This window comes from Ictalurus furcatus, chromosome 17 (genome assembly GCF_023375685.1).
Source record: "Ictalurus furcatus strain D&B chromosome 17, Billie_1.0, whole genome shotgun sequence".
NCBI classification, from domain to species: domain Eukaryota; kingdom Metazoa; phylum Chordata; class Actinopteri; order Siluriformes; family Ictaluridae; genus Ictalurus; species Ictalurus furcatus.
Genome location: NC_071271.1, coordinates 26,206,180 through 26,271,343, shown reverse-complemented (window position 1 = coordinate 26,271,343; position 65,164 = coordinate 26,206,180). Strand labels below are relative to the sequence as shown.

General features: G+C 40.4%; 5 protein-coding genes and 1 pseudogene across 9 annotated transcripts; 3 read left to right on the top strand and 3 right to left on the bottom strand.

Annotated features, from left to right (window-relative positions):
- Positions 1-5,545: 5,545 nt before the first annotated feature.
- LOC128621590 (tripartite motif-containing protein 16-like) lies at positions 5,546-9,013 on the bottom strand. The gene is made up of 5 exons (XM_053647465.1): positions 8,869-9,013; positions 7,653-7,886; positions 7,300-7,459; positions 6,858-6,917; positions 5,546-6,763 (listed from the first exon to the last, which is right to left on the bottom strand). The coding sequence occupies exons 2-5, from the start codon at positions 7,884-7,886 to the stop codon at positions 6,246-6,248; spliced, it is 972 nt and encodes a 323-aa protein (XP_053503440.1). The 5' UTR covers positions 8,869-9,013; the 3' UTR covers positions 5,546-6,245.
- Positions 9,014-17,733: 8,720 nt separating this feature from the next.
- LOC128621588 (tripartite motif-containing protein 16-like) lies at positions 17,734-21,733 on the bottom strand. The gene is made up of 6 exons (XM_053647463.1): positions 21,110-21,733; positions 19,765-19,860; positions 19,441-19,674; positions 19,093-19,252; positions 18,651-18,710; positions 17,734-18,508 (listed from the first exon to the last, which is right to left on the bottom strand). Exons 1-6 carry the CDS (start codon positions 21,707-21,709, stop codon positions 17,979-17,981), a joined length of 1,680 nt encoding a protein of 559 aa, XP_053503438.1. The 5' UTR covers positions 21,710-21,733; the 3' UTR covers positions 17,734-17,978.
- A 7,566-nt stretch (positions 21,734-29,299) lies between these two features.
- LOC128621583 (zona pellucida sperm-binding protein 4-like) lies at positions 29,300-31,222 on the bottom strand. The gene is made up of 8 exons (XM_053647458.1): positions 30,843-31,222; positions 30,575-30,762; positions 30,395-30,492; positions 30,169-30,326; positions 29,889-30,081; positions 29,661-29,808; positions 29,506-29,581; positions 29,300-29,426 (listed from the first exon to the last, which is right to left on the bottom strand). Exons 1-8 carry the CDS (start codon positions 31,120-31,122, stop codon positions 29,329-29,331), a joined length of 1,239 nt encoding a protein of 412 aa, XP_053503433.1. The 5' UTR covers positions 31,123-31,222; the 3' UTR covers positions 29,300-29,328.
- An 803-nt stretch (positions 31,223-32,025) lies between these two features.
- slc19a3a (solute carrier family 19 member 3a) lies at positions 32,026-38,725 on the top strand. Its single transcript, XM_053647449.1, has 6 exons — positions 32,026-32,897; positions 34,905-35,529; positions 35,615-35,824; positions 35,990-36,182; positions 36,592-36,733; positions 38,416-38,725. Exons 1-6 carry the CDS (start codon positions 32,751-32,753, stop codon positions 38,569-38,571), a joined length of 1,473 nt encoding a protein of 490 aa, XP_053503424.1. The 5' UTR covers positions 32,026-32,750; the 3' UTR covers positions 38,572-38,725.
- Positions 38,726-40,341: 1,616 nt separating this feature from the next.
- Positions 40,342-52,994, top strand: LOC128621571 (piggyBac transposable element-derived protein 3-like). Of its 5 annotated transcripts, XM_053647436.1 has the most exons (15): positions 40,344-40,825; positions 41,329-41,451; positions 44,055-44,211; positions 44,514-44,640; positions 44,796-44,888; positions 44,997-45,101; positions 45,226-45,342; positions 47,266-48,432; positions 48,553-49,274; positions 50,435-50,537; positions 50,640-50,908; positions 51,138-51,275; positions 51,363-51,508; positions 51,650-51,862; positions 52,866-52,994. In XM_053647436.1, the coding sequence occupies exons 3-9, from the start codon at positions 44,080-44,082 to the stop codon at positions 49,272-49,274; spliced, it is 2,463 nt and encodes an 820-aa protein (XP_053503411.1). In that variant the 5' UTR covers positions 40,344-40,825; positions 41,329-41,451; positions 44,055-44,079; the 3' UTR covers positions 50,435-50,537; positions 50,640-50,908; positions 51,138-51,275; positions 51,363-51,508; positions 51,650-51,862; positions 52,866-52,994. The 5 variants fall into 5 exon arrangements, with proteins under 5 accessions (XP_053503414.1, XP_053503411.1, XP_053503410.1 ...); XM_053647439.1 differs by having other exon boundaries at positions 40,342-40,825; positions 45,232-45,342; positions 51,138-51,508; XM_053647435.1 differs by having other exon boundaries at positions 51,138-51,508.
- Positions 52,995-58,635: 5,641 nt separating this feature from the next.
- LOC128621577 (tripartite motif-containing protein 16-like) lies at positions 58,636-63,093 on the top strand (annotated as a pseudogene).
- Positions 63,094-65,164: the final 2,071 nt, after the last annotated feature.

The window sequence follows — 65,164 nt, the reverse complement described above, 5'->3', positions numbered from 1 at the left end:
GTGTAAAATCATGCCTCTACAGGTGACGTGGCAATTAAGTGCGTCGCATGATATATATATATATGGCACCTGTGAACCACGCCGCCAGCCTTATTATCTTCAGCGTGACTGCATGTCTGTTGTTTGTGTGACAAAAAACACTTCATTTCTACTCAATATTTTCTCAAAATCTCTAAACTTTTCTATCCCTTTTTTAGAAAAAAGAAAAGAAAAGAGCCCTCGAGGGGTCTGACTGTCAGCATTATGAACATTTCATGATTAGGCAGCTTCGCTCTCAGCTCGCTCTCTTCTCGTCGAAGGGAGTTGGGTTTCAGAGCTTCACGGATCTGGGTCGGCCGCTGCTGAGGCAGCCAGCTGGCTAAGGTCATGGGGTTCTCGAATGGATTTGGAAGAGGAGCCAGAGACGAGCTCTGCTCTATCTCTTGCTCTGTCTTCTGGGTCCGCCTGATTTTGGAGCTCGCATCGCCACTCCTCCTTCCCCTATGGACAACGAAAAACACCCTCACTGACTCTGAGGGGCGGTAGAGGGTGCCACTGCACCAAAAACCGACAACAGCTCTCAAGCATATAAAGAGCTGCTTGAGATGATCACTAGGGCAGTTGAAAAGTTGAATATAGACTGACCCGGGGAAGAGGAAGTGGCTCGTAGCAGGCTGGACGAGCACTTGCTCTCCAGTGAAAATAAATATAAAGCTCCCTCACACAGCAGAAAACTCCCCTTTTTTCCGGAAGTGCATGATGAGATATCACGCTTCTGGAGAACACCATACACTAGCCGTTTTTATAACCCTGCGACGTCTGATTACTCAGCCATCATGGGGTGTGAGCAGCACAGCTACTTAGTAATGCCAAAGGTGGAGGAATCGCTTGCAGGCCACCTCTGTCCATCAACAGTAGGTAATTTAGGGAGGCCAACTTTACTTTCTAAGCCCTGTAAGGCCACCTCGGCGTTGGTGGGCAAAGCCTATGCAGCAGCGGGTCTTGCTTGGGGGTTACTGAATACAACGGCAGTGTTGCAGTGGCAGTGGCAGAGCTGCGCAGCATCACAGATTTATCTCTCCGGGTGACCAAACAAATGGCCCGTCATATCGGCTGTTCAATGGGTAGCCTGGTTGAGGCGGAGAGGCACCTATGGCTCAACCTCTCAGGGATGGGGGACAAAGATAAGGTCTCCTTGCTGAACGCCCATGTTAAACCTTCCGGCCTGTTTGGCGGCGCGGTTAATGCCATCGCCGACAGGTTTGGCGAATCAAAACAGCAAACGGCCGCATTCAGCCAGTTCCTTCCCTGTCGTGTCAAGTTCGCCCGGGCCTCCTTGAGTGGAGCCCGGGCCAGCGGTAGTTCGAGGGAGGCACAGAAGGTGAGTGTGGCGGCCCGCCTCCCCCTGCAGAAAGCCAGGGGGCTACACGTGGCTACAGCCACAGCCTCCTAAGAGGCCTGAGCTAAGAATGATCATAAAAGCAAAGCAGGCAAGGAAGGAACGGTCCTGATGGGTCACGGAGGGACGTATCAGGGGACATGAGGTTGTTAGGGCAGTTAGCCCCCAGTGCTACTGTAGGGCCTGCCATGGGTTCTGTCTACCATAGAAAAGGGTTACCGGGTCCAGTTCAGAGCTCGACCCCCCAGTTCAGAGGTGTGCTCACCACAGTTGTCAGCACAGAGCAGAGCCCAATGTTAGCGCAGGAAGTAAGTTCCCTTTTGGACAAAGGGGCCATAGAACATGTACCCCGTTCCCTAACGGAGGGAGGTTTTTACAGCCATTATTTCCTGGTTGGCAAAAAAGATGGGAGTATGCGGCCAATTTTAGATCTGCGTCATCTGAACCGCAATCTTGAAAGATGCATATTTACACATAGGAATATTGCCCAGTCACAGGAAGTTCCTGAGGTTTGCGTTTGGAGACAACACATACCAATTTCTGGTTCTTCCCTTCAGGCTAGCTTTATCCCCTTGCACCTTCACAAAGTGCATGGGTATATATATATATATATATATATACAGTATCTCACAAAAGTGAGTACACCCCTCATATTTTTGTAAATATTTGATTATATCTTTTCATGTGACAACACTGAAGAAATGACACTTTGCTACAGTGTAAAGTAGTGAGTGTACAGCTTGTATAACAGTGTAAATTTGCTGTCCTCTCAAACAAAAGCGAGTACACCCCTAAGTTAAAATGTCCAAATTGGGCCCAAAGTGTCAATATTTTGTGCGGCCACCATTATTTTCCAGCACTGCCTTAACCCTCGAACGCTTGTGCACGTGCGTGCGTGTGTGTGATTACAGATTACAACAAACCTCTATTATATAAACCATTATTCATTTTTAACAACATCTGTGACATAAGTGTAGACCATATGTAATATTATCTTTGCCGTGATTCTCTCAATATAATTAGGATTGAAGATGATGACCGTTAACGACAGCTGTTAAGAAAATGATGGTTGGTGAAGACCTTTGACCTGTCAACATAATTATATTTGATGATGACCTTTGACCTAGACCTGTCACATCCAATTAGTGATTTTTGGTAGCATACGAAATATACAAACTAATTCTCTCTCTGTTGTAGTCACATTTAAGCAGTTTCTTTTAATACAGAGCCACTAGGCTTGTTTTGTAAAGAATGAAATGCATTTTAAGGTTGACATAAGTATGTGATGCCAAGAAAAAGATCTGCTGCATTATTTAAAATTGTTCCTCGTCACAATTGAGTTAAATGTTATGTATTAATATACTCTCTCCCCCTCACTTTCTCTCTCCATCACTCAGTCACACACACACACACACACACACACATACACAGATCGACTTGTAATTCAATAAATAATCATCTTTTCAAATCTTGTTGCGCTAGGTTTTTTTTTAAAACAATGTATATAAGAAAATTGTTTAATTGTAGAAAAAAATCCTAGTTAATTTTAAGCAGTTTTGGATCTATTGGTGCCATAAAGAACCTTTTTTTGAATGAATCTTCAAAGAACCTTTGAAATGGGGTTTTTTGTAGAACCTGAAAACTTTGTACACCTGATTTGGATGTAAATATCCTCAAATTAAAGATGAAAGTCATTATTTAATTTAATCTTCAATACACTGTAGTAGACAGCTAAAATTAAAAATAACTGTCAATGTCCAAATATTTATGGACCTGACTTTACCCCACATTTCTACAGCTTCCTGTATAAACAGATCCATTTCCTCTACATCAGTCAACTGAATTTATCACAGGAGAACTTTAATCAAGTTGTAGAAACATCTCTAAGATGATCACAGGATGCACCTGAGCTCAGTTTCAAGTGTCTCAGTAAAGGCTCTGAATTCTTGTGTGCCAATGAAATATAGTAATTACTTATTAATATATTTTTTAAAACTTCTGAAATTGTTGTTTATGCTCTCAGAGTGCACTGTGTGTTTCCTGACTCCTGACCCGAAAATGGTTAAAGATATAAAATAAAACTAGATAGGTAAAGTTCATCACGACAAATTTTGATGTTGGCCTTAGAAAGAGAGTCTGAAATATAGACAGAGTGACAATCATTATAGAGTTGATAGATAGATAGATTGCTGGTTGCTAGAGTGTTATGGGTGGTTGCTAGGCTGTTGCAAGGTGGTTGCTAGCGTGTTCTGGGTGATTTAGCATGGAATAGCATGTTGCAAGCATGAATAAACATGTTGCTGACATGAATTAGCATGTTTTCATACACTGCTAACATATATTAGCATTTTGCTAGCATGTTTCAGCAACTTGATAGCTTGAATTAGCATGTTGCTAGCATGAATTAGCACTTTGCTTGCATGAATTAGCATGCTTTAACACATTGCTAACATGAATTAGCACTTTGCAAGTGTGGCCGGATAAGCGATTTAACTATCTTATTGGCTCTGCTCGTGGTATGGCTTTGGCAGACCAATAGGGTGGGAGCTACCCGACTATTTAAGGACCATTATTTTGGTAGGTGCATAGGTATCTTGGTTATTCGAGTTCCTCGCTCCCCTGGCATTTCCGGTTCCCATTTCCGTTCAGGCTTTCCTCACGTTGTAATGAGGTGAACATCTCAGGGCTAATTTGTTTGTTTAAAGCGGCGCTGGTGGCGCATGCATTGTGGCGAGTTGGTGCTGGAGATCACATTCAGTGATTGCAACATTTAGCCGGTGGCTGAATGATATGTGTATGTATGTCGATATATAATGATATGTGTATGTATGTCGATATATAATATGTGTATGTCAAGCCGTGGTACCTGTGAGTAATCATACAACTTCGCGTCTAGTGTTTGTTCAACCCAATGGCATGTACACCTCCCTTTTTCACATTGGGACTTGGTAGATTTTGGTTGACACTGCGATCTTTGTGTTAAGGTGAGAGTGGGGAGTTGAGCATCTAAATCTACTCTAAGGCAAATCCCTAGCTGAAGATGCTACATGTGACGCCGCTGCTGTTTTGTTTCACCTGATCTGTTTTGCTTGATAGGTTTCTTGCTTTATCTCATTGTTTTGCTTCCTCGTTTTATTTATTGTCTTGCTTTGTCTAGTATTGTTTGTTGTGCTAGTGTCTGTTTTGTTGACTTTAGTTTTGGATGTATGTTTGGCTTATATTCTGCAACCACACATAGTCTGAGAGGCTAAGTGGTAAATTTGTGTTTTCCAGCCTCAAACCTGTTTCAGGTTTGTTGTTCCACACAACCACCTTAATATTGAGAGGGTGTATGTAAAGCCTTACTGGCTCCATGCTATATTTTTCATTTTATTTACTGTTTACCATAATTTTGATCCTGCTTAAGTGCTGTTAACTGCTTCTATTTCATGCGGTGGTGTCAGTGGGCCTGAGTGATCTAGCCACCACCCCACAGTGTCTGTAATATTTGTCTTTCTTTGTTTATTGTTCAGTGTTTGTGTAATTTTGGGTTAACCGGTGTCTTCTTTCTCTCCAGGAAAAAGTGAGTCTTGGTGGGACAGGGGAGGCTAGCTGCATTTATTCGGTGGTGTGTGCTTCACAGCGTGCTCAGTGTGCCAACACAACAACCCCCTTAGGGTGTAGGTAGTGTTCGATGGTTTTGGTGTGAATTAAGGTGGGTTTAGATGACCTCCCGAGCTGTAGCTGGCCTGCCTTGTTCCCACCAAGCCTGGGCCTGGAGAAGTGCTCAGTTTTAAAAATCCTTATTGTGCTTCATGGGAGAGTGATTCTATATTTGTATGTTAAGTTTTAATGATGCTTAAGTGTCATAATAAAATCTAACTTTTATATTCATACTCGTGTCTCACTCTCATGTTCCTTGTCAACATTGGTGAAACTTATGTGTGCCTTCATTTGGGAGCATTTCCCTGGTTCTCCCCCAGGGTGGCGTAGATGGATTTACTAAATTTGGGATTAACGTTTCCCTCCACTTGGGAATACCACACTAGCATGAACTAGCATGTTTTAGCACATTGCTAGCATGAATAAATATATTGCTAGCATTCTTAAATACATAGCTATAATTTTTTATCATGTTGCTAGCATGAATTTATACTTTTGGAGCTAGACAGCATTCCAGTACTTTCATAGCTGGATAGATTGAGAGACAGATAGTTATATCTATATCTAAATCATGCTAGCAGTGTGTTAAAACATGTATTAGTCTATATACATATAAAACCAACTTTACCGCCATGTCATTTTCACTTTATTCTCCTAATCTTCATTTTTTAAATTTATTTTTACATGGAACTAAAACACTGTCATAATGTAATTATTTATTCAAAACATAATAATAATGTGGAACTGTTACTGTGTCGGCGATTTGTTCGATGCCTGGTTGGATTAACGCACTCTCCTCACATACCGTTGATATGAAAGTCCATTATTTTCTTGACAGGAAAAAAATGAACCTTGCTGTTAAAATTAACGTAAAATGACTTGTTCTGAATTGCCGTGCAGGAGCATGGTCAAAAAAGGTGTACTTCCCAGCTCTCCATTTCCGTGTGTCCTGTCAGAAGGTTAACCTACGTCATATATAGTCCTCTTGCACCACACGTAACCCACGACCATACACAGCACCAAACTTTACAAAATGTAACACAATCCCAAATAATAGATTACGCTAGCTGGTTGCTGCACCAAACAACCCCAAATTCCAACTCTACAATAACAAATTGCAAAATGGCTGTAACAGTTTCTACACACAAAAGTGCCATTCTAACTCGGGGAGAAAATAAATCTAACACCTCAGTTATAATTTTACTAAAAATTTTTTACCAACATTTCATTTCAGATCACAGAACCTCACAGTCGAGTCAGAACCCCTCATCCTGAACCCAGCGTATAGAGGCTGAATGAATGTAGTATGGAGCTTCATCGTGTCAGAGACGCTGTAGAAGGACAGAATTCCTGCACTGTGATCCACATACACTCCTCTTCTGGAGGACGCTGGACCTCGGAGATCAGTGTCAATGCCATTGTTCCAGAAACAGACAGAGGAAGAAGAACACCACAGACTCCAGGACTGACTGTTGCATCCAAACCCAAACTCTTTACCCCGTCCTTTCCTGCTGATCTCTTTATATGAGACTGATATTTCCACACCATCACCGCTCCACTCCACCTCCCAGTAACAGCATCCACACACACTCTCCTTACACAACACCTGATACAAGGGGTCAAATCTCTCTGGATGATCAGAGTATCGCTGTTTTCTCCCACTGTGCTTCACCACTCTGTTCTTCTCAGACAGAATGAGGTGATGATGTACTGTGTTGGGATCCAGAGTCAGATAACAGAAATCTAAAACAATAAAATGTCCACAGGTTAGATATTAATCACAGGATTTATAATGTGTGTGTGTGTGTGTGTGTGTGTGTGTGTGTGTTACACCTACACTGCAGAAAATCTCCTCTGTATTCTGATTCTGAGAGTAAAATCATCTGAACTGCTGCAGCTGTGGAGACACAGAGACAAAATGGAGACGGAAAAATGAGGTGGAAACAGTTTAAAGTATGAAAATGAAAAATGAGACTGAATTTAAATTAGATTAGATTAGACTTCATTGCTCCTAGTCAGACTCGTCTCCATGGAGTTCTACTGGATTTAGAGCTTCATCGAGTTATTGGTCAAAAATGTCCCAACACTGTGCAGCATTCGAATGTAAGAATCAGCGACACCTCAAAACCTTAAACCACGAGAACAAGCAAACACTTTTCCCAGGTGAAGCTCTGACAATATGTGTGTTTTATTTTCTCATGGACTTTATGGAGGAATTAAGGCCTCAGTTCTTATCTAATCTTCATAATATTTGTTATGACAAATGTTTGCTTGTTTACCTTGTGGACGGATTTTGTTGAATTCCTCCTCACAGATTTCCTCCACTCGTTTTTTCAGATCTGAGAGAGATTTCCTCACTCCATCAAATGAGAGATGTTGATGGACAGTGAAGCTGGGTGAGTCCTCAGATCCAGGAGAAACACAGAGAGACAGGAAACTCTACAGAGAGGAAACACATAATAGAGAAGGAGAAAAGTGTAGGAGAGGAACGAATGAATCTCAGACTGAATCAGACCAAACACACACTTGTGATCTCAGACAGGAACATTTATTGTTGCAGTAATGAGCTTTTGAGAAATGAGAAAACTTTGTGAGGAACAGCGCCCTCTGTAGATCAGACAGTGAGTGTTACCTGGAGGAAGTGGATGTGATCGTGTGTGTGTGAAAGCTGCTCCAGCTCAGTGACTCTCCTCTTAAGATCAGCAATCTCCTGCTCCAGTTGCTTCAGGAGTCGTTCAGCTCGACTCAGTTCAGCTTTCTCCTGAGCTCTGATCAGCCCCTTCACCTCCGAGCGCTTTTTCTCCATGGAGCTGATCATCTCAGTAAAGATCTTCTCACTCTCATCTACTGCTACCTGTGATCGCATCTGTTAGAACATTCAGACTCATCTTAAAATGGATTCAACTCACTTTTTTTCTACACACAATATTCCACAATGAGAAACCAAAAACAGGTTTTTGGAATGTTTCTTCAATTTATTAAAAATAAAAGACTTAAACATCATTCTCAAATGGAAGAAGTTTGGAACCACCAACCGTCTTCCTAGATCTGGCTGAACAGACAAACTAAGCTATTGCAGGCCCTAATTAAGGTCCTTGGTCACACAGGTAACCAGGAACCCAGTGGCCACTTTGAAGGAGATCAAGAATCAGGTCTGCGAGAACCTTACAGGAGGACAGAGGGAAGCCATTCCACATTAAAACATTAATTAGAGTCCACTTGAACTTTGCCTGAACAACTCTCAGACCATGAGAAGCAAGATCCTCTGAAGATGAAACTATTTGGCCACAATTCCTAGCAGCAGGTATGGAGGAAACCAAGCATTGAGCATCACCTAATTACATTTACATTTATTCACTTGGCAGACGCTTTTATCCAAAGCAACTTACAAATTAGAAAAATACAAGCAAAGCGATATATCAAGCAGAGACTCTGAGAGGGGAGAGAAGGAAGTCAGTTGGGAGTTACATGGAGGAGGAGCCGGTCTATGCATGTTGGGGTTGAGAACTGGTTCCTGATTGACATAACCTTGTTGGAAAAGAAAGTGGCAAAGTCATCTGCAGTAAGAGAGGTAGGGGAAGGGGGAGGAGGGGGACAAAGAAGAGAGGAAAAGGTTTTTAAGAGAATGCGGGTGTTGGGAGAACTACCAATCTTCTCTTGGTAGTATGTGGCTTTAGCAGTAGAGATGCTATTGGAAAAAGAGGAGAGAAGTGTCTGGTGATTGGTTAGGTCATTTGAGTTGTTTGATTTGCGCCATTTCCTTTCAGATGCTCTTAGTTTGGTTAAGATAAAGAAATGGTCAGAGGTGTGGAGAGGAGTAATGAGAAGATTATGTGTGGTGCAATTACGTGTGAGGATGAGGTCAAGCTGTTTGCCGGCTTTGTGGGTTGCTGGTGTGGTGAACTGCTTGAGGTCAAATGTGGGAAGGAGAGCAAGTCAGCTGCATGTGGCTTGTCTAGATGAATGTTGAAATCACCAAGGACCAGAAGCGGATTTCCATCATCCGGGATGGTGGACAGTAGCGTGTCAAATTCATCGATGAACTTCCCCAGTTGACCTGGAGGACTTGTAAACAACAAGAAAGTGCATTTTGGCAGGGTCAGTGACTGTAACAGCATGAAATTCATAGGAAGTGTATGAGCAAGAGGGAGAAAGACAGGTACATTTCCATGTTTTGGAGATAAGCAAACCTGTACCACCCCCTCGTCTGGGGCGTGAGGTATGGGAGAAGTTGAAGTTGGAGGCCAGGGCAGCGGGTGTGGCAGTGTTCTCAGCATGGATCCAGGTCTCAGTCAGAGCCAGCACACTGAGGTTGGAGTGGGTTGCAAATGCAGGAATGAAATCTGCCTTGTTGACAGCAGATTGGCAGTTCCAAAGTCCGATTAAGAATGAGAGGGAACCTGCAGAGGCTGCATTCAGACAGCGTAGGTTGTCCAAGTTGCGTATGTTTCTGGGAGAATGCCACGGTCTGCGCCTGTGGCAAATAACAGGGATATACTTATGACACATGTTAGTGTGTGTAAACAGGTAACAGCAAGAGGAATAAAGGGAGAAAAAAGTATACTTAGCAGCACGTGGGGTGTCTTGTTGGTGTCCTTGCTCGGTGGACTCGCGCAGGTAGACTCGCAGGTCTTTACACAAGCTCGGTCACGACAAGGGCTGACGCTTCCGCCTCAGCGTTTCTTAATTAATAAATACTGATGTGTTTCAGCTGAGCACGCCTCTTTAATTAGCAACACAAAGAGTAGTCGCATGAACGAGCGACTCCCGACCGAAACCGAATCTGAATACTGGAATTTGCTTTAATGTAGCAACGGGTATACAGCTCGTAGCAACAAGGAAGCACAGTTACAGCTTCTATCTGACAATCGGTGCTAAAACTAGTTTCAACTAAAAAATCCAGAAAGAAACACTTACCAGTTACTGTTCGCCTGGGTCAATAATCGCTTCTGCTGTAGTTACAACTGGCAGGCACACTAATATAGTCCTTACAAGTGCTGAGCACGCCTCTTTAATTAGTAACACAAAGAGTAGTCGCGTGAACGAGCGACTCCCGACTGAAACCGAATCTGAATACCGGACTTAATACCATTTTTTAGATGGAAGGATGGATGCAGAAAAATATAGAGCAATCCTAAGTGAAAACATTTCCAGAGTGCACAAGATCTCAGGCTGGGTGATGGTTTACATATCAATAGGACAATGACCCAAAGCGTACCACCAAGTAAACACAGGGGTGGCTTCAGGATAACTCAATGAAAGTCCTGGAGTGTCCCAACCACAGTCTGGAACTGAATCCAAAATATACACTCAGTTTCTTTGTTCATCTGGCATTTCCAAGCCTGTTATCGTCTGCCATCGCTACTCTGGTTTTCATTCTCTGCCTTTGCTTAGTATATCATGTTTGTTGACTGCCTGACCTAAGCCAGTTTCTGACCCTGATGTCATCTTCTGTTTTTATATTTGTCTGCCTGCATTTCATTAAAAGACAATTAACTGCAATTGCATCCATCTCAGCCTCGTCTTATATAACAGGGAGAAATAAGATTGTTATTACAGAAACATTACGAGGTTGTATAGCAATATTTTCCATTCTGAAATACACAATGAATCCATAAAGACCTAATTCCTCCTTGTTCTTCTTTCTGATTAACTTCCTATGAATCCCAATCCCGATCATTCTCCACAGGTGAAGTTTCCACATTATAGGGTTGTGCGTTAACCAATCGTAATGCAAACACTTAATGTGAAACCAAATATCTTTGCAAGTTACCCATGCCATGGGCACTGACACACCCCCATACCATTACAGACGCTGGCGTTTGGACCTGACGCTGATAACAACTTGGATGGTCCTTTTCCTCTTTGGCCCGGAGAACACGACGGCTGTTTTGTCCAAAAACTATTTGAAACGTCGACTCACCAAACCACAAAACAGGATTCCACTGTGCTACTGTTCATCTCAGATGAGACCGAGCCCAGAGAAGTAGGTGGAGCTTCTGGACAGTGTTGATGTATGGCTTCTGCTTTGCATCTGTGGGTGCAGTGGTGAATGATTTTGACTAACAAAGTATTCCCGAGCCCATGTCAGGATCTCCATTACAGACTCATGCCTTTTTTAAGACAGTGACGTCTGAGGAATCGGAGATCACGCGCATTCAGAAGCGGTTTTCGGCCTTGCCCTTTACGCACCGAGATTTGACTGGATTCCTTGAATCTTTTAATTATATTGTACACTGTAGAAGGTGAAATACCCAAAATCCTACTGATTTGTCTTTGGGGAATGTTCTTCTCAGAGTGTTGGATTATTCACTGATGCATCAGTTGGCAGATCGGCGAGATTTGGCCTAGAAAGACTAGGCCTTTTTTTTTTTTGGAGGCTCCTTATATACTATGATTAAATGATTGCCTCACCTGTTTCACATCACCTTCTTATTTCAACTTTCACATCGCTGTTAGTCCTAAATTGCCCCTGTCCTAACTTTTGTGGAATGTGTTGCATGCATCAATTACAAAATAAATGTTTACCTTCAAAAAACTATGCAGTTGATTAGGTAAAACATCAAATACCTTGTCTTTATACGTTTTTTTGTTTAAATACAATTCAAAATACATTTACAAATCACACCTCTTTGTTTTTATTAGCATTTTCCATACTGTCCCAACTTTTTCTGAATTGGGGTTGTAATATTGGATCATTTTCCTTAATAAATAAATGATCAAGTGTAATATTTTTTGTTTCATTTGTTTAATTGGGTATATTTTGTCTATTTTTAGGACATGTGTAAAATCTAATGATGTTTTAGGTCATATTTATGCAGATATATAGAAAATTCTACCGCGTATGGAGCTCCGTAGCCGCAGACTGGTCAGAGTGCTCATGCTGACTCCAGACCACTGCCGAAAGCACCTACAATGGGCACGTGAGCATTAGATATGGACCATAGAGCAATGGAAGAAGGTGGCTTGGTTTGATAAATCATGATCATGTGTTTGGCCGGGTACGTATGTGTCGTATATCCTGGGAAAGAGATGGCACCAGGATACACTATGGAAAGAAGCAAAGCTGGCAGAGGCAGTGTGATGCTCTGGGGAATGTTCTGCTGGGAAACCTTGGGTCCTGGCATTCATGTGGATGTTACTTTGACACGTACCACCTACCTAAACACTGTTGCAGACTAAATACACCCCTTCATGGTAATGGTACTACCTTATAGCAGTGTCCACTTTCAGGATAATGCGCCCTTCCACACCACAAAAATTGTTCAGGAACGGTTTGAGGAACATGACAGTTTTCAAGGTGTTGACCCGACCTCCAAATTCCCCAGATCTCACTCTGATCAAGCATCTGTGGGATGTGCTGGACAAACATGTCCGATCCATGGAGGCCCCAACTCTCAATGTTACAGGACTGCTGCTAAAGACTTGTTGCCAGATACCACAGCACACGTTCAGAGATCTTGTGGAGTCTGTGCCTCAACAGGCAGAACTGTTTTGATGGTACAAGAGGGGCCTAGACAATATTGGGCAGGATATTTTTAATGCTATATTTGATCACTGTATAAATACTAGAAAATAAAAGCTGAAATTCTAAACTTTCTTCTTTTGATGAATCTTCAGTCTACAGCAAAAACAAATGAATTGGCCTTGCGGTTGCAATCATTTCAAATGAGACTGTATCTCAAGTCCATCTTCTATTAATCCCAACCCCACCCTCACACATTCCATCCTTCATCACTCACCCCAAAACCATCCTTGGAACATCCTAATCCAAAATACTAGCCAAGTCTTTTGCCAAAACTCTGAAACAAAGTCTGAGCACATGAAGTCCTGCATGCTACTCTTAAGTAGTGTTGAGGTAATCTGAGGACATTTCACCCCATGCATCTTGAAGCACCTCCCACACATTGGTGACTGCTTCTTCTCTAAATAGTTCTTGCATAGATTGAACTTGGGTGATTGTTCTGTTGTAGGGTTAGGGTTAGGTAGGACATGGCTTTGCACAATGGAGTGATAGCCTTCCTTGTTCAAAATCCCTTTTGTCATGTATAAATCTCCCACTTTAGCACCAGCAAAGCACCCCAAGACCATCATCTTTCCTCCACTGTGCTTGACAGAAGGTGGTTTTCCTGTCTCACAATTTTGTTCTTTGAGGTGTTCTAAACACCTCAAACTTAGATTCATATATCCATAACACCTGTTTCCAGTCTTCCTTTGTTCGATGTCTGTGTTCTTAATCTCTTCCTTTTATTGGCCAGTCTCAGACTTTTCAATAAAGCTGCCAGTTGAGGACCTGTGAGACATCTGCTTCTCAAACTAGAGACTCTGATGTACGTGTCCTCAGAGGGACTTTCAGTTTCTTTGTCACCTCCTTGTCTAAAGCCCTTCTCTCTGTGTTCTCAGTCCCTTTCATTATTAAATAGTACATGCAGATGAAAAGGTTTCTGTCACCACTTTTTTCCTCTAAACATCAAAAATTCTTCCTAGTTGGTAGCTGTTGTGTGACCGGGAAGAGCTACCTGATGGGCGGGAATTGGCCGTGAATATGGTGGTGGTGGGGGGGGGGGGGATATAGGGGGAAATAAAAAAAAGAACAGTTGCTCCAACATTCATTTGTAATGAATAAAATAATAATTAAAGCTGCAAGCAGCATTTTCGTGGGCCAAGCACCCAGACTGGTGAGCGAAACATTCACAGACACATTACAGTCGTTGCAGAAGCAATCACAGGAAAGCAGAGCCATAACTAAAGGCAAAGGGATTCAAGAATTTTCCCTTTCAAAGGGAACTCCACTTTGCATTAGCTGAATGCTGTGGGAAGTGCCCTTGCACTTCTGAAGCTTGTGTAGCATCATGGAACGTTCACTAAAACCCAGCAAAAAGGTATCAGATACCAAAAAATTATCACATTTACCATTTAAATTTCAATGTCAATATGTCTGTAACATGGTGTAAGACATTCAAGCAATTTACAAACATTGCTTTGAGCTTTAGCTCTTATTCTTTAAAAGCCAACAGAGTTATGAAAAAACTCCATAAAAGGTAAAGCTCAGAGAGGGCTGAAAGTACAAAATGATATTATACTGTATATAATATATTTCCATCCAGTCGTGCACTGTACATGTCCGTTAACTGATGTATTGAGAGTAACATTGGAAATAAGTCTCAGATGTCAGCTCTGGAGCATGATGGGACTAAACTAAGTGCACTACTGTGTCAGTCTTCACCTCCCTAATGCACTCGATGAATTAGGTGAACATTGGAGAACATTGCCTTTTTTTCCCCAAAAAACACAAAGGCCCTTTACCATTTTTGCAGGAAAAAATGTATGTTCTCAGATCTTCACCAAATTTACATTACGGACATTAAAACCAACACAGGAGTGCAAAGCCCTTCACATTTGGAGGTCCACGCTGGTGGACTCTCCTCTTCAGGTCACCCCACAGGTTTTCTATAGGGTTCAGGTCAGGGGACTGGGATGGTCATGGCAGGACCTTGATTTTGTGGTCAGTAAACCATTTTTGTGTTGATTTTGATGTATGTTTTGGATCATTGTCCTGCAGGAAGATCCAACCACGACCCATTTGAAGCTTTCTGGCAGATGCAGTCAGGCTTTCATGTAATATCTGTTGATATTTGATAGAGTCCATGATGCAATGTATCCTAACAAAATGTCCAGGTCCTCTGGCAGAAAGACAGCCCCAAAACATTAAAGAGCTATACTGTAGTTGTACATTGTTAGAACGTGGCGAGTATTCCCATATTCGACATGGTGACGTTATAGCATATAGTACGTTGTTGGAACGAAGCGAGTACATCCCAACGACCATGGCCAGGAGATTGATCATTTAATCCTTTCAATCACAACTCAAGAATATATGAGAGGCTGCTTACCTGTCACCCGTGACAATTCTTCACCTCAACTCCACCTTTATTTCTAACATATCTCACTCATTTGGTCAGGGGTGGATATGCGATTCTCAAGCCATTCCTTTATGGACAGCAAGTGAATTTGTTTACTTTGCAACCCATATAGGACTGACTTTCATTTCCTGTATTCAAATTCAAATGTTTTTAATGGGAAATGTATTAGTTTTGATGGAACCAATTAAAACAATGCAATTATAATGGTATTTGTTGTGGAATTTCTATCTGACCCATCATCTCAAAAATGTTCTCATAAGACACACCTGTGCCTCAAGTAACATCAAGCAACAATCAGCAAAAACATTTATAGCATTGTCATTTTTTTCTAAACATACTAAGATAATACCATTAAGCTAAATAAATAAATGAAATAAAATAAATGCAGAACAGAAAAATTAACTTCACAAATATTATCAGTTCATAAATAATTAAGCATATAAATTAATAAATTAATGAAACCAAAGTAATTTCATGAAAGTGAAGTGAATTAGTGATGTAATGTGGGCGGGGTTAACGGGCTGAGGTGAATTTGTTACCGTTAGCTTGGCCGCTAAGTCATGATGGAGATCATAAAAAATGTTTCAAAAGCTGTGACAACTGTTTTCTTGTTTAAATCTTCAACAATTTAACAATTTATTCAGATATTGTTCAACAAGTCCTGTTTAACCACGCTTTAATACTTAAAAAGAGCCGACGCTGTCTTCCGACATTTTTTTTTTTTAACTCGCGCGCTGTAAAATCTGACCGGAAGCAGTCCGTTGTCCGTGTGTTTCTCTCCTACTGAGAATTCGGACATACCACCCCTCTGACGTACTGCTTTTTGCCTACTGTGTAGTAGGGTAGTCCGCCATTTCGGACACAGACAGAGAGTGATTCGTTCTGACTCGGGAGATTCACTAATCAATTCTGACTCTTGTACGAACAGGAAACAGAATTGATTAGTTCATCTCCCAAGTCATTTCATTCATGACTGAAAGGATGTTGTGTTTGTGTGGTCACAAAAATGAACCAATCTCTCTCTGAGAGACCACTTGTAGGACCAGAAGACACAATTGAATGGGGAATGAATCATGAGAACAGAGAAGATCCTAAACCATAAATTAATCTAGAGATTCAAATAATACATGTATTGATTCAAAACGTGACGGATATTTATAACAGAGTCCAATAAATGTTAATCAAATCAAGGACGACTGGCAAGTGGTAAAATGTTCAGGTTTTTAAACTGTTAAAAATGCTTATAAAAATCTAGTTTAATACGCATTAAGCCTGTGAAAATGTAATCTTTGTGTCAATGTTATTTGGATTTTTATATGATTGTTCGATATGGATTACTATTCTGGATAAATGTGACTTTTACACCTTGAAAATTCGGGTTGGCGTCTACTTCCATCCTATGTTCCTCCCTCCACATCTGGAAACATCAATACAAGATCTTGGTTCTTTGTAGAACCTGAAGTTTTTTTGTGGCACTAAGGAAAAAATGGTTCTTCAATGAACCATCCACTAAAAGGTTCTTTGTGGAACCGAAAAAGGTTCTTCTATGGCCTCGCTATGAAACACCCTATTTGGTTCTTTGTGGCACTTTTTTTTAAGACTGCAGGACGGGTTTGAGCCACTGATGAACAGATTCCTGGAGAAAATGTGACCTCTGTACATGCACAACACACATTCTTTCTTTTTGTAAGAACGTACTGAATAGTTGATTTGGCCACACCTAATTTTTTTGGGTTTGTTTCGATTTTTCAGCCTAATGATGGCTCGCTTCACTGGCAGTGACAGCTCTTTGGACTTCATATTGAGAGTTAACAAGAACAGATTCCAAATGCAAACGCCACACCTGAAATCAACTCTACACTTTTATCTGCGTACTTGTAAGTGAAAGAATGAGGGAATAATGAGGGAATTATAAAAAGTGCTGTAATTCCTACACCTGATTTGGATGTAAATATCCTCAAATTAAAGATGAAAGTCATTATTTAATTTCATCTCCAATACACTGTAGTAGACAGCTAAAAGGTTCTGAATTCTTGTGTGTCAATGAGATATAGTAGTTACTTATTAATATATTTTTTAAACTTCTGAAATTGTTGTTTATGCTCTCAGAGTGCACTGTGTGTTTCCTGACTCCTGACCAGAAAATGGTTAAAGATATAAAATAAAACTAGATAGGTAAAGTTCATCATAATAAACTTTGATGTTGGCTTGAGAAAGAGAGTCTGAAATATAGACAGAGTGACAATCATTATAGAATTGATTAGATAGATAGACAGATAGATAGACAGATAGACAGATTGGTGGTTGCTAGGGTGTTCTGGGTGGTTACTAGGCTGTTGCTAAGCAGTTGCTATGTTCTGGGTGGTTTAGCATGGATTATCATGTTGGTAGCATATTTTAGCATGTTACTAGCATGAATTACCATGTTGCTACCATGAATTAGCATGTTTAAACAAACTGCTAAAATCAATTTGCATTGTACTAGCATGAATTAGCATGTTTTATCACACTGCTAGCATGAATTACCATGTTGCTAGCATGAATTAGCATACTGCTAGCATTTTTCAGCACATTGTTAGCATAATTTATCATGTTGCTAGCATGTTTTAGGACATTGCTAGCTTTAATTAGCATGTTGCTAGCATCAATTCATACTTTTGGACATATACAGTGTTCCAATACTTTTAGATCCGGATAGACAGATAGATAGACAGACAGACAGATAGATAGATATAGATAGAGAAACAGATAGAAAGATAGACAGATAGATGGATATAAAACCAACATTACTGCCATGTCATTTTTACTTTATTCTCCTAATCTTCATTTTTTTTTACGTGGTACTAAAAAACCCTCATAAAGTATATAATTACTTATCTAAAACATTTTAATACTACTACTACTACTACTACTACTAATAATAATAATAATGTAGCACTGTTACAGTTTCTGCACACAAAAGTACAATTCTAACTCTGGGAGAAAATAAATCTAACACCTCAGTTATAATTTTACTAAAAGCTTTTACCAACATTTCATTTCAGATCACAGAACCTCACAGTCCAGTTAACACTCCACATACCAAACCCAGCGTATAGAGGCTGAATGAATGTGGTGTGGACTCTGTGGAGGAGCTTCATCGTGTCAGAGACGCTGTAGAAGGACAGAGTTCCTGCACTGTGGTCCACATACACTCCTATTCTGGAGGACGCTGGACCTCGGAGATCAGTCTTAATGTTGTTGTGGAAGAAAGAGACAGAGGAAGAAGCACACCGCAGACTCCAGGACTGACTGTTGAATCCAAACAAACTTTCTTTACCCCCTCCTTTCCTGCTGATCTCTTTATATGAGACTGATATGTACACACCATCACCGCTCCACTCCACCTCCCAGTAACAGCGTCCACACACACTCTCCTTACACAACACCTGATACAAGGAGTCAAATCTCTCTGGATGATCAGAGTATTGCTGTTCTGTCCCACTGCGCTTCACCGCTCTGTTCTTCTCAGACAGAATGAGGTGATGATTTACTGTGTTGGGATCCAGAGTCAGATAACATAAATCTAAAACAATAAAATGTCCATAGGTTAGATATTAATCACAGGATTTCTAGTGTGTGTGTGTGTGTGTGTGTGTGTGTGTGTGTGTGTGTGTGTATGTGAGTGTGTGTATGAGTCTGTGTGTGTGTGTGTGTGTTACACCTACAATGCAGAAAATCTTCTCTGCTCTTTGGTTCCGAGGGTAAAATCATCTGAACTGCTGCAGCTGTGGAGACACAGAGACAAAATGGAGACGGAAAAATGAGGTGGAAACAGTTTAAAGCATGAAAATGAAAAATGAGACTGAATTTAAATTAGATTAGATTAGACTTCATTGCTCCTAGTCAGACTCGTCTCCATGGAGTTTTACTGGATTTAGAGCTTCATCGAGTTATTGGTCAAAAATGTCCCAACACTGTGCAGCATTCGAATGTAAGAATCAGCGACACCTCAAAACCTTAAACCATGAGAACAAGCAAACACTTTTCCCAGGTGAAGCTCTGACAATATGTGTGTTTTATTTTCTCATGGACTTTATGTAGGAATTAAGGCCTCAGTTCTTATCTAATCTTCATAATATTTGTTATGACAAATGTTTGCTTGTTTACCTTGTGGATGGATTTTGTTGAATTCCTCCTCACAGATTTCCTCCACTCGTTTTTTCAGATCTGAGAGAGATTTCCTCACTCCATCAAATGAGAGATGTTGATGGACAGTGAAGCTGGGTGAGTCCTCAGATCCAGGAGAAACACAGAGAGACGGGAAACTCTACAGAGAGGAAACACATAATAGAGAAGGAGAAAAGTGAAGGAGAGGAAAGAATGAATCTCAGACTGAATCAGACCAAACACACACTTGTGATCTCAGACAGGAACATTTATTGTTGCAGTAATGAGCTTTTAGGAGGAAACTTTGTGAGGAACAGCGCCCTCTGTAGATCAGACAGTGAGTGTTACCTGGAGGAAGTGGATGTGATCGTGTGTGTGTGAAAGCTGCTCCAGCTCAGTGACTCTCCTCTTAAGATCAGCAATCTCCTGCTCCAGTTGCTTCAGGCGTCGTTCAGCTCGACTCAGTTCAGCTTTCTCCTGAGCTCTGATCAGCTCCTTCACCTCCGAGCGCTTTTTCTCCATGGAGCTGATCATCTCAGTAAAGATCTTCTCACTCTCGTCTACTGCTGCCTGTGAACACATCTGTTACATACACACACACAAAGAGAAAGAGTTTAGTGTGTGTGTGTGTGTGTGTGTGTGTGTGTGTGTGTGTGTGTGTTCACTCCTCACCTTAATAGTGTCCACAGTCTGTTTCAGCTCCTGCACCTTCTCCTGCTTCTCCTGGATCCTCTGCTGGGATTTCATCTGCTCCTCCTGTAGCTCATTCTGAGACCAAATAAAATACATTTCATTATTTCTGCATCAGGAGCTCATGTTCTACATGATTATAGTAAAAGAATATACATAAAAATACTAAATAAATTGGGTAAAAAAGCATTAGTGCTAGAAATGAAATTAAAACTAGAAATATTACTTTGACTAAAATAGAGACCCAAAACAAAGTCACTTCTATGTTCATATTTTCTTCAGCACTTATTACATAATAAGCTTAGTTTTGTGTGAAAATGGCAGCTGCAGAAATAATGTTGTTTTTGTTACAGAAACATTAACAGAATTCAGCAGTATTCACTGTACTGAACTACACCATGAATCCACTCACATTCAGGCAGATTAAGGTCTCTTTTTTACCTGCAGAAAATTGAATTGGGGTTATGAAATAACTAAAAGTTATGATAAACATCATGCCTGAACCCTAGTTGTTCCTAATTGATGCAGTAGGTGGCAGTACAGCTACACAGCTCTAAGGTCCTGGGTTCAATCCTGGGCTTGGGTTACTGTCTGTGTGTCCTCCCCATGGTTGTGTGGGTTTCCTCTGGGTTCTCTGGTTTCCTCCTACTTCCCACAAAACATGCAGATATGTGAACTGGCTATATTAAATTGCCCCTAGGTGTGAATGAGTGTGAGAATGTGTATGCATTGTGCTCCAGGGTGGCCTATAGGGTGAATTCTCCTGCTTTGTGCCTGGTGTTACTAGGAGAAGTTCCAGATCCACCTCAACCCTGATCAGGACTCCTACATCCAGAACAACAGATACAGGGTTTTGGAAATGAATCCTAAAATACATCAGTTTACTTGGAGCTCTTTGGGTCCTGGTTATTTAGCACGAAGCAGAAGCCACCCAGAGGTCCAGCTCAAGTTCCCAGAGTTCTCCCCACGTTTTACAATTCCACAATCACTCTTCATGTCATTTAGTTGAGGGTGTGTACTCAGAAATGAGACTTCAAACACGTTTTGCATTTTCCAGTCATGTTACACACTATGTAGTGTATCTCTCTCTCTCTCTCTATCTATCTATCTATCTATCTATCTATCTATATATATATTATATATCTATTAAATATATCTATATCTATATATATCTATAATATATCTATTAAATACTTTCTTACCAACAACACTGTATTTTAATAAAAGTGAATGACAGTCATATAAATAATTAAATCAATTAAATAGAAATTAGATTATGAATAGATATATTTAGACTTTTAAAAGAATAATGATGTCCAGTTCTCACCTGTTTTTCAGTTCTTTCTGCTTTAGTTGAAACCGTATCATGGCCTCTGTGATCATCCATGAAACACAAGTAACAGATGAAGCTTTGGTCAGTACGACAGAAGATCTCGATCAGTTTGTCGTGCTGAGAGCAGATCTTCTCTTGGAGCTCCGCACAGGCTTCCACTAACTTGTGCTTCTTAAAGGCAGGAGACTGAAAGTGAGGTTTAAGGTGATCTTCACAATAGGAGGCCAGACACACCAGACAGGACTTGGCGGCTTTGCGTTTTCTCCCAGTGCAGGAATCACACTCCACATCTCCAGGTCCAGCGTAACAGTGAGCAGGAGAAGCAGCGTGGAGTTCAGTCTTCTTCAGTTTCTCCACCACTTCAGCCATCATGTTGTTCCTCTGTAGAACAGGCCTTGGAGTGAAAGTCTCTCTACACTGGGGACAGCTGTAGACGCCCTTCAGATCCTCCTGATCCCAGCAGCCATTAATACACACCTTACAGTAACTGTGTCCACAGGGAGTAGTCACTGGATCCTTCAGGAGATCCAGACACACTGGACAGCTGAACTGATCTACTGAAAGCTGATCTACTGAAACACTGGATTCTGCCATTTTCCTGCACTCACATTGAGAGAGAGAGAGAGAGAGGCTCTGAGTTTTCTGAGTTTCATTTTCTCTGAAATGAACTTCCTGGTCCTGTGTGTGTATAGAGCAACAGACAGAGTGGACGTGAGAGAATGGGCAGACAAACAGAGTGGGCGTGGCTTTAAAGAGAGAGTTTAGGCTTTTAAGGAAAAGTGTAGCCTTACAGCAGGAGATTCTTTCTGATTTAAACTGTCCAATTCATTGAAATCTGATTTGATTTTGTTGTGTATTTGAATGTAGTTTTATATAATCACTGAAATATTACATTTTCAGCATTCAGACCCTTTACTCAGTACATTATGTTTTTGTAGGTGTGATGCTACAAGCTTGGCACACCTGGATTAAAGGATCTTCTCTGTTTGTTGTCTGCAGTGCCTTTCAACATCTGTCATGTGGGTTTGGGAGTGTCGCTGTACTGCTGTTTTCAGGTCTCACCAGAGATGTTCATTTGAATTCATATCCAGGCTCTGGCTAGGCCACTCAAGAACATTCACACACCTACTATATATCAGCACATTGTATTGGTTGTGTTTTGGGTCAATGTCATGTTGGAAGGTAAAAATGCACTCCATCAGGTTCACGTACATCGACCTGAAGGACGCTTATTTCCACATAAGAATTTATCCACACCACAGGAAATTCTTGAGGTTTGCGATCCAGGGTGTGACATACAAATATTTAGTTCTTCCTTTCAGCTTGTCTCTCAGCCCGAGAGTGTTCGGCAACTGCACAGAAGCGGCTCTATGTCCACTCAGAGAAAAAGACATTGCTACATATATATACGACTGGCTATTGACAGCTCAGTCAGAGCACAAAGCGAGAGAGCACCAGAAACTGGGTTTAGAATTAAACCCAGAAAAGAGTGTGTTGATCTCCACACAGTTAATATCATATCTGGGACTGAGCACGACTGTCAGGAGAGAGTAAGAAAACTTCTCAATGCCTGGCTGAGTTTCGGAGGGAAAACAACGTTTCCTTCCGCACATGCCTCAGGCTGTTAGGGCTTATGGCTTCAGCACTGATAGTCATTCCTCAAGGTCAGTTATTCATGAGAGAGGTCCAACACTGGGTAGCCTCTATGACACTAGACCCATTAGGGCACTCTCGGATGAGAGTAAGAGTGACGTCAGCAGCAGTGCTGGCACTGCGCCAGTGGAGATACCCATTCTTTTTGACTCAGTGGTACCCATGGGTCTTGTTCAGGCCAGAAAAGTTATTAAGTCATATATGGCTTATATCTTCTATCTCCACATAGTGAGAGAGGAGGGATTGATATAATACTAATGATTCCACGTTAGTCAGGGAAATACTGGCTGGCGGAGATCATATATATTCTCTACGAAGAGTTGTGGCCTCTTCCGATACACAGACCTGTTGTCGAAGAGCATTTGGCACTATGGGCCTTGCCTGTGAGCAGTTCAATCTGAACACATCTGGGCTGCCCGATAGTGTCATCAAAGTCATACAGAACACTAGAGCCTCTTCTACTAGGTCACGAAATTGAATGAAAATGGGGCGTGTTTGAGCGATGGTGCAAGCTAAGCATGAGGTACTTGAAGTGTTTTTCGAGTTTCCATTTGAACCACTGGACAAAGTTGATTTTAAAATACTGTCGATTAAGACAGCACTGCTGTTAGTGCGGGCCTCAGCAAAGCGTGTGAGTTTTATAAATTAGACATTGCAGCACAGACGTTAGCGCATGCTGTACTGAGCGTAGGATCCTGAGTCTGCGAGGACTTGTCCAACCCTAAATAATGCAATTTCTGGTTGGCAGAGGGGTTTGAAACAGGCTATCTGGCAATACAGGAGTTAGAATATCGCACAGTGAGACACTGAAACTTATGCTTGAAGGAGAACTATAGGTTACTTGTGTAACCCCGGTTCTCTGATATCATTAAGTGAGGTGTCTCACCAGATCACCCTCCTTGCTATGTGAAGCGAGGAAGAGGTGTGCTTGTTTTGAATACTGGAATGACGTTGTGCCGCTCCTCTTATACTGGAAAAGGGAGCCACTCTCAGGAACAAGCGTCATGCCTGCCAGCCGATACGGTTACGATACGATACGATTCTGAGGAATATGCAGAAGGGGCGTATCCCATAGTGAGACACCTCACTTAATGCTAGCAGAGAACCGGGGTCACGCAAGTAAACTATAGTTTTGAAAAATTATTGTTGAGTTTCACTAAAAGACATGTTTTAAATATTTTTAATAATTTAGTAACATTATTGTTTAACTGTAAAGTGAATTACAGTGGTTAATATGACAACACTATAGTAATAAATGATATTCTCGTAAACATTTTTTTAAATAATGATTTACAGATAAGCTCCTCAGATAAGCTAAAGCACAGTTTAATAATTGAGAAAAAAAACTACAGAATATATAAATTAATGTGATTACATAACTAATCCTTAATCAAAAGTACATTAGTGTTTAACCTTAAAGTGAAGTAGTTTAGAAATGCTCACTGGACCCCCGTTTTGGGCAGAAGAACCCTCTAAGGACACACAATTTGGATGGTACAACCCTGAGTTTGGGTGAAAGAATCTGTGATGAAAAAGCTTCACAGAAAGAACTCTGATTTATACTGAGACTGTCCTTAGCTATGGTTTAGGCACCTTCAGAGTGGGTGAAAGAACCCTCATTGTGGGCAGAAGAACGCCCAGTTTGCTCAGAAGGTCCCACAGTTTGGCAGATAGACCTTTAGCATGGATGTAAAAACCCTTGGTTTGTGCAGAAGGACCCTCAGCTTTACACAAAAAACCCTGATTATTCTGGAAGTTGGGAGTTAGGAGACTCTTCTGCTAGCATGGAAGAAAATTCACACTGAGTAAAAGAACCAGTAGTTTGGCCAGAGAGGTCCTTCCATTTGGGCAAATGGAAGTAAGGAAAACCCTCAGTTTACTTGTGTAGAAATCTATAAATAAACCATACAAATAAAATAACCATCACACTGAAACCATAACACATTCTAAAGTTGCTAAATGGAGGCATTAGTAAATGTTTACTAATAGTCACATAGATTAAATATTATCATTGCTATTAATAATATAATAAAATATACTTATAATCATGATATTACATTTTCTGACCAACATGAAAAGGCACTTTGATGTTTACTATATATATATATATATATATATATATATATATATATATATATATATATATATATAAATAAAATATATTAGATTAATGTTTGAGTGAAGTTTGTGGTTCAGTGAAACTTTTATTTTGTATTTTTGTCTGGCTTCATCTTTGTGATTGTAGCGTCACACTGATACCCTACAAGGAAACAAAACTCAAAGATGGTCAATTTTGTTTATGTTTTAAAGTGTGCTCTCCCCTATTCCACTCTGTCCAGGTACAAGGTGGTTATGTGGTCTATGAAAACAGGATGCTCTCTTCCTATGAAGTTGGAGTTGGACCCCGAGGGGCAATCACCAGAGACACTCACTATGAGTAAGATAACTAAAACTCATGGCAGGGGTTTCTTTAAGGCTTTTACTGATCTATTGTTTCCTTTGTAGGCTTTATTTCCAGTGTAAATATTCAGGTGTTAGCTTAGCCACTCTGGCTATTGACCCTTTAGCCAATGCTGATCCTCCTTCCATTGTTGCTTCTGGACCACTCCAAGTAGAACTAAGACTAGGAAATGGTCACTGTGTTGCAAAGGGGTGTGTCGAAGGTGAGAAACTTCTGTCTGGATATTAGCATGCAGTCTCACTTGTCAATGGTTTGAACAGGATTTGATTTCCCCCTCTGCCACCCAACAGATGAAGTAGCCTATACCTCGTAATACAGTGCTGCTGACTACCCTGTGACTAAGGTTCTGAGGGAACCAGTGTATGTTGAAGTGCACATTGTGGGAAGAACTGATCCGAATATTGTCCTGGTTTTGGGAGGCTGCTGGGCGACTGCTTCCCCTAACCCCTACAGCCTTCCCCAGTGGGACCTTCTGGTGAACGGGTAAGCTCTTCAGATCTTCTGCTCGTGTAGTCCAGTGACTGTACTGAACAGGAAGTGATGACCTTGTCTACTTCAAAGGTGTCCATACAAGGATGACCGCTATTTGACCAAACTGATCCCAGTTAATGGGATGTCTGGACTTGCATACCCTACCCATTACAGACGCTTTGTCCTGAAGATGTTCACATTCGTGGATCCAGACTCTATGGCTCCAATGCATGAGACGGTAAAGGCTTGAGTTCTCTTTATGCTCTTGCACATGCTTCTGTACATGAAATGGGTTCTACTGCTTAATGTGTCTTTTCTCAGCTCTACATCCACTGCAGTACAGCTGTATGTCTTCCAGCTGCACAAGACTCCTGTGAACCAACATGTGCCAGAAGAAGTAGGTAGACCACCTTAATCCTGTTTGCTTCTTCATTTGACTGGTTTATGGATTTTCTTTCATTTTCCCTCATTAGGAAGAGATGCTGCAGAAGGCTCTCCTCACACCTCAGGAATAGTGTCTAGTGGAGGAGTGATCTTTACCCATAGCTCCTCACCTCAGTTTGTTTAAAGCTATGGCGAATAAAGCATTTATTTTCAATCTGGCTGTTTGATTTGACTGTCTTGTGCACACGCTGAGTGTAGCACATCCATCTATGATGGGTTCAGAGTTGTGATCACTGGAGTAACATTTACTCTAGTGATCTTCATGTAATCTCAGTATGTGTCAGTTTAAACATGGTGCTTACTTTCATTGCTTTAATCCAGCATGACTTGCAATTGCTCAGAGCAGATGATTGTTGGGGTCTTGCTCAAGTGCTGTGAATTGGATGTAGCCTTTTTGCTAGCATGCTGTCTTTCAGCACAGATTGTCTTAAATTCAGATTGATGGACTCAGAGAAGAGCCCTTTAAGCTTGGGTTCTTCTCTGCTGTCAAAAGGCCCCTGGGTGTTGCATAGGATCATTATGTAAATTTTGCATGAATTTGTGGTTAGAACAGGCTTTCCAGCAAGTTTTAACCTGAATATTCTTAGACAAATAACCCACTGAAAATTAATTTTGAGTTGAAATTGATAGGCTTGGATATTCCAAATGTCAACTTTGCAGCAGTGTGAAACTGATTAAAATCTGAGTATAGTGGAGTTTTGTATATAATTCTACACAAATGCAACGGCCAGGGCATTTGCTGTCAAACTACACATACAGTAAATGTAAGTAAATGAAAGAATGGTTGGGTTTTTATTTTTCTTTCCTTTAGGTATCGTATGATCCCAAGTCCATACAAAGCTTTAAAAGCAAAATTTTAAAATAAATGTGGAACATGACTGGTAACCAGTGAGCACAGGTGTAATGTGCTTGTTTTTTTTACTGCCAGTTATACCAACTGCAAACTATCAATAGTTGTTCTGGGCAAACACAGGTAGAGCAAATTACAATAGTAGACAATATTCCAACCTAAATGTTATAAAGGCATGAATAACAGTTTTGAGGTCCTTCTTGGAGAGATCTTAACTGAAAGAAACTACTTTTTACCACAGCACTAATCTGCTTATCAAAGCATAGTGTGGAGTAAAAATGACACCAAGGTTTTTCACAGTTGCACACATTAGACGAGAGGGGACCAAGCTGACTGACAATGTCAGAGGACAGAGCTGATGGACCAAAGACGATTATTTCGGTTTTGTCATTGTTTAGCTGTAAAAAGTTCACATCCAGCCCGCACTTAATGTCATGCAGACAGTCAAACAAACTAGACACAGAGGAGGTCTTATTTTTCACAATCAGATAAAGCTGAGTGTCATCGGTATAGAAATGATATGTGGTGTCTCAATAATATGACCTAGAGGAAGCATAGAGAAAAGAGAAGAGGACCCACAATGGAACCGTAGGGAACACCACAGGACGAGAAACACTTCCCTACATTAAGAGAAAAAGATCTCTCCTTGAGATATCTTGAGTAAACTTTTTTTTTTTATACTATTTTCATGAAGTGTTTAACCCTTTGTTTCTGTGTGTAGAGTGAAAATACAGTTAGAAATAGCACCTTGTTTTTAGTAGTCTGTTTTATTAGCTCATTAGACTGACTGAAGTATAAAATATAGACTTAATTAGCTATGAATCTAATTTTTCAGTACAGAAACACAATGCTACACTTTTATTGAATAAATATTTTAGGAATGTGTCGTGACTGAAGCTGTAGAGTAATTTTAAATTGAGAGTTTTCACTGTTTTATCAGAATTGATTGTTTCTTCATGTCCTTACTGAAGATTACTAAATTTGAGAACAGAGACATTTCATACAATGACTTCAACGAACACCAAACACTTAACTCCAGACTGAGACAATGCCTTTTCTCTTTCAATCAGCAAGAGGCAGTTTTAGACCAAGTTCAGTGGTCTTTTAAGAGCATTACGTCACACTGTACAAGATGGCCATAAAATCTTGGTCACATTCTAGAACAGACTTTGCGATATATTGTGTTTTCTCTAGGTCACATCACATAAGTGAAAGATCCTTTAGTGACAGACCTGCAAAAAGAAAAGTTGTGTTCTATGTCAATCAACATGATTTGGGCACAATTAAACAGAAACAAGCCCCTTGGATCACGGACCTAAAGAAAAATCCACCCTTCCTGCTCACATTTTGGCTATATTTTACTACATGGAGCTGGAAGGCAAGTTCCCTGTGCTTTCCATTTGCGGAGAATTTTAGACAAACTACACTCTAATTTTAATCAACGTCACATCAGTTATGGCATATCCAAGCCTGTCCGTTTCAACTCAAGTCACTTTCAATTTGCTAGTTGCCTAACAAAGTCAGACCTACACTTGGAAAGCTTGTGCTATCCACAAACTCATGCCAAATTTATATAACTGTCCTATGCAACACACCAGGGCTTTTTGACAACAGAGAAGATTCTTAGCTTAAAGGGTTAGCATCAGAGCCGATAAACCTGGAGCTGAAACAACTGATGCAGAAAAACAGCATAATAGTGTAACAGGTATGGAAAATATTCTGTAAATTTGCTGTGTAGAATTACACAAAAATGAGATACATACCTGGTGTGACTGCTTTCCCCTTTTGGCTGTTGTGATGTCATTGGTTTGTGTAATTTCCAGTTTTGGCTCCTCCTCTTCCATTTCTTGTTATGGTTTAATGGGAGAGGTAGGATTTCATTTAGCTCTGATCAATCTAATTTCATCTTTAGATAAATCATTCATATACTTACACATTTTAATTTGTATGTACAGTGTCATACCTGTGCAATTATTTTTGTTTTACCCTTTCTTTGTATTTGTTTGAGAGAGAATGTGAAGTTGACCCCGTTGCAGTCTGCCCGTTTCTTTCTGGACACAAGAGACAATGCAGACTACGGCCAGTTACACTAGCAGAAAGGTCACCAAATCCAATTCACACCACTCAAGACCCCACCCATCATCTGCAATTCATGCTGAGTAAGTACCATGTATAAACCAACATATACTGAAATTACACAAAGATCACTAGAGTAAACATTACTCCAGTGATCACAACTCTGAGCCCATCATACGAGTCCATCATATCCAGTTTGTGCACAAGATATTTGAATCAAGCAGCCAGATTGAAAGAAAAGCTTTATTCTCCATAGATTTAAACAAACTGAGGTGAAGAGCTTTGGGTAAAGATCACTCCTCCACTAGACACGATTCCTGAGGTGTGAGGAGAGCCTTCTGCAGCAGCATCTCTCTCTAATGAAGGAAAAAAGAAAAAGCAAATCCATAAGCCAGTCAAATGAAAAAGCAAGCAGTGTTAAGGTGGTCTACCTACTTCTTCTGGCACATGTGGGTTCACAAGAGTCTTGTGCAGTTGGAAGGCATACAGCGGTACTGCAGTGGATGTAGAGCTGAGGAAAGAAATTAAGCAGTCAAACCCATTTCATGTACAGAAGCATGTGCAAGAGCATGAAGAGAACAAGCTTTTACCGTCTCATGCATTGGAGCCATAGAGTCTGGATCCACGAATGTGAACATCTTCAGGACAAAGCGTCTGTAATGGGTAGGGTATGCAAGTCCAGACACGCCATTAACCGGCATCAGCTTGGTCAAATAGCGGTCATCCTTATAGGGACACCTTTAGATTACACAAGGTCATCACTTCCTGTTCAATACAGTCACTGGTTTACACGAGCAGAAGACCTGTGAAGAGCTTACCCATTCACCAGAAGGTCCCACTGGGGAAGGCTGTAGGGATTAGGGGAAGCAGTCGCCCAGCAGCCTCCCAAAACCAGGACAAGATTTGGATCAGTTCTTCTCACAATGTGCACTTCAACATACACTGGTTCCCTCAGAACCTTAGTCACAGGGTAGTCAGCAGCACTGTAGTATGAGGTATAGGCTACTTCATCTGTTGGGTGGAAGAGGGGAAATCAAATCCTGTTCAAACCATTGACAGGTGAGACTGCATGCTAATATCCAGACAGAAGTTTCTCACCTTCCGCACACCCCTTTGCAACACAGTGACCATTTCCTAGTCTTAGTTCTACTTGGAGTGGTCCAGAAGCAACAATGGATGGAGGATCAGCATTGGCTGAAGGGTCAATAGCCAGAGTGGCTAAGCTAACACCTGAATATTTACACTGGAAGTAAAGCCTACAAAGGAAACAGTAGATTAGTAAAAGCCTTGAAGAATCCACCCCCAGAAGTTTTATTTAACTTACTCATAGTGAGTGTCTCTGGTGATTGCTCCTCGGGGTCCAACCCCAACTTCATAGGAAGAGAGCATCCTGTTTTCATAGACCACATAGCCACCTTGTACCTGGATGGAGTGGAATAGCGGAGCTCACACCTATACATCTTAAGACTGAGCACCATCTATTTGGGAACAATTAAACACAAACCATCATGGTCGTCCCACAAGCAGTTACAGGAAACTGGTATATAGCAAAGGCTGTATTCGAGTCAACAGGACTACAGGGTCCAGTGTTTCCTCCCAACATGCTGATGGACTCCAGGCTTATCCTGGGAACTGTTGCATCTCTGGCCACCACCAGCACAAACTGGCCATCAAGGGTACACTGGACAGTCACTGGCAATACCAAAGAAGAGAAAGGAGTCAGTTAGTCATTTTTACCACTAATCAAAAGTCAGATAGAACTCCAGTCTTACCCATTTTCCCATAATAGCACTGTTGGCCATCAAAACAGCAGTTTATAGTGGTGCACTGATCACCATTGATGCCAGGTTCTCCACAAGGAACCCTTTCATAGTCTTGCACTTGGCATTTTGCAACCTGACCAGGCATCTGTGGCTGCAAAGTGGGCTTCCCAGAAAGCTGAGGAGCTTGAGGTGGCATTTTCACAGCTTGTGGAGATGCAGGTGTACTGCTCACATAGTTGAAGACCAGAAAAAGCCCCACAAGTGCTAAACTTACCCTTGTATTTGCCATTGTTCCCAAACTGCACACAGCAATATTGAGAAAGTCAGCAACAGTGGCCTTTTATTGTGTCTTTCCTCCTAATTGTGTCTGGAGTCTCCTCCTACGCAACTAGTCATTAATAGTGTTCCAGCCGTGTCTCACCATTAACTGCTTAAATCACTGCGTTCATGTTAATGGCGGTCATTTTGAGAGGTGTATGAAATAGATATTTGTCCAGTTACTTGTCACGTTAATTGTCTGTGAGAGTAATGTAATGCTAACACATGCAAGCCTTAGTTTTATATATACATATACACACACACACACACACATATATACAGATGGTTTGAGCGTAGTTTGTGGTTCAGGGCAACTTTTATTTTGTATTTTTGTCCGGCTTCATCTTTGTGATTGTAACTTCAAACTGACACCCTACAAGGAAACAAAACTCTGTCAAAATAAAAGTAACCTAAGCTACAAGCAGACCTTCACTATCAAGACTAAAATAAAAATACTGTGGATGTAAATATTGAGGGAAATTAATAATGTCTTCACTATCCATTTTAAAACCACGGCACTTTTAACATTAGAAGTAATTAAAATGTTAAGTGTTTGTGGTTAATGTTACAATTTTATGTTCGGCTTATGCACCTTTTCACAATACTGATTTAAACTTCAGACAAAAATGTATTTTTTATTTAAATGTATACATTAAAATGATGGGTTTAATTTTTCTGTTGATTAGCTGCCATCTAATTTATATATATAATATATATATATATATATATAATATATATATATATATATATATATATATATATATATATATATATATATATATATATATATATATATATTCAATGTGATCGTTGTTTTATTTATAGCAAATTGAGGGTTTTTCTTTACTTCCATTTGCTCAAAAGGAGGGACCTCTCTGGCCAAACTACGGGTTCTTTTACTCAATGTGAAGGTTCTTCCATGCTAGCAGAAGACTCTCCTAACTCCCAACATAATCAGGGTTCTTTGTGTGAAGCTTAAGGTTCTCAGAGAGCTCAGTGTTATTCAGGGTTGTACCATCCAAAATTTGTGTCCTCAGAGGGTTGTTCCGCCCAAAACGGGGGTCCAGTGAGTGTTTCTAAACTACTTCACTTTAAGGTTAAACACTGATGCACTTCTGATTCAGGATTAGTTATGTAATCACATTAATACTATGTCCTCTATTTAAAAACTTAGATTAGGTTTTTATCAGTGTGTGGCTAGTAGTACACTAGTATATTAATGGCTGTCTCTGTTTGGTCTGTGCCTTAGTGTGCTGTGTATAATTGATTTAATTTATTAATAATTTTTATAATCCGGATTTACGTACAGGTAAAATTAATTTTTAAAATAATAATGTTCTAGAATGTCTATGCGGCCCCCTGGCACCATCTCGCGGCCCCTCAGTTCGTGAACCACTGCTTTAGCTTATATAAAGAGGGCTGAAGATTGTGTGAGTGTGCATGTGTAATCTCTGCAGACCTTTGAACCAGTTGCTCATTGACAGATTGTAGAAGTATGCATGCTCAAAGACACACATATACACACACCCTCACACGCACAGTGATGAAGACACGTAGCAACTGCTGCTTGAATAACAGAACACTGAGGAATTGTGTACTATGGATGTTTTTAGGAGATGGAGGGCGGGTTGGCGTTATCCCACTATGCTGCTGTGTTTTTATGGATTTTTCAGCTCGGTGAAACCGATAGAACCATTTCTCACCAGCTACATGACCGGCCCTGATAAAAACCTCACCATCGAGCAGGTACATCACGATCAACATTGTAAACATTGGGCTGCATTTATCAAGCTGGACACAAACAGATTTATTCGTAAATCATTCATATTTGGGAGGTCAATTCCCGCCGCTGCCCTGTGTACATGTAGTTTGCATGTTCTCTCTGTGCTTTGGGGGTTTCCTCCAGGTACTCTTGTTTTCTCCCCCAGTCCAAAGACATGCGTTGTAGGCTGATTGGCATTTCCAGATTGTCTCTGTACTATGCCCTGGGATAGGCTCCATGCTCCCTGCAACCTTGCGTAAGATAAGCAATATGGAAAATTTAATAATTATTATATTTATTAATTATCGTTTTAGCTCTGTGAGCTTTGGATTTTTTTGAGTTTTGTTGGTGTCACCAGATGCAAATCAGCCGTGTAGTAATGTATGGGTGATTGGCGTTCAACAACATACACACATGAATACAAAGAAAATCAGCTTCTCTGAAACTTTTCTAAATCCAGCAGAAATATACGGTTTGGCTTACACGAACATTTAGACACAACATTACTAAAAGACAAATGATAAATGAGGTCCATAATTGCTAACATTGTTAATAATTCTGGCTGGTCCTTTGTTTATTTAAGTTATTCAGCACCTTGTGCAGTTATTTTTGTTTGTTTAAAGCAACTGATAATTTAGATATGTTAAGAGAAAGTTATAGGAATGCATTACCGTGAAAAAAACCCCCAGGGGTTAAAAGAAATAAGAAATTCTATATAGACCGGTTTTAATCGTATAAAGGTAGTGAAAACATACCAACATTTTTATATAAGGAATACAGAGATTATAGAGTAAATGTGTAGTTCTAAAAATATAGATCGTTTTTAACATGAGAACTGGACATTCCAGAGAAAGGTTCTCATATGAAGGGCCAGAGAGACTCAGTCTATTAAGGCAGGAACCACAGGATCATTGATGGTCAGGACAAGACCAGGACTAGGGACAAGGTCAAGGCCACAGGCAAACATGGGGGAAAAGGTCAGGCTAGGAATCAATACCGCAGACATGGATGAGAACCACACACTGATATAGAGGAAAGGGCCAGGGGACAACGCACAGGACAACGTTTAGGAGAGAAGGATCAGGACAACAGAGCGATGTTTGCAATGAGGATCCATGGGGGACAAGCAGTGACGTGCCGAGAGTTCCTCAGGGGCAAGAGGCTCAAATGTCAAAAAGGGCTATATCACCAAAGAGCTAATTTGACTAATTTACTAAGTTTAATTTAACTCCATATTCTTATCCACCTGGTAGACTCTGTACTGTAAACAAACTGTGTGTGGTCACAATAATGAATATGAGAATGGCACGACTAATATAACCTAACGGTATTTTATTTTTAAATTCATAGAAATAATGACAGTAAAACTGCAACTTTTAGTGGAGAGATGAAGCTGAATAATCTTTCAAAGAAAATTTTAATATTATGAGGGGAAAAAAACAAGCTACAGTTTGACCATCCACAGACGTAGTGACACACCCACTGTATGTCACTTACTGTAAAGTGAGTAAAACTATTCATTTCACAATTAAATTTACATTTGGGGGAAGCACTTTGATTTCCATTAAACTGCAGCACTGCTTGAGGAACTGGCTTTTTACTCTCAGAGTTTGTTATTTTTGCCTTCTAAATTTCATTTTAAAAAGATAAATTGAGATTTTAATGATCTTATATCACATTTTTTTCATATCACTTTCAGATCACTTAGACTGGACAGAGGGTAGAGTAGGAAACGAATCAGGGATGGACATGATGGACAAAGATCAGGGCCATGGACCTACACCAGGGGCAAGGGGCAAGTCCTGAACTGATAAGGATCAGGGTTGGGTAGTGACACAGGGATCGGGGACAAAGTACACACCTTTAGAAATGCCAGTGAGGACGTTTCACATTTCTAAGCCTTCATGAAGGAGAAGATCGGAAATTACAAGCAGGTCTTGTTTGTTTCATTGGTATGTTAATCCTGAATTCCTTTAATTCCTCTCACTCAGGTGACCAATCAAATTTTCCCATTGTGGACGTACTTTTACCTGGCCATGCTACTTCCTGTGTTCCTCCTCACAGACTGGCTGCGCTACAAACCCCTCATTGTGGTCCAGTGCTGCTCCCTTTTCATAACCACAGCACTGTTGCTATGGTTACACAGCATGGGTGCGATGCAAGCAGTGCAGTTCACCTACAGCGTGGTGACGGCGTGTGAAGTGGCGTATTTCTCTTACATTTACAGCGTGGTGGATTCGCAGTTTTACCTAAAAGCCACGTCCTTCTGTCGCACCGCTCAGCTCCTCGGCTACACCGTCGGTTCTGTCACTGGACAAATCCTGCTATCTCTCGAATTAATGTCTCACTACTACATACTGGTGTTCACGTTGGTGCTCATTTCCATTTCCTTCATTGCCACACTCCTCCTTCCAATGCCCAGAACCAGCATGTTCTTCCACCAGAGTAAAAGAGTTGACAAAGGAGGAGATTTGAATCAGGTAGAAGACTGCAGTGAGAAAGGAAATACAGAAGAAACAGGAAAAGTTGAAACAGACTTTAACAATCACAGGGTAGAGTTTATGGAGGATAAGCAGCAGGACTCACAGACGTTTGGAGCAGACGTAGAGAAGAGAGGTGAGACAAGTACAGAGTCAAGGCACTTGTTAAACATAGCTGTTCACATTAATCACCCAGATAATCACCCAACCTTCTCCTGTAGGTTGTAGTGAAACTATGCTGCAGCTCTGGTTGGATTTCCGATGTTGTTTCTCCTCCACTGAAATGCTGATCTGGTCCATGTGGTGGGCAGTGGCGACCTGTGGCTACAATCAGACTGTAAACTATGTTCAATCGCTGTGGGAAACCGTAGAGCCAAGCAAGAACAACACACTATTCAACGGAGGAGTAGAGGCTGTTTCCAATCTGTTTGGTGAGCATTAATATCCTGTTCTCCCGTGTACAGGGCCAGTAACATGGCCATAGAGCTGAAGTTGGTGAAGTTGCAGTAGAAAAAGTTCTGGACTGACTATTCTTTTAACTTCTGCTCTTTCTGAGAATTTCCATTGTTAATTTACATGTCATCCGTTGTGTTCAGGTGCAGCTTCAGCATACAGTGTTGGGTTTAGCCGTGTTAACTGGTCTCGCTGGGGTGAACTGACTCTCGGCTCTCTCTCTGCCCTCAGCAGTGCAGCACTCTATGTCATGGCCTTCATTTCCAACATCTGGGTCTGTTATGGCGGCTACATTGTCTTCAAGAGTCTCTATATGCTGCTCATTACCATTGCCATGTAAGAAGGGGTAGAACGTTAAACTTGTGCCACAACTACACACCACAATTGCTGTTTTTAGTCATATCATAAACAAATACATTTTTGTATATCTTCAGTCAGGAGCTGTATAGCCTCAGGAGCAGAATATGGCACTTAAATTAAAATAATGCTCGGCTGCAGGCAATTCATTGGAGTTTTTAAAGAAATTAATGGAATCGAGGTAAACACACTCAGGTCTACCTTTAATCGACTAGTTGTAAAATCCTCCATGGTCAGTTTTTATTATTATTCCATGTGCTAGAACACAGCCACATCTGACGCTCTCAATTGTTAAATGGGTTCTCTGGTTTATTTCCTGAAGTTATTGGTGTAGTATACCAGTAATTGTGTGTGTGTGTGTGTGTGTGTGTGTGTGTGTGTGTTTCAGGTTCCAGATTGCTGTCGGTTTGTCTGTAGAGCGCTATGCACTTGTTTTTGGAGTCAACACCTTCGTTGCACTCGTTCTGCAGACGATCCTCACATCCATCGTCGTAGACAGCAGGGGACTCGGCCTGGATGCCATAACACAGGTGTGGTACATTAAATATGGCAAATACAAACAAACTAAAGAGCTGAATGCTAAAGATTCTATCTAACTGAGGGAAGTAAGGAGAAGGTTCACTGGTTGGTTTGCAGAGGACAGAATCAACCCAGGAAGAACGTTGGCCACAGTTATGCAGTAGGTTTCTGAGCTGTACACGTTATGGGTGGATCAGGAAGCAGCAGCCTAGGTAGCATCAGCCTGTGGAACCATGGATAGAAGGCAGGTCAGTGTTGCAGATCCCTAATTGACAAAGAGGTGATGGGGTGCATAACCTTGTCCTAGAAGTAACCTCAAAATGTGCCCAATGTCTAGTGGATTTGGATTTGCATATGTATTTCAAAAGAACCATCTCAGGAACTGACCTCATTTTGAAGCCACAAACAAAACTCTCCCTCTCCTTCAGACAACCCTGAAATATCCTGGATGGCATCTTGGTCTTCTAACCAGCCTACCTGACCACCAGCACAGAAACTGTCTTACCTGACCGAAAGAGAAGAAAACTACACCATCCCAAGCATACTACTCCCTGGAGGACATCAACCTTTGTAGATGGTTCCAGCTACAGACCAAAGGGTGGCGGGAGAGAGAGAGAGAGAGAGAGAGAGAGAGAGAGACTAGATGGGTAGTAGTGGATGCCAAACGAGAAGTGGACAGATGTGGGGCCAGCAAACAGCAGTATAAGCCATGATATATGGCTTACATATAAGATATATAAGTCATGACTACTCACCTAACTGGACAACCAGCACGTCTTCCATTGACTGTGCCAGTAGACCTCAGCATCCGAGAAGGAGAGCCACTCCCATATGTGGGAACCATGAAGACTTATCTGAAGACTGAAATTGGCTCACTAAAAGCATGGGTTCTTCTCATAGTTCTTAACAGATACCTGTTATATATATGCCTACCAATTACTACATACCAGAAGAACTTGAGTAGTCTTAGAACACTGTAGTATAGTGTAGTATAGTATAGTGCATTATAGTATAGTGTAGTATAGTATAGTATAGTGTAGTATAGTATAGTGTAGTGCAGTATAGTATAGTATAGTGTAGTGTAGTAGTGTATAGTATAGTGTAGTATAGTGTAGTATAGTATAGTATAGTGTAGTGCAGTATAGTATAGTATAGTGTAGTGTAGTATAGTATAGTGTAGTGTAGTGTAGTATAGTGCAGTGTAGTATAGTATAGTGTAGTATAGTATAGTGTAGTATAGTATAGTATAGTGTAGTGTAGTATAGTGTAGTATAGTATAGTATAGTGTAGTGCAGTATAGTATAGTATAGTGTAGTGTAGTAGTGTATAGTGTAGTATAGTGTAGTGTAGTATAGTATAGTGCAGTATAGTATAGTGTAGTATAGTATAGTGTAGTGCAGTATAGTATAGTATAGTGTAGTGTAGTAGAGTATAGTATAGTGTAGTGTAGTGTAGTATAGTATAGTATAGTATAGTATAGTGTAGTGTAGTGTAGTGTAGTGTAGTGTAGTGTAGTGTAGTGTTCTATAGCCTATAGGCAGCTGTCCAGATAGCAGCTAACTAATATAATCTTTATGCAACCATACATGCCGGATAGACCAGGAAGCCTCCTCAGATCTGTATTTAGGTTGAAATGAATAAACTGTGATAACTGTAATAATCATTCTCTCAATGTGTTGTTTTTGTTTTGCAGTTTATTATTTATGGCTCATATTTCTGCCTTATTGCTCTGATCTTCTTCGCAAGAGGTGTGTACACATTGTACCTGCAGAGGGCAAAGCAGAGAGTAACAGAAGCGAACACACAGAGTGACGGAGAACAAGTATACACACATTCAGTGAAACTCTGAACAATTCTCGGTGATGCGGATCGTGGTAGAGATAGGGTGAATGATGCGTTGTTTTTTTTTCTTTAAACATGAAACGTTTAAGAATTTGTGGAAAAGTTCCAAAAAATGAACTGATATTCATTTTGCAATAATTTGCAATAAACAGTTCTAATCATCTGACTTATTTATTGCTGAATGCTGATATGTGAAAATACTAACAAACCTATATAAGTCGCAGCATGTGATATAGGGCAAACACATTATATATGTACATATTGTATAGAACGTCTCTGTATGCTGTAGCATTACAATTTCCCTTCACTGGAACTAAGAGACCCAAACCTGCACAAAAAGTGCGAGCTCCATGAAGACGTGGTGTGCGAAGGTTGGAAGAAGGTGGACGGTCTCGAGTGACCTGCAGAGAACCCTGACCTCAACCTTACTAATGCTCTCGTAGCTGAATGAACACACATCCCCAAAGCTATGCCCCAAAATCTAGTGGAAAGCCTTCCCAAGAGTGGAGCTCATTTAAATGGAAAGGGGGAGTAAATCTGGAACGGGACATTCAACATGGACGTATGGATGTGATGAAACTTTTCACTGTATACCATCCCAATATGGCGCTCTTGCTCAGTTGTTGTCTGGAAAACAGTGATCAATAGTGAATGTGCCATATAGGTAGAAACACTAAATATGTTAACAAGAAAGTAATAATAGGAACATTCAAGCTTTATTCCAAAGGGTCCTCGATTCTTTGTCACATGTTGTCACCAAGTGGAACACATCTGTACAGATTGTCTGCTGAAAAAAAGTAAGTGAAGTGAATGAAATCTCGTTCAAGCTTTTGCATGTTTTTTATCCGGTTAAAATTTACATTCCTCAAGATTTAAACTGGATATTGACATAAACTGTACATTTTGTGGCTCACACCCAGAGACTGCCATCCATTTACAGGTTTCTGGTTGGTCTCAGGATTCATTGTGAATTTTATTTTCATTTTATTTTATTTTTTGACAGAGACATTTAGCTTTACTTTGAGAATGTTTTGTTTGGCTTCACTACCTTTGTTAAAGAAAGCAAGGATGTAATTTTTTTGTGTAATTCAGTTATGCTAATAGTAAAATACTTTATTGATAGGTGCAAAGTCTTCCCTTATATTAAGCCCTTATTTTCAGTAACAATATAAGAAAGATTGATCCACGCTAGAGAACAAGAAAGCTAAAAATTTTAATAAAAGAATTGGGATGTTTGTGCTATGTTGGGTGTTTTACTGTAATCCCACTGTTGTTTATTTGTTTTGATTTCCCTGTTGCTTGCATTGCACTGTGTTGTCTGCTTCCCTCTGGCGCTGAGTGTTAAATATTGCATTGTTAAATGTTAATCTGTTAATGATTTAAATTAATAAAATGTTAAGCATGCTTATAAACACTATTTTAAAGTTCTCCAGGGGGCGCTGTATCATGGCTGAGCCTTCACTCGGACGCCAACTTTTTAACAAGCTGGGGTATGCGAAGAGAACAATTTCCATGTACTGTACTGTACTCTACTGTAATGGATGGATGAATAGATAGATAGATAGATGGATAGATAGATAGATAGATACCAGAGGGAAATTGCACAGTTAAAGTAGTGCTAAAAAGACAAACATTCAGGGGGGCGGGGCTTGTCTCTATACAAAAAATTAAGTGTAATCTCATTGAATCTCATTTAGGAACTCTGTGCTGAAAACCTCCCAATATAAACCCTCATCGAATTTGTAATGGTTTAATGGTTATAGTGTAAATTGTATTGGTTTTAATGGAAACTCGAATGGTCCCTATGGGTCTCTACTCTTTATTTGTTGCTTTCTCTTGGTGGCTTGTCATGTCTAGTGGATACCATTAACAATAATAATGGTAATAGTTTTAATGGTTAGCCGATTGTTTGTAGTGGAAACCATTAGATGTTATGGTTTCTATTGGGTTATTTTTTTCAGCAGGGTTGACAGAATGCTATAATCCAGTGATAGGTTAACTCGACATTAAAGATAATACCACACACAAACGCACACCTCCTCCACACTCCAACACAGTAGGTGGCGGTAATGCGCCAAAAAGTTGCCATGCCATTCACCAACAATAACCAGAAGAAGAAGAAGAAGAAGCTATTTGTTTTTCCCCCCTCTAGATAATGTTAATCACATGTAAATATATATAGTTTTTAACAAAACAATAAGATGTCATCCATTTAAATATATAAACCTAGTTAATATTTGAGCTCTGCTTTAAAAATCAAGGTGAGTTTACCTCTCGCTGCTCGGCAGAACCAGCAGGAAGAAGAATATGAATGTGGAACTGTTTACTTTGTCAGTGCTTATTGTTTTTATACTTATTTTAGATTTTTATATATATGGGTCATTCCATGAAATTGGTGCCTTTTGCGTCCATAAGAAATAATCAGACATGTAATTACTATAACAACAAATAAATTTGTGATTTAAAAACATAATACTACTATGTATTCTTTCATCAGTATTACATTAAATTGAAGTCAGTTCAGTATTATTTTAAATAATTAAAATGGCATGTATGCTGTTAAGGGAGAGGTTTTTGGCCTGTCCCTCGATATGATTGGATTGGGGATTTTTCCCCAGCTTTTAATTAGCAAATTGAAGGCAAAATGATATATATTTTTTAATCACATTTGCATATTGTTCTAAGTATAGTCTCATTGTTAATCAGTGTTTTGGCATAAGTTTTTTTTATTTTTTAAATATCAATCATTTTATCTGTGTCCCAGATTTCATGTCTGCCCTGTTACCCTCACCAAAAGAAACCTTGTAAAATAATGGTACGTTCCAGTGACATCACTTCCAGGAAGTTACATCGTTTCTCACCCAGGATTCCAACAGTGAAAACACAAGTAAATCTCTCTCTCTTCTATAATGATCTATTTTTAATGATTTATGAGGTTTGACTGAGGGGGAGGAGGAGGAGGGTGGTGGACATCATGCAATGTCAAAACTGTTACTATTTTTAAAACAATTATTTATTTAACTTAATATAATCAATATCCACAAGTAATAACCTTTCAAAGTGTACAACATGTGCTTTTGTAGCCTTGACATATTAACCGGCAATTAACAAATTAACTTGAAATCATCAAACCTGTTACTGTCAGCCCTGTTACTTCTCCTGAGTACCAGGTTTTGATATGTGGGTAACACAGGTTAGATTAGGTGTCAGCTTAACCACACTGTTTTTAAAGTTTATATGTGTAAAATGCAAACATTTTTAAAGGTCATCCTGGGTGTATTATTGAGCTAATGCCTATATCGATCAGTGTGGGTGGCATTTTTAGTTAGTATTGATGGTATTGTTAGTATTAGTATTGTTGGTACATGCATCTGATAATTAAAATATTAACTATTTAAATAGTTTTAACATTATTGTGTTGATTTTTTAACATTTAATTTTAGATTTCCACAATAATACATTTTTACAGATGATGGTAGTATGCCGTTAAGTGCAGCAAGAAAACAAAGGCGCTATCGCCGCTCGCCGAGACGCAGGATCTGAAAGAAGGGTCAAATACCTTGAATGGGAAAAGAAGGAATGGAGGAGAGACAGAGAGCAGGAGAAGAAAAAAAACATACAAGAGTTCAGCGAGAGGGAGCAGAGGGTACAGTGAGAAAAAAAAATGGAGAGCATCTCAGGTGAAGTGTAGGGCAGCTAAAAAGGCAGGTTCAGTTTCACTCAGCAGTCTCTCCACACCTCCATTCAGCCCAGAATTACTGCAGCCAGATCGATAAGAAGCTGTTCCTTCAAGCTCAGAATAGTTACAAAAAAAAAATAGCATGTACTGAAAAAGGTGACATTGAGCTATGTTATACACACACAGATAAACAGTATAAACAGTGCAACGTGTCATAGGACAATGCATTCAAGAATAGACATAGAACAAGTACAAGACCAAGATCTGATCACCTTCCTCGCCTAATAACTGAACCAGATCAGTATATTTTAAGTTCTGTGAGGGGATATACTCACGCAGACAAAAAGATGGACGCATGGGTCTAATTACAATACCTTTAAAATGTTAGATCTCTTAGAAATGTAATGTGGTTCACTAATACAACTATGCCAAGTACGTGCAAAACAATTAAATATGTGCAGTGTATGGTGAAGACTGCGTGTCCTGTCATCCCTGTTACTCTGATCAGTCCTGTTACTATGACATCAATCCTGTTGCTGTCATTAATTTAATAAAAATGTAAAAATGGTATTTGAAATGGCCTTCCAGGTTTTGCCATTGTAACTTTAACTATACTATATTTTGGACAAAGCACTTCTTTTAATATCTGTCTTTTAAAAAAAATTTCTTAATTGACATGTGATCACCCTCCAAAATGAGGATGTTCTTGGTCATCTGAATGACAAATATAAGATAAAAAAAATATATATATCCAAAATGTAAAACAATCCCGGTGGGAAAAAGGGACTGAAATACTGCTCATGTACACTGTATACTGGTCAAAAGTTTGTGGACGCTCGACTGAAATGTTTCTCATGATGTTAAAAACCTTTTAATCTGAAGCTGATTAAATGTGTGAAATCAGTGTCGTAGACAGAAATATAATCGTGTCGACGTATTCGTTTCTTTCATTAGAAAACTAACATTTTATTTAAAAAAAAATCTTTTTTTGAATGGACGACTCGGAGCGAAATATTCCGAAAAGGAGGAGATAAGAGTCCAGTGTATGTGTGAACTTCTTTAATACTGTTTAAAATCATCTCAGGGAAATTCCTCAAGAAATCAGGTGAGAAAACGCCAAGAATACATTTCTGGAAATTCTAGGTGAAAAGGCGTCGACTTTGAAGATGCTAAAATATTCAATAAATTTGATTTATTTAGGAGTTTTTAACACAGCATAATTCCCATAGTTCCATTTGTGTAACTCCAGAGTTTTGACGACTATTGTTATTATTCTAAAATGTGGAGAAAAAATTTAAATAAAGAATGAGCGTGTCTAAACTTTAGCTTGGTAGTGTATGTGAAAACTATTACTTGGTTCTAATTTAAACTATAGTATATTAGTAACGCTTGGGTCTGTAACAGGGATGACAAAAATATCAAAACATGAGGTAGATAAATAGTCATACAATAAAAACTTACATAGCTGGAGATGGCACAATACAATTTCTTGTCATTTTAAGCTGTCTTCATTTCATGGATCTAAAAAAAACCATATTAATCTTATTTTATATTTTAATTTTTCAAAGTTGAAAAGGCACCAATTTTGAGGCATGACCCATGTATATATGTATATATATATATTTATTAAATAGTCTAAGTTGTAATGAATATTTTTTGGTAATAATAAAACAAACAAATTATTTTTTTTGGGGGGGGGGAGATAATAATGATAATAATAATGATGATAATAATAATAATAATACCACCACCAGTGAAATGTTTGGGTGTTCATGATCATTATTTGTGCCTATTTCCCCCCTAAATCACAGATATCAACATTATAGACCTGTTCTAATGGAATCAGAGGAGTTCAAACACAGCTCTTTCCTACAGCTGACACACACACCTACACACACACCTGCACAAACTCCTGCACAAACTCCTGCACACACTCCTGCACACACTCCTGCTCCTGCTGGCTCACAGGTAAATAATAGTTATGTGTGTAAAGAAATAAAGTAATATAAATTCTTACGACTTGCACATATCCATTACTTTTTGGGTTTTTAATGCTTGGATGCATGAGAAATAAAAGAACTTAATGTGATTTAGGATTTATTTTATTGCAGTCTGTCTTGCTAATCATTAATATCTGGTAGTGTTTACACATCTGTGTGACGAGGAGTGTAAAAGAACATAAAGCTGTTAAAGACTTCAAACCAGACTGTATGTGTATATATATACATATATAGCTGAATAAGTATTATTGCTTTTCGGTTTTTCATTAGCCATGCGAAGATGTGCAGATTTGTATAACTTCATACAGAGAGATATTAAGCCCCGGGGGACGCGTCACCAACGTGGACCAAGAGGATGCTGTAAAGCAGGAGGAACCTGAAGATGAAAACGATCTCTGTAAGACCGTTGGTCCTGTTAGACCAACCAGTCACACACCTTTCTAGGCTCATTTTGTGACTGGGTCACTTTTACAGTCACTTCTACTCATTTTTGTGTTTATAAAACACGTCCCATTTTTATTTAATATTATTTCATTTCATATTCAATTTCAGGTGGAGGAACATCAAGCCCTGTGAGACACATCACTAAAAATCTCCTGAAGCCGCCTGTAAAAAAAGAAGAACCCGATGAAGACGACTATCTCTGTAAGCACCTGTGGTGATGCTTGTATTAAAATATGCCAGCCTAATTTAAGCTTCTTTCTTTTAAAAAAAAAAAAAAAAAAGAATAAATTTGGTGCAATAAAATTTCAGCTGGAGAAACGTCAAGAGCCGAGACAAACGTCACTCCTGTGGACCAGCAGGCTGAAGAACTTGCGAATCATGTAAAAGAAGAAGCTGAAGAAGACGATTACCCCTGTAAGTTTGAGAGCTCAATCATAACCGATCTGATTAGGCTTAAAATTGTGACAAATCATGTTAAACCATATTTTTTGCATTTATTTCCATCACAGTTTCTTGTATTTATATTCCAATAATGAAGTTTCAGGTAGAGGAATATCGAGCTGTGTGAGACGGGTTATCGTTGTGGATGAACACAACAAAGACTTCCTGAAGCGGCCTGTGAAGAAGGAAGATCATGAAGATGACAACTATCTCTGTAAGACAACAAGGGGTGCATTAGATCCCAGTGTGGATCCTGTAAGATTTAAAATGTGCATCAGAGTGAAATGTATACTTTTGGTTTGTTTAAGTGCAAAATTTAACAAACCAAAAAACATTTGTTTAGGGGTGTGGACCTTGGGCAAGTGCACTTAGAAACACCATCACATCCATATGTCCTTGTTGAACATCTCATTCCAGATTTATTCCCTCTTTGCTCTTATAATGCTCTCCACTCTTCTGGGAAGGCTTTCCACTAGATTTTGGGGCATGGCTGTGGGGAGTTTTGGTGATCATTCAGCTACCAGAGCGTTAGTGAGGTTGAGATCAGGCGCTGATGTTGGGATGGTGAGGAAGCTCCAGTTCCAGTTCATCCCAAAGGTGTTCAGTGGGATTGAGGTCAGGGCTCTGTACAGGACACTCCAGTTCTTCTACCTTCTTCCAACCTTCACACACCACGTCTTCATGGAACACTTGGTGTCATGCTGGAACAGGTTCCAGTGAAGGGAAATTGTAATGCTACAGCATACAGAGACTTTCTATAGTCAAAAATGAGGGGCTCCCTCGTCAAAACAGAACCTACCCAGCCCCAAATGTGACTCGCTACTCCACAAACCATCTCATCTTTATAAGCATAAGTCTATGGAGCTGTTACCTGGGTGTCACAAGGCACTTTGTCCAGATTTGACATGGTTTACCGGAGATACTTTCTGCCCAGGTGGTTATCCATGGTTCATAGATCCACAGTTACGTTCTCGACTCCTCAGTTGAACTACAAAAGAAGAATAACACACCATGGTTCAAGAGAAACTCCTGTATAATATATCCAGTGCTTCAGATTAGGGTTTAAATTACTGAGAGTCTGTCTACACTTACAGAAAATTCGTCTTTGTACTACCCTAAAGGATTTATTATTTAGTTTTTTTTTTTCTTTTGAGGTAACCCTTAAAAGTAGAACCTTACAGCACAGGGCTTCTAAGTAGAATCCTTTTATTAAAGGTGAGCTAAAAGACAACCATCCAGAGAGCACTTGTGGATCCTTTTCGTGAGAGTGTGTGTGTGTTATTTTTGACTTGAAGTTTATAATGCTGTTCAAACAAGTGGTCACACGCATCTACTCCTGTAATTCCAACATGTAGTGTACCTAAGTTCGTCTCCAACTTTCCCTTTTATCTCAAGGGATTGCAATGGGTGGGTTTTTTTGCGTCATATATTCATAACGGGGACACTTTCGGGTTTTTAAAATGCAACTTTGAAACCGCTAGGAAGACCGAACGTTTATTACTAGATCTACTCCTCAGCAATCAACTTACTGAGGTAAAAATGTAAAGGTAAGTAATAATAATAATAATAACAACCCTTGTTTTAGACTTTCATCTTTTGAGTTGAGTTAAAACGTATTGATTAGCTGTTAGCAGTTAGCGGTCAGTCAGCTGTGAGCTATGATTCGTTAATAAGTGAACAAACATAACATTTTATTCACTCTTATTATTCTTTTGCATTGATTGTCCAAAACGGGGTCAAAATATGTCTAAAAAGTCATATACTGTCTCAATTTTAAGTCACTTTGTATGACTGCATCAGGCATATGAGCAAATTAACAGTGAGAACTGCAGTCCCTTCATGTGGAGTTCTCATTTTTTATGTTTTTGATGCATTACTTTTTTTTTAAATAATTTTTTTGATCTCCTTTTTGATCAGTTGTTGTTGTTGTTATTATTATCATTATTATTATTATTATTATTATTTGATCCCTTTAGTCTTTTGGTTATGAATGCTTGCTTTTCTATCATTTTTTATCACAAATCTTTTAATTGATTTCATCAAATCCAGATATAGGTCCAGTACAATATATTGTGTAAGTAGGAAATTCTGTATTAATTTGTAATGTAGTGTTAATGTAAAATTACTCTCTCCTCAGGTACAATGGATATGAGCTTATTGTATGGCAAAAGGAAAAAATCAGAAGTTTCTTTACTGCCGGCAGATCCATATGAATCTGAGGTAGACAGTATCAGAGACTCGGATGACGACAACGATGACCAAGATTTGGTCCCAGAACAAGGGAAGCGGAAAGCGGAATTATTTTTGGAGAACTCTCCACCTCGGTCTTCTGGATGTCCAAAGAAACGGAGGTGCAAGAATACACTCCTAGTTGTCCCTTCCGACGCTGAGCTAAGTACCTCAACACCTTCGAAATTGACCGTTGATCTACCTAGTCCTCATGACTCCGTCTCTACCGTCTCCCTTCCCTTGACCTCTAAAGGAGAACGAAGAATCTGGAATAAGAAAGACATATCATCCTTTGAAGTTCCTGAATCAGTCTTCCCAACGCCTGAAAAAATCCTTTCCCCTTATCAGTATTTTAAGATGTTCTTCACAGATCAGATGGTGTCGCACATTGTGGAACAGACAAATCTTTATTCAGCTCAGCACAATGGGTCCTCCCTTAGCATAAACACAACCTTGCACGAAATGGAGGAGTTTCTCTCGATGCTTCTTTTCATGGGAGTTTTTGCGTTCCCTACTATCGATGACTACTGGCACGCTGATTCTCGCTTTCCCACTGTGGCTGACACAATGCATGTGAAGAGATTCAAGATCATTCGCAGGTGGCTCCATTTCAACGATAATTCCCAGACTAATGGCAGCCCTGACCGCTTCTACAAGGTGAGGCCTCTCTTTGACATGTTGCGTGAACAGTGTTTGCGTATTCCAGCCACAAACGCACAAAGCGTCGATGAAGTCATGGTGACGTACAAAGGCACCCGAGCTGGCAACCTACGCCAGTACATCGCGAACAGACCTAACCGGTTTGGTTTTAAATTGTTTTGCCGGGCTAGCTCATCAGGAATCGTCCATGATTTCCTCCTCTATCAAGGGAGCACAACCTTCTTCAACATGACCACAGATGATGACAAGAACCTGTTTGGGGCAAAGGTTGTTTCCACGCTCTGCAAAACCATCAAAGAACCCGAGTCCACTGTTGTCTTCTGTGACAGTTTCTTCACCAGCTATACCTTGGTGGAATCCCTAAAAGACAACCTTGGAGTGAGGTGTGTGGGAGTGGTCTGTGAAAAACACACAGGTAATTCATGTAATATGCAACAAATTCTCCATATCTTATTATCTAGAATTGTCAGTATTGTACAAAATAAATTTCGAATAATGACGTTATGCTTTTTTCTCTTATCGTGCTAACTTGAAGGTGGAGCAAACTTGGAATCTGACCGTGATCTTAGGAACAAAGGATGTGGTGCGTACTCGTTCTGCTCTTCAAATGGCATCATCGCAGTAAAGTGGTTCGACAGCAAGTGCGTCACATTGCTGAGCAATGCCTGCGGAGTGGAGCCTTTGGGAAACGTCAGAAAGTTCAACAGGGAGTCCAAGCGCAAGAGCGACGTCCCTTGCCCGGCCGTGATCTCGTCTTACAACAAGTCCATGGGAGGCGTTGACCTCTCAGACATGCTGATCCATCTGTTCAAATCACCAGTGAAGTCCAAGCGATGGTATCTCCCCCTGTTTGGCTATGTTCTTGACCTCAGCATATGCAACGCATGGCTAGTGTACAAAAGGGACTGCGCCCTCCTTGGTGAAAATCCTCTTCCTCTGAAGAGATTTCGATTGTCTGTTGCCAACACGCTGAAGTCCGTCAACAAACCAGCAAAGCTTGGCAGACCACTGAACGTCAGCAGCGGTCTGAGCAACAGACCAAGGCCAAGACCGTCTCAGCCCCCACCCGATGTCCGTTATGATGGCTACGGTCACTGGCCTGTGTACACTCACCAGCGGGGGAGGTGCAAATTGTGTCCCAAAGGTATGTCACGCTGGAAGTGTACAAAATGCTGTGGCGGACAGGTGTTCCTGTGCCTGAACAACATGAACAACTGCTTTGCTGCATTCCATCAGAAGGATTGGATACAGAGCTAAGTATGTTGTGTTTAAAAATAATATATTTAAATTGCCGCTTGTGGTAGCTCAGTGGTTAAGACGTTGGACTGCGCATCGGAAGTGCGTGAGTTCAAATCCCTCAATTCGGCCTTGAGCGAGACCCATGACCCTCAACTGCTCAGGTGTAATAATGTTGTGTTGTGATAAATGTAAGTCGCTCTGGATAAGAGCGTCTGCCAAATGCCACAAACGTAAATATGTTTAAATGTTTTTCAGAAAGTTAAGCTGTATGTATGTATGTTTGAATGAAATTGAGATTATTCTATGAGTACCTATTCTACATTTTTTAAAAAGCTGCATGTTATCCTTTCAGATTTATTATGTAAGGAATAAGGCATGACTGTCCGTACTGTTATACGAAAAGAATCCGTGCTGAGACGGTGTTCTATCGGGTCGTCGCCACCCTAGAATGGAGTGTTTTCGTGTAAAAGAACGGTCCGGAGTGTGTTATTCCGCTTATACCACAGAGATTTGCCGACGATTACGTTTAATGTTGTGGAAGATCTGCAGGACATGTGAGTTCCTGTTCTGACTTAATGAGAAACATGAAAGCAATACAAGGCCCTCTGAACGAGCTGTTGCTATAGAAACAATAACGGTATTAGAAAGAGCGCATTAATATAAACCTGTCGAATAATTGTCAGACCCATGCTGTTATAGAAAATGAATCTGTGCCTTCTGATTTAAAAATTCACAAGCACTGTGGTATAACGTATTTTATGGGTTTTTTTTCCATATATGTGTGTGTGTGTGTGTGTGTGTGTGTGTGTGTATATATATATATATATATATATATATATATATATATATATATATATATATATAAAAAACGTGTAATGACGTGTCCAGCTATATTTTAAGATATGGATTATGTTTTATTCTGCTGTATTCTGAGTTGCATTTTGCTTTGATGGTTTGTTATTTTGCAAGTTTACATTTAAAAATGCATTAAATATATAATTGCAAAAGTAAAGCTGGCTCATTGTTCTCAATACACTCTAATACTGCTACCTTTCCGCTCAACCGGCCCGGTAGATGTCCTGCAATTCCTAATCTAATGAGTGTCAAATTTAATTTAATGTCGACATGAGAATGAACATAAAGCAATGATGAAGCTTTTCATTGTTCGTCTCTTAAAGGGTTAAAATAGAACCCTACAGCAGAGGGATTCCAGGTACACGTATGGAACACGCCCACAGAATGTGATGTCTGAACATGAACGAGTCTCCTGTTGTGATCCTGGTAAACAATGACGGTTTTAGAAATCTAAAATAAAGGATGTTTGATTAATATGGGAAAGGTTGCCTGGCTTTCTTGCCTTACTGTTGTATCGTCTCCTTCCAGACTGTGAGGATTGCAGATGCTTCTTCATCAGTGAGTGTGAAGTTCACGGTGCAGCTCTCATCCCTGATACCCCTGTTCCCACTGGGGTCACTGACTGAGACAGACAAACCCTTCCTCCCAGTCTAGAGGTTCGCCGGTCTGACATTCCTTACGCAGGCCTGGGAGTGTTTAATAAAGGGGAGACTATTCCAGCTGGCGCACACATCGGGCCCTACCGAGGAGATCTGGTAGACCATGAGGAAGCCTTGAACAGTGTCTACTCTTGGGTGGTGAGTATTGCAAGTTTAAAGAAAATTAAACTGGTTATAGATATGTGACTCTCGCATCAGCACACACACACACACACCCCTAGCCTCCATGTGGAAACAAAGTATTGCAGGGTTTTATCCTTCAGGCCAAAAAATTGTACCTGTATGTCTTTTATACAGTAATTTGAAGGCATCATTTGTATTAATTGGATTCACTGGAGTTATTGATTGTGTTGCATATTAAATGCAGTATTTAAGAATTAAGAAACGCTGAGGCGGAAGTGTCAGCCCTTGTCGTGTGAAGACCGAGCTCATGTAAAGACCTGCGAGTCTACCTGCGCGAGTCCACCAAGCAAGGACACCGACAAGACACCACTCGCGCTGCTAAGTATACTTTCCCCCCTTTATTCCTCTTGCTGTTTACCTGTTTACACACTAAAATATGTCATCAGTTTATCCCTGTTATTTGCCACAGGCGCAGACCGCAGCACACTCCCAGAAAAGTACGCAACTGCCAATCTGCCGTCAACAAGGCAAATTTCATTCCTGCCTTTGCAACCCACTCCAACCTCAGTGTGCTGGCTCTGACTGAGACCTGGATCCATGCTGAGAACACTGCAGGTGGTACAGGTTTGCTTCTCTCCGAAACATGGAAATTTACCTGTCTTTCTCCCTCTTGCTCATACACTTCCTTTGAATTTCATGCTGTTACAGTCACTAACCCTGCCAAAATGCATTTTCTTGTTGTTTACCATTCTCCAGGTCAACTGGGGAAGTTCATCGATGAATTTGACACGCTACTGTCCACCATCCCGGATGATGGAACTCCTCTTGTGGTCCTTGGTGACTTCAACATTCATCTCGACAAGCCACATGCAGCTGACTTTCTTGTTCGCCTTCCCAAATTTAACCTCAAGCAGTTCACCACACCAGCAACCCACAAAGCCGGCAAACAGCTCAACCTCATCCTCACACGTAATTGCACCACACACAATCTTCTCATTACTCCTCTCCATATCTCTGACTGTTTCTTTATCCAGTTCTCTATTTCTCTCCCCTCATCCCCTTCACTGTCTTCACCCTCTGTCTCTTTTCGTCGCAGTCTTCGCTCCCTTTCCCCCTCACATTTCTCCTCCGTTGTCACAGCCTTACTTCCCTCTGATAGCCACCCCTCCTCACTGGACTTAAACACTGCAGCTGACATGCTATGTTCCACCCTAACATCTTCTCTTGACAGCATCTGCCCCCTAACCTCCAGACCTGCTCGCACATCACCCTCTAGCCCTTGGCTCTCAGAAGCTCTGCGTAACAACCAGGCCAAACTAAGAACATCTGAAAGGAAATGGTGTAAATCTAACAATCCAACTGACCTAACCAATTATCGAACACTTCTCTCCTCTTTTTCCAATAGCATCTCTACTGCTAAAGCCACATACTACCACCAGAAGATTGGCAGTTCTCCCAACACCTGTACTCTCTTCAAAACCTTTTCTTCTCTTCTCTGTCCCCCTCCTCCCCCTTCCCCAACCTCTCTCACTGCAGATGACTTTGCCACTTTCTTTTCCAACAAGGTTACATCAATCAGGAACCAGTTCTCAACCCCAGACATGCATAGACCGGCTCTTCCTCCATGTAACTCCCAACTGACTTCCTTCTCTCCCCTCTCAGAGACTGATGTCTCTAAACTCCTCCTCTCTAACTGTCCCACAACCTGTCCCCTTGACCCTATCCATTCTCACCTTTTTCAGTCCATCTCCCCCACACTATTACCTGCACTCACACACATCTTTAACACATCCCTCTCTACTGGCACATACCCTACCTTATTTAAGCATGCCCGGGTTACCCCACTGCTTAAAAAAAACATCACTTAACCCTGCTGCGGTTGACAACTACAGACCTGTTTCCCTCCTCCCTTTTCTTTCCAAAATTCTTGTAAGAGCCGTTTTTTAATCAACTCTCCAATTTTCTCACACAGAACAACCTCCTGGACACCAAGCAGTCTGACTTCAAGAGCAACCACTCCACGGAGACTGCTCTGCTTTCCATCACTGAAACCTTATGACTAGCAAGAGCAACCTCTAGATCATCTGTCCTCATCCTACTCGACCTCTCTGCTGCTTTTGACACTGTGAACCATCAGATCCTCCTGTCAACTCTCTCCAGCCTGGGCATCACCAGAACGGTTCTGCGCTGGGTGGAATCCTATCTCTCAGACAGATCCTTCAAGGTATTGTGGAGGGGAGGAGCTTCTGAAACTCAGCAACTCACAACTGGCATTCCACAAGGGTCAGTTCTGGGTCCACTGCTCTTTTCTATTTACCCTACATCTCTGGGGCAGGTGATAGAGTATCATGACTTCTCATATCATTGCTATGCTGATGACATCCAGCTCTATTTGTCCTTCCAGCCTGACGATCCATCCATCTCTGCACGTATCTCTGCTTGCCTGTCTGACATCTCGTTCTGGATGAGGGAACACCACCTTAAGCTCAACATGGCAAAATCTGAGCTTCTTGTCATCCCAGCCTGTCCCTCAATCAACCATAACCTCACTGTACAGCTCGGCTCAACCACACTCAAGCCAACCAGGACGGCCAGAAACCTTGGGGTAATTCTTGATGACAGCTTGACCTTTACAGACCACATCTCAACAGCTGCATGGTCCTGTAGGTTCATCCTGTACAACATCAAGAAAATCAGACCCTACCTCCCCGAACAGGCTACACAACTACTAGTCCAGACTCTTGTCATATCAAAACTGGACTACTGCAATGCACTACTCTCGGGCCTCCCAAACAGCTCCATCAAACCCCTTCAGATGATTTAGAATGCTGCAGCATGCCTCGTCTTCAACCAGCCCAAGAGAACCCATGTCACACCCCTCTTCATCTCCCTCCACTGGCTTCCTGTAGCCACCCACATCAAATTCAAGGCCTTGATGCTCACCTACAAGACCTTGTCTGGAACAGCACCCTCCTACCTCAACTCTCTCCTGAAGGCTTACGTTCCCTCACGCAATCTGCAATCAATAAATGACTGATGCTTAGTAGTACCTACTCAGCGTGGCTCAAGGTCCCTTTCAAGAACATTCAAACTAACTGTTCCTCAGTGGTGGAATGAACTTCCAACCTCAATCCGGACCGCAGAATCTCTCACCATCTTACAAAAACAGCTAAAGACCCATCTCTTCCGTGAACACCTAACCAACCCATTTATTAAAAAAATAATAATAACTTACTCTGGCACTTACACCTCTACTCTGCGCACTTTGCTTGTTCTGGAACTCAATTAATGGATCTTGTTTAGTAGCACTACTTGTATTGTTCTCTGCTTGATATATCGCTTTGCTTGTATTTTCTCATTTGTAAGTCGCTTTGGATAAAAGCGTCTGCGAAATGAATAAATGTAAGAAAAATATTTGTTCCTAATTATTGCTATTTATTATTTTTATTTAGTAAAACCATAGCAACCACGAATAGTTTTTTTTTTCTATTTTTATTATGAATTATTTGCACTAAAACCACAGTAATGTCAATCTGCCTAAATAAAACATGGTTTCTACATAAAATCCATTATCAGAGTTAATTTGATGTTATTAAGGAATAACCACATTCGTTAAGGTTAAATCCATACGGGTTTATCTGCCAGCGAACGTTATAAACCTAACCAAATGTGGACCTAAGTGGACTTTCCCTGTTTGCTGGGATGTCACGTTATATATTTCACTATAAAAATCTGTAAATTATAACAACCTATATATTTTTTTACTATAGAAAAGTTAGGATTTGTGAAGAAATTAGTTATATTTTACAATAGAGAGATCATTAGATATATTTTACTATAGGAAAATTAAGATTTATGAATATAAAATCTTAATGAGTTAATATATGAAAGGAAATTCTCTTATATCATGTGCCCTCATATTATGAACTACTATCAAATACCTATGATGAATGTAATCATTTAATTACCTTGTATTCATTTAATTACCTCTTTGAATAAGCTGATCAACTGCTATCCTTGATTATATTATGTATTTCCGTGTCAACATGACATAGAACTTATTTTGTATCATGACTGTGTACTGTGTGACAGTAGAAACCGTCCATGCACTGCTGTTATCAGTGTGTACAATGTGTATAAATACTTCTGTTTTGAATGAATAAAACAGAAGTCTCTGTGAACATTCACATGTGTCAGTGTGTGTGTGTTCATTCGGACTCTCCAGGCCTGTACTCTGCGATAAACCACACTTTCTAGCTCATAGCAGCACAGAACTAAAAGTTAATAGAAGTTTATGGTAAAACAGGCTAGAAGGCATGACGGATGATCTGACAAGCATAATCTGAGATTCCTGAGACACTTTGAAATCCAACAATTTGGTGTCAGAAGTGGGATTACTCCGGACCAGGTGAGTGCTTTTTCTTTCCTCCCTGGTGCAGTTAATTTCGTACCCATAATTATAATTAGAGAAGTGAGTGATTATCTGTCGCCAATAATCTGTACTCTGGTCGATGATCCTCTGTAACGTTATGCCCACCTAATCTAATAATTGTATTTTATATTTGTAGAATAATTTGCAAAACTGTCTGTGTGGTTTGCCTAAGAGAGTGTTATATTTGTATTGTAGTATTGTGTGTTAAGTATTATTGTGTTATTGTGCGTGTTGTTTTCAAAGTTACTTATGGGAGGGTCTCCGTCCAGCCCGGCTCTTCCGTCTCCTAGCATGACACCAAGAGACTGGATTGAGTCCGTGTTAGGCGGCTTATATACGGTTCCATATTTAGATTGTTTATATGGCTGGTCAGTTGCATGCGTGGCGCAGCTTCAATTTATTTCACGCCGTGGTTCCTTTGAGCCGCGTGTATTTGCTCAAACGAATGATTTATGACAGGGAAGGTGATCCGTCTTGGGATTATGAGTATATGGCAAAATGGTAAATGGGATGACTTCGCCTACTTCCCTTATGGAATAAACATTATAATTTAAAAGACAAACTCCCTAAAACGTTCCATGTGAATGATAAGACACCTCGCACACCACCACATAGAACTAAAGTTCCAAGCTAAATTCCAGCGCTGCTCCAATTTCGAAGCAAATTATTATCACAATCAATAGGGATGCATTTAATTCTTTTCATTTTAATTTGAATTCCGTGTGTTTCCCTGTTAGGAAACTGAATGAAAGTGTTTTGAATTCCATGATGACGTTACTCTAAACACAGAGTGCGAAAGAGAGAGGGGGAGAGCACGCGAGAGAAGGCCCTGCTGCTGCTCTCACGGATAGAACAGCGCGCTGATACGTCATTTTAACGCAAACGAAAGACTTTCTTATTATTGCCATTATATATAATATTTAGGGATTGTTATGAATATGAGTACAAATTATTATAACGTTTGGATCATGAATTATTTTTCACGCATGAATTCATAAACATGCCGGAGTGTCTTTTAATTTTGCATTCTCTGGCTCTAAATTTCTAAACCTCTGATTGTGGAAATGCAGTAAATTTCCTAAATCAGCTGTTCAGTGTGTTAGAATGTGTCTCATTCAGAATCAGATCCAAGGTTACAGACTCTGCCTAACTGTCTGGACAGACCACAAGGACATGCAGTGTCCTATCAGCTAAGTCAAAACATTCTCATCCTGTGTATGTAAAACAATATCCCTTATCTAAATCGAAAGCCCTTGATATTGATGTTATTGTTAATTCTCTGTTACAGCAAGGTGTTCTGAAGCCCTGTGTGAGTCAGTATAATGCCCTTGTAAATCCTGTTCCCAAGCCTGATATCACGTGGCGAGTTACACAAGACCTCAGGTGGAAGTTGTGTTTCAATGTTGTGTTCTCCTATTGTTCTAATGTGCCTTCTATTAGTGTGGTAGATTGTGCTCTGTTGTTTCAGTGCTCAGCCACTGTTTGCATTTACGCAAGGGGATGCCAGCTGACCTGGACACCCCTCCCAAAGGGCTATGTTGGTCCCATGTTTTCTCGTGTGGTGAGACTCTTTGCAAGATCTCCATGACGACACCTGTGTACTGCAATACGGGACGATCCTCTTATCACTGCTAAGTCAGAAGCTGCTGAACTGCAGTGGATTCAAGGTTTCACGTACAAAATTGCACCTATGTAAAGTCAAATGTTTGGGTTTTCTCTTATCAAAAGAACAGTGAAGGCTGTAAGGAGGCTGGATGTCGGTTGTTTATGACTTCTCAGCTGCCTTCTACAAAACAGCTCAGGGCCATCATAGAACATTCGATCCACTTTTGACTCCTGGGACACATACACTGAACCTTACCATCTGCCCACTCATGAACACTCTGGGGGTGGCACAGGAACATGCTGGACTACCCGGTTGTCTGCGGGCAGTGGCTGGGAGTGCTGCTCTGTAGGTAGTAGATGCAGAATGATTGGTTTTTGTCACCCTTTGGTGTTTCACATGGCCCTTCAGGTATTATCCAACAGTGAAACACAACACATGACGGCTCAGTGCAGAAGTGGTTATGAAACTATTCTCTGTGCTACCACAAATTTGACCATTAAGTTTGTCTGCTAAATTCACAGGATGACACCATTCCTTTACCTGAAAATCATGATTGTTTAAAAGAAATTGTTTCTTCATGTAGCATTCAATCTGATCTGTCTGATTCTCCTTTGTTCAATAGTAAGTATGTTTTTGTAGACGGATCGTGTTTCTTAGCCTGGCAATCTCAAATTCTACACTAGTCAACAATCTAATCTCTTCCTGTGCTAAATCAACAGCTCTCGCGATCGTCAAAACAAAGACGGCGTCTCACATTGTTCTCTATCAGGAGTGTTGTCTGATAAGACCTCCAAATGTTGTATACGTGACTTACGTCCTCAAATAAAGACACATCTCTCACGATGTTTGTTATGTCTACAAAACAATGCCACTGGTTCTGCTGTAAACTAGAGGCCTTTTGATGCCTTTTGAATGTCTCTGCAGGTCAATTTTACCCATATGCCAACCGTTGGACTGCATAGAATGTTGTTGGTCATTGTAGACCGTTTCTTTTAATGGGTTGAGGCTTTTCCTTGTGCGAGGGGAAATGCTAAAAAACTATTGTCAGGATTTTGGCGAAGGGGTACTGCCTGATCTGACCTTTAACATGCCGTTCTTACTGAAATTCGAATGACGCCATGTAAAACCACAGGCCTTTTACCCATTGAGGTGTTATTTATTCGGTCGACTTTCCCCATGGAAATATATATATTTATATTTGATAATATATATTTATATTTATATTATATATATATATATATTTGAACAGCTAATAAAATCAGGCACTTTGGACTGTGATGCTAATTCACTGAAGTTAGCAAACATGCTAACATCACAGGTTTCTCCCAGCTTAGAAAGCTAACTAGTGACGTCAAATTATTTTACATGTCGGAGTTAAAGAGTAAAAAAAGAAATGTTTTCTATCCGAATGGTTTTCTGAACATGTTTTTGGTACTTTAAAGCAGATCTGAATTCTCTCCATCCGTTTCTGTCCCCGAACTGCTGGTAAAACTGACCAGTGACAGAGCACGTGAACGCTGCAGCAATAACCGGCACCTACTTCCGGTTACAGATTTGAAACTAAAAGTGACGGTTACACTGGGATTTTAAAAAATGACAGCTCATGACATCTCTCTGTGCAAAAGTTTGTACACCTTTACATGAAAAGAACAAAGAAATGTTCTCTATCACTCTATCTGTCTGCCCATTCTCTCACGCCCACTCTGTCTGTCTGCCCATTCTCTCACGCCCACTCTGTCTGTCGCTCTATAACACACACAGAACCAGGAAGTTCATTTCAGAGAAAACAAAACTCAGAAAACTCAGAGCCTCTCTCTCTCTCTCTCTCTCTCTCTCTCTCTCTCTGTCTGTGTGAGTGCAGGAAAATGCCAAAAGCTAATATTTCAGTAGATCAGGATCAGTTCAGCTGTCCAGTTTGTCTGGATCTCCTGAAGGATCCAGTGACTACTCCCTGTGGACACAGTTACTGTAAGGTGTGTATTAATGGCTGCTGGGATCAGGAGGATCTGAAGGGCGTCTACAGCTGTCCCCAGTGTAGAGAGACTTTCACTCCAAGGCCTGTTCTACGCAGGAACAACATGCTGGCTGAAGTGGTGGAGAGACTGAAGAAGACTGAACTCCACGCTGCTTCTACTGCTCACTGTTACGCTGGACCTGGAGATGTGGAGTGTGATTCCTGCACCGGGAGAAAACGCAAAGCCGCCAAGTCCTGTCTGGTGTGCCTGGCCTCCTATTGTGAAGATCATCTTAAACCTCACTTTCAGTCTCCTGCCTTTAAGAAGCACAAGTTAGTTGAAGCCTGTGCAGAGCTCCAAGAGAAGCTCTGCTCTCAGCACAACAAACTGATCGAGATCTTCTGTCGTACTGACCAAAGCTTCATCTGTTACTTGTGTTCGATGGATGATCACAGAGGCCATGATACGGTTTCAACTAAAGCAGAAAGAACTGAAAAACAGGTGAGAACTGGACATGATTATTCTTTTAAAAGTCAAAATATATCTATTCATAATCTAATTTCTATTTAGTTGATTTAATTGTTTATATGACTGTCATTCACTTTTATTAAAAGTCAGTGTTGTTGGTAAGGAAGTATTAAATAGATCAGACCATGCAGTGTACTTTAAACAGCCAACACCCAACCACCTTCTTACAGCATTTTACAGATAACGTGCACAATGACCAAGTTACAACTCCATAAAAGTGTTATTATGGTGCTGGTGTTTAAATTATTTACAGTTTCCATTTGTTTTAGTTCTGTTAGATTTTTATTCATTTTATTTTAGACATATATAATGTATATTAATTAGAGATGCACCGATGTATAGGCCGATAGTTTAAAACCATCCGATGATCAGGGCTGATTATATCCTATCAATAAAAAGAGGGTGGGAAAACACATAAATTTTGTGCTGTGTGTAAAGAAGATGTCCCTGTTGTGTGGAATGATGATAAAACTGCAGTTTGTAAACTGCACTGATAAAATTTTACGGGAAACGGGAGTTCTCGCCTTCCTCATACCCCCCCATATATATATATATATATATATATATATATATATATATATATATATATATATATATATATATATATATATATGAGAGATAGAGAGAGAGAGAGAGAGAGAGAGATACTACATAGTGTGTAACATGACGAAAATGCAGAACGTGTTTGAAGTCTCATTTGTCATTTGTGAGTACACACCCTCAACTAAATGACATGAAGCGTGATTGTGGAATTGTAAAACGTGGGGAGAACTCTGGGAACTTGAGCTGGACCTCTGGGTGGCTTCTGCTTCGTGCTAAATAACCAGGACCCAAAGAGCTCCAAGTAAACTGATGTATTTTAGGATTCATTTCCAAAACCCTGTATCTGTTGTTCTGGATGTAGGAGTCCTGATCAGGGTTGAGGTGGATCTGGAACTTCTCCTAGTAACACCAGGCACAAAGCAGGAGAAGTCACCCTGTAGGCCACCCTGGAGCACAATGCATACACATTCTCACACTCATTCACACCTAGGGGCAATTTAATATAGCCAGTTCACATATCTGCATGTTTTGTGGGAAGTAGGAGGAAACCAGAGAACCCAGAGGAAACCCACACAACCATGGGGAGGACACACAGACAGTAACCCAAGCCCAGGATTGAACCCAGGACCCTAGAGCTGTGTAGCTGTACTGCCACCTACTGCATCAATTAGGAACAACTAGGGTTCAGGCATGATGTTTATCACAACTTTTAGTTATTTCATAACCCCAATTCAATTTTCTGCAGGTAAAAAAGAGACCTTAATCTGCCTGAATGTGAGTGGATTCATGGTGTAGTTCAGTACAGTGAATACTGCTGAATTCTGTTAATGTGTCTGTAACAAAAACAACATTATTTCTGCAGCTGCCATTTTCACACAAAACTAAGCTTATTATGTAATAAGTGCTGAAGAAAATATGAACATAGAAGTGACTTTGTTTTGGGTCTCTATTTTAGTCAAAGTAATATTTCTAGTTTTAATTTCATTTCTAGCACTAATGCTTTTTACCCAATTTATTTAGTATTTTTATGTATATTCTTTTACTATAATCATGTAGAACATGAGCTCCTGATGCAGAAATAATGAAATGTATTTTATTTGGTCTCAGAATGAGCTACAGGAGGAGCAGATGAAATCCCAGCAGAGGATCCAGGAGAAGCAGGAGAAGGTGCAGGAGCTGAAACAGACTGTGGACAGTATTAAGGTGAAGAGTGAACACACACACACACACACACACACACACACACACACACACACACACACACACAAATGGATGTCTAGAGGGAGACTCTTTCTAAACATTTTCATGTGTGTGTGTGTGTGTGTGTGTGTGTATCAGATGCATTCACAGGCCGCAGTAGACGAGAGTGAGAAGATCTTTACTGAGATGATCAGCTCCATGGAGAAAAAGCGCTCGGAGGTGAAGGAGCTGATCAGAGCTCAGGAGAAAGCTGATCTGAGTCGAGCTGAACGACTCCTGAAGCAACTGGAGCAGGAGATTGCTGATCTTAAGAGGAGAGTCACTGAGCTGGAGCAGCTTTCACACATACACGATCACATCCACTTCCTCCAGGTAACACTCACTGTCTGATCTACAGAGGGCGCTGTTCCTCACAAAGTTTCCTCCTAAAAGCTCATTACTGCAACAATAAATGTTCCTGTCTGAGATCACAAGTGTGTGTTTGGTCTGATTCAGTCTGAGATTCATTCGTTCCTCTCCTACACTTTTCTCCTTCTCTATTATGTGTTTCCTCTCTGTAGAGTTTCCTGTCTCTCTGTGTTTCTCCTGGATCTGAGGACTCACCCAGCTTCACTGTCCATCAACATCTCTCATTTGATGGAGTGAGGAAATCTCTCTCAGATCTGAAAAAACGAGTGGAGGAAATCTGTGAGGAGGAATTCAACAAAATCCGTCCACAAGGTAAACAAGCAAACATCTGTCACAACAAATATTATGAAGATTAGATAAGAACTGAGGCCTTAATTCCTACATAAAGTCCATGAGAAAATAAAACACACATATTGTCAGAGCTTCACCTGGGAAAAGTGTTTGCTTGTTCTCGTGGTTTAAGGTTTTGAGGTGTCGCTGATTCTTACATTCAAACGCTGCACAGTGTTGGGACATTTTTGACCAATAACTTGATGAAGCTCTAAATCCAGTAGAACTCCATGGAGACGTGTCTGACTAGGAGCAACGAAGTCTAATCTAATCCAATTTAAATTAAATCTCATTTTTCATTTTCATGCTTTAAACTGTTTCCACCTCATTTTTCCGTCTCCATTTTGTCTCTGTGTCTCCACAGCTGCAGCAGTTCAGATGATTTTACTCTCAGAACCAAAGAGCAGAGAAGATTTTCAGCAGTGTAGGTGTAACACACACACACACACACACACACACACACACACACACACATTATAAATCCTGTGATTAATATCTAACCTGTGGACATTTTATTGTTTTAGATTTCTGTTATCTGACTCTGGATCCCAACACAGTAAATCATCTCCTCATTCTGTCTGAGAAGAACAGAGCGGTGAAGCGCAGTGAGAGAAAACAGCGATACTCTGATCATCCAGAGAGATTTGACTACTGGGAGCAGGTGTTGTGTAAGGAGAGTGTGTGTGGACGCTGTTACTGGGAGGTGGAGTGGTGATGGTGTGTTCATATCAGTCTCATATAAAGAGATCAGTAGGAAAGGACTGGGTAAAGAGTGTTTGTTTGGATGCAACAGTCAGTCCTGGAGTCTGTGGTGTTTTTCTTCCTCTGTCACTTTCGTCCACAACTACATTCAGACTGAGCTCCGAGGTCCATCATCCTCCAGAATAGGAGTGTATGTGGATCACAGTGCAGGAACTCTGTCCTTCTACAGCGTCTCTGACACGATGAAGCTCCTCCACAGAGTCCACACCACATTCACTCAGCCTCTATATGCTGGGTTCGGTATGTGTTCTGACTCGACTGTGAGGTTCTGTGATCTGAAATGAAATGTTGGTAAAAGTTTTTAGTAAAATTATAACTGAGGTGTTAGATTTATTTTCTCCCCGAGTTAGAATGGCACTGTTGTGTGCAGAAACTGTAACAGTTCCACATTATTATTATTATTATTATTATTATTATTATTAAAATGCTTTGTAACTCATGCTAGCAATGTGCTAATTCTTGCTAGCGACATGCTAATCCATGCTTGCAAAATGCTAATTTATGTTTGCAGTGTGTTAAAACATGCGAATTCTTGCTAGCAACATGCTAAAACATGTTTGCCACATGCTAATTCATGTCAGAAACACGTTAATTAATGCTAGCAACATGCTAAAACATGCTAGCAAAATGCTAATTCATGTTAGCAACTTAAGATAAACTTTTACCATTACACAGCAAGCAGCACAATGACCATTAACTGTTTTTATATAGGTTAATTAATGTACAAATTAATTTACCATTTATTCTTTGTCAGAGACTTGGAAAAAATGGACCCTCCCGCACATGGAGAAACTGAAGTGAAGGGGAAAGAGTGGGAAGGAGAAGTGAAACTACATTTGGCCAGAATGGAGAAATTAATCTAATAATGAAAAACACTTGGTGTTTAGATTACATGTTGGTGGACAGTTTATTTATACAATGATTCTATTAATTCACAGATACCATTCACTTTTAGTCAGGACTCAGAACATACAGGACACTCGATGACAGCGCAGGTAAACTGAAGTGAGGAGATGAGGAGCGGAATGAAAAGACTCCAAACTACAATTGATCTGAAATGAGAGTTAAATGAGCTCACTTTTCACCAGTTCGAAAAAAACCACACACACAATAGTGAACAATAAATCAACAGTATGTTTAGTTAAATATACATTTTAAAACCGTTTAATACATTCACACATCTACCGCTTCCATCAGACACCAGACCCTCCACCACGTGCAAAAACGGAAGGCGCAGGGGAAAACGACCGTCGGAGTATGGATCCTTTTCACAGACCTCGGTGAAAACCTGCACTCGTTTCCATCTCTTCCGCTTATTCAGTTTTTTCTTTGACTACCTTGAGAATCAATGATCCTGGGTCACAACTAAATAGTGCAAAAGGATAAAATGCGCACATGTGATCTGCGCGTACGATGTATGCGCAGTTAGAAAAAAACGGCCGTGCGTGTACAATACGGGTGGTGGCTGTGGCTTAGGTGGTTGAGTGGGTTGTCCACTAATCCACTAATCGTAGGGTTGGAGGTTCGATTCCCGGCCCACATGACTCCACATGCCGAAGTGTCCTTCGGCAAGACACTGAACCCGACATTGAACCCGAAGTTGCTCCCGATGGCAAGTTAGCTGCCTTGCATAGCAGCTCTGCTACCATTGGTGTGTGAGTGTGTGTGTGATTGGGTGAATGAGACACAGTGTAAAGCGCGTTGGATAAAAGCACTACATAAGTGTGCCATTTATCATTTACAGTACACACGTACTCTGTTGATGACGAAAGTTGCGTCACGCGTACTGTACACTGTTCCTAGTGTACATGTAAAAAATTAAGCATACTTTCTGCTTAAGACTCCCAGTGATCTGGGGCTTAAATTAACATTCATTAATATTCAACAGTCACTGTGCATGTCTGTGGACACTGAAGCATGTGGCCTGTCTCCAGCAGCTCAGTGGAGTCTATGGTTAGTTTGGATACTGGTTTTTGTTTGGACTGTTTGGAAATTCAGATGTCCACAAAAAGCTCCAGCAGTCAGCAAATGTCCTCTGGTACAAATGCAGGAAGATATCTGTCACTGCTCAGGCTGTGGGAAGAGTTTTATAGAACTCAGCCGAGTTTTCAACACCGACGTATTCATAGAAGAGAGCGGCGTTATCACTACTCAGAGTGCGGGAAGAGTTTTTAAAGCCATATTAATCTCCAGATACATGAGCTCATTCACACAGGAGAGAAACTGTATCGTTGCTTAACAGCAGCAGTACTGAATGTTTTATTTTTTCCATCATTTCTTTCATTTTTTAAAACCCCACAATAATAACTACAGGATTAGTGCCATCATTTCCTTCCCTTATTCAAATCAGTAATAAGTACGGGGAGGCAGCAGGTCAAAATCTCCAGAGTCCCTGTTTTGATCCTGATACAGAGAACATGCGAAACTCCTCGCTCTGTGGCGTTTGTTCTCCCCCCAGTCTCCTCCGGGTTTTCCGGTTTCCTCCCACATCCCAAAAACATGCCAGT

Bases quoted from the DNA above. Each gene is read 5' to 3' on its own strand.
- LOC128621590 (XM_053647465.1), bottom strand. From the start codon at position 7,886: ATGCGATCACAGGTAGCAGTAGATGAGAGTGAGAAGATCTTTACTGAG. The intron at 7,460-7,652 runs GTAACACTCACT...TCCTCTCTGTAG, and splicing joins ATCACATCCACTTCCTCCAG to AGTTTCCTGTCTCTCTGTGT. The intron at 6,918-7,299 runs GTAAACAAGCAA...GTGTCTCCACAG, and splicing joins CAACAAAATCCGTCCACAAG to CTGCAGCAGTTCAGATGATT.
- LOC128621588 (XM_053647463.1), bottom strand. From the start codon at position 21,709: ATGGCAGAATCCAGTGTTTCAGTAGATCAGCTTTCAGTAGATCAGTTC. The intron at 19,253-19,440 runs GTAACACTCACT...TCCTCTCTGTAG, and splicing joins ATCACATCCACTTCCTCCAG to AGTTTCCCGTCTCTCTGTGT. The intron at 18,711-19,092 runs GTAAACAAGCAA...GTGTCTCCACAG, and splicing joins CAACAAAATCCATCCACAAG to CTGCAGCAGTTCAGATGATT.
- LOC128621583 (XM_053647458.1), bottom strand. From the start codon at position 31,122: ATGGCAAATACAAGGGTAAGTTTAGCACTTGTGGGGCTTTTTCTGGTC. The intron at 30,763-30,842 runs GTAAGACTGGAG...TGGTATTGCCAG, and splicing joins GTGCTATTATGGGAAAATGG to TGACTGTCCAGTGTACCCTT. The intron at 29,582-29,660 runs GTAAAAGCTTGT...TTCTTTCCTCAG, and splicing joins TGGCTCCAATGCATGAGACG to CTCTACATCCACTGCAGTAC.
- slc19a3a (XM_053647449.1), top strand. From the start codon at position 32,751: ATGGATGTTTTTAGGAGATGGAGGGCGGGTTGGCGTTATCCCACTATG. The intron at 36,183-36,591 runs GTAAGAAGGGGT...TGTGTGTTTCAG, and splicing joins CTGCTCATTACCATTGCCAT to GTTCCAGATTGCTGTCGGTT. The intron at 36,734-38,415 runs GTGTGGTACATT...TTTGTTTTGCAG, and splicing joins GCCTGGATGCCATAACACAG to TTTATTATTTATGGCTCATA.
- LOC128621571 (XM_053647436.1), top strand. From the start codon at position 44,080: ATGGAATCAGAGGAGTTCAAACACAGCTCTTTCCTACAGCTGACACAC. The intron at 44,641-44,795 runs GTAAGACCGTTG...ATTCAATTTCAG, and splicing joins TGAAGATGAAAACGATCTCT to GTGGAGGAACATCAAGCCCT. The intron at 44,889-44,996 runs GTAAGCACCTGT...ATAAAATTTCAG, and splicing joins CGATGAAGACGACTATCTCT to CTGGAGAAACGTCAAGAGCC.